Source organism: Gossypium hirsutum, chromosome D13 (assembly GCF_007990345.1).
Source record: "Gossypium hirsutum isolate 1008001.06 chromosome D13, Gossypium_hirsutum_v2.1, whole genome shotgun sequence".
NCBI classification, from domain to species: Eukaryota; Viridiplantae; Streptophyta; class Magnoliopsida; order Malvales; family Malvaceae; genus Gossypium; species Gossypium hirsutum.
This window is the reverse complement of record NC_053449.1, coordinates 6,421,194-6,492,503: the sequence shown is the minus strand read 5'-3', so window position 1 is coordinate 6,492,503 and position 71,310 is coordinate 6,421,194. Positions and strand designations below refer to the sequence as shown.

General features: G+C 32.9%; 4 protein-coding genes, 1 long non-coding RNA gene, 1 other non-coding gene and 1 pseudogene across 6 annotated transcripts; 2 read left to right on the top strand and 5 right to left on the bottom strand.

The window, feature by feature from the left end:
* The first annotated feature begins 22,384 nt into the window (after nucleotides 1-22,384).
* Nucleotides 22,385-22,491, top strand: LOC121225992 (small nucleolar RNA R71). Its single transcript, XR_005923892.1, has one exon. It is a non-coding gene; the product is annotated as a small nucleolar RNA R71 (small nucleolar RNA).
* Nucleotides 22,492-31,359: 8,868 nt separating this feature from the next.
* On the bottom strand, nucleotides 31,360-32,752 carry LOC107918740 (uncharacterized). The gene is made up of 2 exons (XR_001690218.2): nucleotides 32,100-32,752; nucleotides 31,360-31,740 (listed from the first exon to the last, which is right to left on the bottom strand). It is a non-coding gene; the product is annotated as an uncharacterized lncRNA (long non-coding RNA).
* Nucleotides 32,753-35,330: 2,578 nt separating this feature from the next.
* Nucleotides 35,331-35,907, bottom strand: LOC107919509 (ESX-1 secretion-associated protein EspE). The gene has a single exon (XM_016848957.2). It carries the CDS (start codon nucleotides 35,842-35,844, stop codon nucleotides 35,491-35,493), a length of 354 nt encoding a protein of 117 aa, XP_016704446.1. The 5' UTR covers nucleotides 35,845-35,907; the 3' UTR covers nucleotides 35,331-35,490.
* A 1,804-nt stretch (nucleotides 35,908-37,711) lies between these two features.
* LOC107919498 (protein PELPK1) lies at nucleotides 37,712-38,199 on the top strand. The gene has a single exon (XM_016848950.2). It carries the CDS (start codon nucleotides 37,776-37,778, stop codon nucleotides 38,127-38,129), a length of 354 nt encoding a protein of 117 aa, XP_016704439.2. The 5' UTR covers nucleotides 37,712-37,775; the 3' UTR covers nucleotides 38,130-38,199.
* Nucleotides 38,200-50,862: 12,663 nt separating this feature from the next.
* On the bottom strand, nucleotides 50,863-51,216 carry LOC107919543 (ESX-1 secretion-associated protein EspE). Its single transcript, XM_016848987.2, has one exon. It carries the CDS (start codon nucleotides 51,214-51,216, stop codon nucleotides 50,863-50,865), a length of 354 nt encoding a protein of 117 aa, XP_016704476.2.
* Nucleotides 51,217-53,565: 2,349 nt separating this feature from the next.
* Nucleotides 53,566-54,194, bottom strand: LOC107919521 (RNA-binding protein 12). Its single transcript, XM_016848970.2, has one exon. The coding sequence runs from the start codon at nucleotides 54,099-54,101 to the stop codon at nucleotides 53,748-53,750; it is 354 nt and encodes a 117-aa protein (XP_016704459.1). The 5' UTR covers nucleotides 54,102-54,194; the 3' UTR covers nucleotides 53,566-53,747.
* A 6,838-nt stretch (nucleotides 54,195-61,032) lies between these two features.
* Nucleotides 61,033-63,874, bottom strand: LOC107919008 (2-oxoglutarate-dependent dioxygenase 19-like; annotated as a pseudogene).
* Nucleotides 63,875-71,310: the final 7,436 nt, after the last annotated feature.

Genomic DNA, 71,310 nt, shown 5'->3' with positions numbered 1-71,310 from the left:
AATTTTAGGAATACGTTGGGCTAATTAACTGGGGTAGGGTGATTGGTTGTCATCTCTCCTCGCGTCAAAAGGTTCAATATATTCTTAAGAAAAAAATATATAAATATAATAAATTAGGAGTATGTTGGGCTGAGTAACCAGGGTGGGGTGATTGGTTGTCATTTCTCTTCGCGTCAAAAGGTTCAATATATTCTTAAGCAAAGAAAAACATAAAAAAGAAAAAAAAAGGAAAAACAAGTAAATAATAATAATAATAATAAAGAATTGCATTTGGGGACTAAAGTTGGAAACAAATTGGGTGTCTTGGTAAGTTTAGTAAATGACCTTATTTTCATGAAATAGGCCAGGACGATTTAATTTTTGTGTGTTTAAATTGGAATTGTTTTTCAGTTTTACTTAAAGCAAGCTAAAGGTTCTCTTTATTTTCATATGCATTATGCCTAATTTTTATAAAACTTTGGAATGATACTTCTTTCATGGTAAAATCTAAATTTCACGGTGGATATGAGCCATACTTGAGGGCAAGCATGGACTAAGTAGGGGGAATTTGATAATACTCTGGAATGACATATTTTTACGTATTAATTACATATTTATTTTGTGTATGATCCTACTAATTTGTGCTATTTATGGTTTTTTATCTTGTAGGGACTAAATTGAAGGCAAAAGGAAATTTAGAGGTAAAAACCGTGAATTTAAAGATAAAATGGGCCAGCATGCGAAATAGGAAAGAAGTGGTGCCGAAAATGCAATGTGTGGCAGACTTGGGGGGCAAAAGTGCAAAGAAGAGATTTATGAACAAAAGACTCTATTTAAATTTGAATTTTATTAGGATTATTGTTAAGATTATTATTTAGATTTAATTTTTAGCTTTTATCTTTATTTATCTTTTAGAATTTAGATAAGAATAAACTAGTTTTTCTTAGTATTATAAATAGGGGATGGAGTGACACAAATTGCTCTCGATCTTTTCTATTAAAAAAAACTCCTCCCAAAAAGCTCTAGCCTTTGTTCCTTTCATTTATTCAATAAAATTCCATTTTTATTAAGCTTATTTCTTTTTTCCTAAAAAGCATGAGCCACTAAATTCATCTAGCCAAAGGTTGTCGAGATTCCCCAAAAAAGGTTCATGAGGCTTAGAATCCGCACTTGGCCTTCTCAACGAGTATTCATCATTTCTCCGCATTACGGGACTGACGCTTCCGTTCATGTCCTTCCAAAAGTGATCTTTTCATCTTGTGCAAAGGCGGCCACTTTGTATGTTTTGGGAAGGTTGCACAATCGGTTCGTTAGTTTACTGCATCAGTGGTTGTCGAGCCCAAGAGAAAAAATGGTGTGACATTCGCCATTGAGAAATGATGATGTACTGTAAGATGGTCCCACAAGAGTGACGGTTGGCTAGAGTCAGTTTCTTCTAAATCGTAATTCTAAAATCTAATTGGAGCTGGTGGTCATAGACGTCCTATTCCACTATAACTGGCTTATTCTGTTCGAGAAGTATCACCTAAAAGCCTGGGATTTAACCCAAAGAGGATCGATATAACCGGAGGCTGGAACCTCTCCATCAAAAAATCTCTTTTCTCAACTCTGTTTATTTTTTACAATTTCAATTTCAGTTTACGCAAGTTCAATTCATCCAAACTTTTAATTCTATTTTTTTAAAATTTTTCTTTCTAGGTACGCAGTTTTTCTTGGGCACGACTCTGCCCGGGATCTCGAGGAACAGGAATTTGTGAAAATCCACTCCTTAAGGATTTGACCCTACTTCCCTTATACTATTCTTTTCGTTATTTTATAGGGATAGGTTATTTTTGGTGCTCTCAATGATGCATCAAAGAGTCTATGAGTCTGGGTAAAGAGAGTGTCAGTATCCATGCTACACTTATATCGGAGATAGCGCAAGGCTCTTTTAAGTCAACAACGAGGTGTTATATGGAGATCCATTTGTCCAATATGTAGTGATAGATTTCACTTATATGTGGTGATAGAGTCCCCTATATGTTTCAAAATCACAAAATGTCAACTTATCATCATTTGAAATATATGAGTTATGATGTGGTATGAACTTATATTTTACGTGAACAGCTTACTTTATGTAAATTTTTTAGTCTATGTGCACTGTTTATTTATGAAAACTGTTGTGTTGCGTGAGTCACTATTTTGTATGAACTTTAATATTACGTGAATTGTTATGATATGTCCACCCAAACCTGACTAATGTGTTTATTTGTGGTATGTTTGAACACTCACTGAGCTTCAATAAGCTCAAACTCCCTTTTAGAACATTATAGTGATATAGAGCGCGATGAGGTGTGGAACTGAGTTATCCAAGTGATCCAAAACAAGGCTACACGTGGGTATATTGATGTGTTCCCAACCCTAATGAGGAAGGCAAAGTGGGACCAAATATGGGATTTAGGATTAGACTTTGTTTTGACTTGGAACTTTTATTACTGCTTTAGATAGATGATTGAATGGTACATTATGAATGCTTGATTAATGTTTTGATTAATTGATTGACTAACTTGTAAGTGTAGGTGGAAGAGTTGCCGGTCGTCAAGGTAAGGCCAAAATGTTTCATATGTGTTTTGAAAGCAAACATGTGCTTTGTATGCATGAGATGTAAAATTGGACTAATAACGTAAACTGTTAGTTGCCTGCGAACTAATTAAATGACAAATTTTATGAAATTGTACGTAATGTTTTAATTGATCTTTCGAAACAAGACTTATACGTATAATCCTATAATACTATTCTCAAACCTTGTGAAATGCAGTTTTTCTGATATTTTTACTATATTACGATTTAAATCTAATCACATGTTTTTAAATAAAACTGTTTCCAATATCCTTTCAAACATAGCCTTTCAAAATATCTTTTTGCATGCACGCATGTGTAACTGAAGCTTTTGGGGTATTTTGTTTGCTAGATATTAAGTTTATTCTTACTGTTAATTGAATGATCAGACTAGCACAACAGAAGCATGATTATAGACTTTTTAAATATTCTTTGAATAATTGTGTGGTGTGAATAGTTGATTGAGGTGCTTTGTGGTGGTCTAAACAGAGAGTCCTTTCGGTGGTTAATGTGCCAATCGAATTCGGGTCGGACAGTCCCGACCAAGTTTGGGGCGCCATATTTCTGCTTATTTTTGTAATTTCTTAATGTTGTTTCTATTTACAAAAAAAGGTTAAATATAAAATTGGTACCCAAACTTGTCCACTTTTCCCAGATTGGTACTTATGGTTTTTTTTTGTCTCTAATTAGTATCCAAACTATTTTTTTCGTCCACTATATTGGCACTTGAGACCCACGGCATCAATTTTTTACTGATGTGGCAGTGCTTACCACTCACGCACTGCCACGTGTCACTCGCTTTGGCCTAAAAAGTTGTTCCTTTAATTATTTTTATATCATTTTATATTTTTAAAAACCTTTTATTTATTTTTTATTTATTTTTTTCCTTTGAAATTTCCTTTCCCTATGGTCTTCTTCTACCTCTTTGACTGCTACAACTTTTTTTCTTTTCTTTTTTTCATTTTTTACCACTTCGTCTTCTACCTTTCTTCTATCTGTTTTTTTTTCCCTTCAAAACCCCCCCCCAAAATGGAATGGGAGAAACCATCCAACACACCTTCTTCATAATGCCCTAAAAGAAATCGACAACCAAGGTCCTTTCCCGCTTCAACTCCCAAACATTTCCAACTTTCCAACATATGTCCTTACAATCGTTCAAGGAAAGATTGGTGTTTCCATATAATGTGTCATTAAAAGAATCTTTTATGTGTATATCGTATGGTTCTTACTTCATACTTATCACCTTTGTTTCGGCATTTTGGTCATTCCCACCTCTCGCAACCATTCTCTGTGCTTCTACCATCACAGATGTGTGAATCGAATCTTAACCAATCATCTCGAATTTGTAAACTCCTATCGTCAAGCAAAACTAATCGACCATTTTTCCTTTGCTCTCCAGGAGTAAATTGACTAATTACAATAGCATAATAAAGATACTTCTCATTTGGATTAGAAACATTAGTGAAATCATATTTCATGTTTAATGGTACCAAGTGTCAATTATTTTCAAAATCTTCACCACTTGTCCACAAAATCCTCTCTCTAAGTCGAACTACTAATCGATTTCGTGCAGGATCCAATTCCATTGTAAAAAAATCCAAATGTAGGGATTGAATCAATTAGCCAAGATGTAAGTGAGAAGCAGTGGGTCGGAAGCTTCACTGTGGAGGCGAGCGGTGTGATGAAGCTCATTAGATCCACAAACAAGATGGAGCCATCCCTGGAACCCAGGAGCAAAGCTATCCTTTCTAAGACTGGCCCATAAGAATCCATTTCAGGATTATAACCTGCAATAAGAAAACTAACCATGGAGGTCATTGAACCTACTGAATCAACCTCTGAGAAAGAAGAAGAACAAGAACGAATGGAGTCTGGCCATTGCTTGGGTTTTTGAGGTTTGTTGTATTGGGATTTTTGTAGGATTGGGATTAAGGGGAAATGAAGCAAAGAAATGGATTAGAGAAATTAGGGTTCCTTCATCTTCTTCTTCAATGATGGAGATTGTAAGCAGAGGTAAAAGAAGAAGCAAATGGGTTTTTTTTTACAAAAGAAAGAAAGAAGTGCATAAACAGATAAGAAAAAGAAATATAAGAAAAAAAAAGAAAAAGGGAAGAGGAGGAAAAATATATATATATATATATATATATATAAAAGACAACATTATGTAGCGGCATGCGATTGGCCAACACTGTCATGTCAACAAAAAATTGACGCCCTTAGTCTCAAGTATCAATATAGTCTAAACCCATAAATATAAATTTAGAAGAAGTGAATAAGTTCAGATACTAATTTTATATTTAACTTAAAAAAAAATTAGATATAAAGCAAATCTAAACCAAGAAACTCCATTTTTTCCCTCAATCAATTTTTCAATTTTAGTTTTTTTTTGTCTAATAGAGGATTAAATAAAAAGTAATAATCAACTTTTCATAACTCAACTTATTAAACTTGTCCAATCTTTGACTATATTCACTTTTTATTCAATAAATAAATAAAAAATTATGATGACTTAGGTTAAAATTTTATTTATTATAATTGTTTTTGCATTTATTTTATATTATTTTTCATATTTCTCCAGTTAATAATATAGTTTGAAAAATCAGCTACAAAGTTATTCAAATTAAAAAAAACCCACTTTTATTTCATAAAAAAATGAGTTTCAACTAAAAATCTAGCTCCCTAATAAAGTTATGCCACTGCCACATGTTTTTTTTTTCTTTTAGTTGTAACTCATCTTTTTTATAAAATAAGTGTTTTTTTTTCTTTTAAATCTTGAATAAAATTGTAACTAAAATTTTAAACTATATGTTAATTGGAGAAATATTAAAATTAATATAATATAAAAAAAACAGTTATAAATATTTTATTTATAATAATTTAAAAATTAACCTAAACCATTATAATGTTTTTATTTAAAAATGAATTGCGATTAAAATGGAAAAAATATAAAAAAGACATGGCGCTATTTTATTTTGGGGGCATTGTTTAGGGGCAGGGATTTCTATTTCCCGCAATCCCCATTGCGATTAGGCATGAATGGAAAATTTTTAATTCAGATTTTTTATAATTTATATAAATTTAAATTATTAATAATAAAATTATATTTTGACCCATCGAAAATGATAAAAAATTATTTTAATTATCTAAGAATTATAAAAAAATATAGACTATTAAAATAATATAATTATATTTTACTATCATAATTTATGATATAATTTATTGTTTTTCACTTCGCCTATAAGTGTATTTCTGAATTGCTAATGCCTATATAAACCCCCAACACCATGCTTTGTTTTCCTCACTCACACCTATTTAGATAAAGAACTTTGTTTCATCTGCTTCATTACTTTCGAAATCTCTCCACAAAAATGGCCTCTTTCAATTCCTTTGCTTTAGCATTCTTGATGACTTTGTCATTTGCAAGCATTGATGTTGGGGTAACAGCTCGTCACCTTCAGCAACTACCTCAAACGCCAAGTTTGTTTAAAAAAACATTCCCACCATTGCCATCTTTCCCTAAACCATCATTCCCAGAGCCATCCATACCCTCATTCCCAAAGCTTGGGGCGCTTCCTCCACTTCCTACCATATTTCCAAGTGGACCAAAGGCCACACTGCCCCCTCTGCCGAGCATTCCCTCAGTCCCCGGAATCCCAACTGCAATTCCCTCTATTGCTAATTTATTTTCTCCACCATTTCCATCTTTCCCTAATCTCCCAAAGCCTGGGGCACTACCTCCACTTCCTACCATATTTCCAAGTGGACCAAAGGCCACACTGCCCCCTCTGCCAAGCATTCCCTCAATCCCCACAATCCCAACTGCAATTCCCTCGATTCCTTTCTCTTTTCCACCATTGCCATCTTTCCCTAATCTCCCAAATCCTGGGGCGCTTCCTCCACTTCCTACCATATTTCCAAGTGGACCAAGGGCCACACTGCCCCCTCTGCCAAGCATTCCCTTAGTCCCCACAATCCCAACTGCAATTCCCTCTATTCCTTTCTCTTCTCCACCATTGCCATCTTTCCCTAATCTCCCAAACCCTGGGGCACTTCCTCCACTTTCTACCATATTTCCAAGTGGACCAAGGGGCACACTGCCCCCTGTGCCAAGCATTCCCTCAGTCCCCATAATCCCAACTGTAATTCCTTCTATTCCTTTCTTTTCTCCACCACGTTCTCGTTCTACTCCTTGAAATACCCTCTTTTTTTATCTACTGCATACTGGATCTGGTTTAATAAGGTTTTTAGTCGTCTTTGTGTCTTTATTATGAGTATTGATTTCGCCCACTTATATTTGTTTGTATAAATGGGAGTTCTCCAATTCCCATTATTTGGTGTACTTTGATACGTTGCTGCTTATTATATATGGGGTATTTATATATTGATATTCTGTCCATGAAGTATTTAATTACTATTATACCATTGTTAACATGAGTTTGGCTAATTAAGAAAAGAATCAAACGATAAATGCAATTAAGATAGTGAGCAGCCATACATCGACAAGATGCCACTATTGATATTAATGAGTCCTGCTTCATTATCTCTTCCAAGTTATCCATTTACATACCATTACTTTTCTCCTTCAATATATTTCCAAAGTTAATATTTTATATGAATGTCGAATTATGTAGTAAACTATGGTGGTCGGTTTTGCATTAGTTTTGATATTAGTGGTTTGTATGTATCATTTCAATTTTAAATCAAAATATCAATATTTTTAGAATCAGATTGATGATTGAACCAATCAGATCATTGATTCTCGATCCAATCGATTTAACCATTGATTCTAAATCAAATTTTTTTCCGATCTAGAAAATGTGAAAATCGATTTAATTGGTTCAGTCAGTTGATAGTTTGCAATTTAAGTGTAGTTTACTCTAGTTCTTGGTTTAACTGGTTCTTTCTCTTATTTTGGACCAGTATATCGACCAGTCCAGTCCGGTTTCAATAACATTGCGGAACACCCAACCTCCTTTTTCTACACTAGTGAGAATTCTAGTCCATACCTGTTGCATCAATTTATTCTGATAAATTTTGGTTGCATCGACTGGAACATAGTGCACTGTCCAGTACATGAATAATATTAAAAAATATAATATTTTTTAATTATTTACTATTATGCTAAAAATTTAATTGAAACGTGACTAATTAAAAATGTTGCATCGAAATGTAAAGTTAAAAAAATTTTGGGATAATGTTTTCACCTTTGAAATATAAAAACTAAAATATGATTAAGAAAAAACCATTCACCCGATTATCAAAAAACAAATATCCGATCATCTTTCAGATTCTTTTATCAAGAAAACGAGCTAAATCATTAAAAATTCATATTGAATGATGGATTAATATTATTAAATTTGGATTTATTTGAATGATAGATTTTTATTTGTTGAGCTTATTAATGAGTAATTTATATAATTAATGAATAATTTATATTTGAAATTTATTTAGTTTCATTCATTTGATATTTGTAATATATTTTTATACGTATATTGAGTATTTCTGTAAAATATTGATAAATCTAAAATAATTTCCAATAAAAAAATCATACATCCACTAATACGATACTAATTACCCTGTACTAAATATTTTTTTTTAAGAAAAAAGGAAGATCAAATAACATAAAATTCTTAAAATTTCAATACGTTTATATTTGAAGTTGAAAACACTAGAAGAAAAATAGAAATAGGTATTAGCAAAGAAATTAGATTTGAATAAGACTTTGTCACTAGGTGTAGTTTATTGACCATTTTTATAAGACGTTACATGTATTTAATATGACATAAAAAAATCATGTAAAATTTTGGGATGGAACGACTTAAAGGTATATTTTATTTTTTAGGCTGGGATTAAAAAATTAAATAAAATTATATATATATAAAATTGGACTTGGGATTAAAAATGTATTTTTTTCTCAAACTTCAAATTGGCGTTGTTCCGAGGCAAGACCCTTACCACCTTCTTCCTCGTAACCAACTCAATGCCAACTAAGAGGCAGATTTTTAAATTTTGACTTAAGCAAAGCACTGACTCAATAAATTCCAACCCAAACTCCATTCAACCCAATTAATTATAAAAAAAATTACGTAATTGAACCCAAATTCGAATTGACCTAAATCAATTTAAACTTGAAATGATTTGATCATAAAACAATTTGAACTTAAAATGACCAAAACGTAAAATAATTCAAATCAATAATGATTAGACATGAAAAAGTTAGCCTCAAATTCAAATGATTTTGTGGTGCACGATCCGACCCAAATTTCGAACGTCACATTAGCCACCAAAGTGATTCACTGTAAAAACACCACAAAACACACCATCCAACTAGTCACACCACACAATTGTAACATAATTCATATTAAATAGTAATCTTTTTTGCATGCCTTTCTAAACATACCATTAGAACAAAGAACAAAAAATCAATTTTTAGACCCCTACGAACCCACCTCACAGCGAACCCCCATCTAGAAACCCTAGCAGTTAGCATTAACCTAGTGGACACCAGCTCGCAACCTACCCTGTAAACCCCCTATTCGCAACCTAATTGGTGACCCTAGTCATCATCTTACCCTGCGATCCCCTATGTTTGGAGCACACCTTTTATTTAGTGAACACAAACACAACACTCCCCTCACACTTACAGACCATTTTGTGATTAGTGCACTAGCGAACTCCTTCACTTTGGCGAGCTACCTATCTTGGCGAACTCTCCATCGTTTGTAAATTACGCTTTGGTGAACTCCTTATTATTTGGCGGACCTCTCCCAGTCTGGCGATTCGCTATTGGAGAGCTCCTTAATGGTGAACACTATGTTTTGGCGAACCCTACTTAGAATTGTTTATTTCACTTATCAGTTTATTTGTTCTTCAGAACGACATCTCTTTTTGTTACTTGCAACCCCTACATGTTTCTTGTCTACCCATTAGCACATCCTTTAGCCAGTTCATAGGTGTTTACAACTTAATACAACATACTTTCATGCAAACCAAGCTATCATTTAAATTCAATCACACATGTGTTACAAGGGCGTACCTTATGGTCCGGCGATCTCCTTAGTCTGCATAAATTCGTTAGCTCAACAATTTATCAAACAAAAATCACGTATTATAATCCAATCATTCAAACATTCAATCAAACAGTTATAAAATCCAAAATCCAAAATCCAAAATTAAATAGTCCGTAATATCCATTTACAACCCATAAAAAATTATTTAAAATTCTAAGTCTAAATCTAATCCCTTATAACAGTCCCACATTGCCTTTCACTTTGGGGTTTGAAAACACGTCACATACTCAAAAGGTTTTGCCTTGCATTGATCACTGGATTGCCACACTTCACCACTATCCCACGAACTAGCTATTTACAAGGTATACGCAAGGAGTGTGAACTTATTGAAGCTCAATGAGTGCTCAAACATACAACACATATAAACACGTCAATCGTGCTAGAAGTTAGACATGCTATAACAGTTCACATAAAATACAATATTCATACGCAACATAGTGATATATTGGCAACATGTAAATGTGAAACATAACCATATTTTATATACATTGGATAAATGGATCTCCAAACATATCAAATGACTCATAGAGTAGTACGCTATCTCTGTGTAAGTGTAGCATGAGTGCTCACACTCTCCAAACACACCACACTATCTACAGTGAATAGAGCTATGCTCAACATTCCTTTATCTCTCTAACGCTATCTCCTGGCCATAGTGCCTTAACACATAGTGAAAAGGGTGAGTACTCACAATCCTATAGCATGCCAATGATATCCAACAGTTTCAAGTGTTCACAATGCCAACATATAATTTTTAACAGATTCACAACTCACAATACAATAGGGCTCGTAATACAGTAGAACTCGCACATAATAGTTTGCAATAGAATAGTTCTCATTTAGCAGAGCTCGCAATACACATAGCATCGCAATATCATATAGGTTCGCACACAATGTATGGGGTTCACATGTTCATTTTCATCTCGGAAATATACCAGGATATCATCAATAAATACCACTACAAATTTATCTAAATACGGTCTGAAAATTCTGTTCATCAGATCCGTAAATACCGCAGGTGCATTAGTCAAGTCAAACGGCATCACAAGAAACTCATAGTGCCCATACCTGATTCTAAAGGTTGTCTTTGGTATATCTGATTCTTTCACTCGTAACTGATAGTAGCCAGAACGTAGATTAATCGTTGAAAACACTGTAGCACATTTCAACTGATTAAACAAGTCATCAATTTGAGGAAACGGATACTTGTTCTTTATTGTAACTTTGTTGAGCTGCCGGTAATCAATACATAATCTCAAAGATCCATCTTTCTTTTTAACAAACAGAATTGGAGCACCCCAAGGTGAAGAACTAGGTCGAGCAAAACCTCTGTTAGTCAGTTCTTGCAACTGTGCTTTTAATTCTTTTAACTTTGTAGAGATCATTCTAGAAAGTGCTATAGATATCAGGGTCATTCCAAGAACAAGATCTATGGAAAATTTCACCTCTCTAACCGGTGGTAATCCGGGTAATTCCTCCAGAAACACGTCAGGAAATTCACAAACAATCGACACTAGCTTAATCTTTAATTCAGATGCTTTAGTGTCAAATACATATACAAAATAGGAATCATACCCTTTCCTGATGTATTTCTGTGCTGACATGGCTAATATCACATTAGACAACTCATCCAGTTTATCATATTCAATACGGAGCAATTCACCATTTTTTGACTTTTTAACACAATATATTTCTTTTTACAATTTACTACTGCATCATGCTGAGTTAGCCAGTCCATTTCCAGACTCACATCGAATTCGTCAATTGGCAATAACATCAAATCAGTCTCACATCGAATTCATCATTAACGGATAATTTTTACAAACTTTATCCACCATCACATACGGGCCTAAGGGATTTGAAACTTTTACTACGAATTTAGTGGATTCAATAGAAAAATTTTTAATAAATGCTAAATTCGTGCAAATGTATGAATGTGTTGAACTAGGGTCAATCAAAGTAGTAATATCAGTATTAAAAAGAGAAAAATTACCAGTAATGACGTCTAGTGCAAAGGCATCCTCTCTAGCACAAATAATATATGTTCCTGCTGGTGCTCGTGGTTTTGGTTTGACAGTTGAATCTTTTCTTGTACCTCGGTTATCACTCATATTACTGGGGTTACGAGGTGGTCTACCTCTCAAGGCGGGGTTATTCAGCCTTGAAGTCTGAATAGTATCTTTTCAAGTCTTTCTGGGCAATCTCTGAAATAGTGATCAAGAGAACTGCATCTAAAACACGCTCCACTTCTCATGCGACATTCACCAAAATAAAATTTATTACAATATTTAAATCTGGGTTTGAGGTTTCCGACACTTCTTGCACTTGCTACTGATGGGACCGGAGATCTCAGATTAGAGCGTTGAGCACTTCGATCTCTTCTAGAATACCTCAACAGATGTGGTAGAATGATCTTGATATTTCTTTGATTTCTTTAAATCCAACGGTTGTGACTTTCCCATAAATCTTTTACTCGAAGTCTAGGCTTCCATCTCTACTTGCCTATTTTCTTTACTTAATTCTTCAGCTTTATGTGCTCAATCAACCAGTACAATAAATTTTTTTCATTCCAAAATCCCAACTTACAACTTGATGTCTTCATTTAATCCTTCTTCAAAATGTTTACACATGGCAACTTCAGTCGAGATACATTCTCTAGCATATTTGCTTAATCTGACAAATTCTCGCTTGTACTCTGATACAGTCATATTCCCTTGTTTGAGTTCTAAAAATTCTTTCCTTTTCTGATCAAGAAATCTCTGGCTTATATATTTCTTTTTAAATTATGTTTGGAAAAACTCTCATGTAACACTCTCCCTCAATACAATAGAAACCAGAGTATTCCACCACTGATAAGCTGAATCTTTTAACAAACATATAGCACATTTCAAACATTCGGCAAGTGTGCAAGATAATTTATCCAGAACCCTGATGGTGTTTTCTAACCAAAATTTAGCCCTTTCTGGATCATCTTCAGCAGTGGCCCTAAATTCTTTTTCCCCATATTTCTGAATTTTATCTACCGAAGGCTTACCAGTTCTAACAAGTTCAGTGCCCTGTGGTATATCAAGAACCGATTGAGAAACAAGAGGGGGAGGTTCCTGTACAGTAGGATTTGTTCTTAAAAATTCTGTGAACCATTCATTCATCATTTGAAAGAAGGCTTCTTTAGCCTTCACACCTCGGTCCTCAGATACGGGCCTTCTACTACTAGATATTGCTCTTTGTACTGAAGCTTGAGCATTACTCTCAGCTTCTTTGGATTCAGCTTGGTTTGACGATATTACTATATGAAAAACATGTTTAAAATGGTCAGAAAATATCACACTATCATAAATTATATAATGGCATGTATAGCTAAACTCATATTTGCTACGTTAGTTTGAGAATCGACTAAACCGTAGCTCTGATACCAATAAATGTAACACCCCTAACCCATATTCGTAGTTGAAATAGGGTTATAGAGCATTATCAGAGTTTACACATCAAATATAATCCAATCATATCATTTACTATTCATATCTGAAATCTAACCTAATCAATCATAATGTCCCTTATATAGGCCCTCGAAACCCAAATTATGCATTGGAAACAAGTCATGACTAGATCGGGTACTCAAAGAATTTTTAGCGAAATTTCAAATTTTTTCCTTAAGTGCAGGGGACACATGCTCGTGTGGCCAAGTCGTGTGAGCAAGTGACACGCCTGTGTGGGCATCCAATGTGAGCCACACGGTCATGTCCCAGTTCATGCCCATACTCTTGTAACTCTCTAACTTGGGTCACACGGCCAGCTACACGCCCGTGTGCTAGGTCGTGTGGACATTTTAATTTTTGAAAATTAGGTGCAGGGGACACACGACCAAACCACACACCCATGCGCATGGCCGTGTGTCACACACATGTTGAGACACACACCCATGTCTCTGCCCGTGTGGACGAAAAATAGGCCTTTTTCAGGCCACTTTTCTCACCCTATTTACCTTTCACCTACAACATCATCCAAACACATTCACAAGCCACTTCATAACCCTCAAATCAATGCCAATACCAAGTTTTATGCATGATATATTATCTCATATATGCAAGTGTTTTAAACTTACCAAAAACATATTTATACTTATAAGCATACTTATCAATTATGCTAATTCTAAATCATTCATCAATAGATTTGTATACTTCCCATCATATCACCATTTTATCACACACCAAACTTGATAAGGCTTTATATAATTACATTAAAATATGCATTACACTAGCCATTCCAATGGCTAGTTACAACTAGAATATTTCATCATTAAGCCTAACTTAGCTTATACATGCCATTATACCAAAAGCTAGATTGCTTTAGATACCGAGAAGTCTGAGGGATAGTGTGATGTGTCTCCGACCAAGTTCCAACCTTCATGAGATTTCGAGTACTATAAAACAGAGAAAATAAAACAAAGTAAGCATAAATGCATAGTAAGTTCGTATAACTGGAATTAACTTACCATTATTTTAATTAAAATAAACATATAATTGGCATCCAAGCAATTTGGCTTAAAGCCTAAAACACACAATTTCACTAATCATGTTAGTTAAGTAATTCACACAAAAACCAAGAACATGAATTAGCTCATCATGTAATAACTTTCATATACATTTGTTTTCCATGTCATATTTCCACATAACATATACATTTCCATGAAAAATCATCTCAATTACAATTTAACCATGTCATAACTTTGCCTATTGAATTTTTCTGAAATACCAATGAATACATATGTAGTACACTCAAAGTGTACATAACTCTAATTCGTCAATTCATATCCAGGGGTACTCATTAAAGTACATAATCAATAAGCACTCTCTCGAGCCATATAACAGGGTGATCATGTGAGCCATGTAATAGGGAGTTTATCTGGCTATAACAGGAAACTCATAAGAGTTTGAAACAGAAAGCTCATGTGAGCTTAACAGGTAACTCTGGAGAGCTATTATCAGGAAGCTACGGATAGTTATATATCAGGAAGTTCAAGCGAGCCATATCAGGAAGCTCATAAGAGCCTTATATTGGAACGCTCATAAAGAGCTGCGGTATGTCCACAATATACACAGGATCAATACCAATCATATAACAGGACGCTCACAAAGAGCTGCGGTATGTCCGCAACACATGCAGGATCAATACCGAGCGGGATGCTCGCAGGAACCATGTAACAGGATGCTCGAGAGGGCTTATAATAGGATGCTCTTTTGAGCTATGGTGTGCCTGTGACATATGCAGGACCACAACCAATATGGAAATCCTACATCAATCGAATTTCATTTATTCAAATGGGACTTATTACTTATCGGGCATTATTGAACATGTGATCAATTTCATATTTTCATAAAATTTATACAATTCACATATATACAACATTCAATTCAAACATATACCACAAATTAGTTACACGAACTTACCTCGTCACTTGCTCGTATATGATTTTCTACTAATTCGACACTTTTTCTTTTCCTCGATCTAACTTCTTATTTGATCTTTTCGGATCTAATTGAGTCAAAAAAAATTGCTTGAACTCACTTTCTCTTAGCTAGAGTTTCCATAAAAGTAAATTGGGGAAGATGATGATAAAATGATGTTTTCTTTTATTTTATTATTTATCATCCTATCATCTTTTTTTTTCCAATTTCATCATTTTCTTTATTTAATTTTCCATTGATGACTAAGCATGCTTATCTACTAACTACATTTAATGGTCTAATTACCATATAAGAACCTCAATTTTTGAATTTCATAGTTATTCAATCCTTCTAGCTACTAGAATTCAACTTTTGTGTTTTATGCAATTTGGTCCTTTTTAACAATTAAACATGAAATTGGTAAAATTTTCTCATCGAAATTTTTATACGTTTTTCCTATCATAATGCAGTCCATGTAATAATATTAAAATAAAATTTTCTTTCTGGTTCGGATTTGTGGTCTCAAAATCACTGTTCTAATTTCACTAAAAACGGGCTGTTACAGCATAAATATATCGTAAGGCCGGAGGAAGAGAAGTCGCCTTCGAGCGACTCGCGTCATATGGTCTAGTACTCGCCGTGAGGTCTACCCAACAAAGAGATGGCGAGTAGTGGATGTGTTGGTGTAAGCGGAAAAAGCTCCCAACACTCATGAACTCTTCAGTGTATAGTCCCAAAGCAGCGCCAAACTTTGGGACACTCATATATCACGCTGTGCCACCGAGTCTGAAAGTGATGCTGCCCGGCTCGTCATGGGTCGTCATCACCTGCTGAACGATAAATGTAGAATAGAACTCCAAATTTAGCTCCATGTATGTGGGATCAACGATAGAGAAAAATCGGTCTCACAGGGTTGTAGCAATGATGGCGCAAACATGATCAGCTAGACCTGCTCCAAAGTGGCCCAATCAATATAGTGGCCTAAACCGAGTGGTCGCAGTCGAATAAGCTAGTATAAATCCTCCTAGGGACCTTGAGAAAAGTAGAGATATGGATGGTGGGCCTCGGCGGAAGCGCTCGAGAAGGAGGTCGCGCCAAGGGTCTTCTACTTTTTCAAAGCGGGGACGACAACCTTAGACTTGCTTCGTGTGTTCCTTATTATGTTCCTGAAAGAAAATAGAATAACCATATATCATCTTCGGAACAATGTATACAATAGGCATACTCCAATAATCCACACAATAATAATCAAATTCAATATCCACAATTCGATGAATAAAAATTACATAAAAACCAAGAATCAAAAATAAAAATACTAACAGTACTAAAAATAAATTAAAAATAATAGGAACAAGAAAAAAAAAACTAATAGGACAAATAACAAACGAAATAATTAAATCAAATAATGGAGACTACTAAGACTAATAATAATAAGAATAATCAATGTCAGTGAGAAAAAAAAATGCTAAGTAATAAGAAGACTAAAAAATAATAAAAATAAACAATAGTAATAATAATAAAAATAATAGTAAATGAATAAATACTAAAAGTAAGAATAAGATAAATAAATAAATAATAAATAAAGAAAAAGAAAAGGGCAAAGGTCAAACGGTGAGGCTTGGAGGATGGCAATGGTGTACGCGGCAGTGGGTGATTGGGCAGGCTAGTCAGTGATGAGAGGCTGGTGCGAAAAAGGAGAATGGGAAAGATAAAACGAGGTGAAGGTGGGTGTGACGATGGGAAGAAATGGAGATGAGGCTTTGGAAGGGAAAGGTGCGAACGGTGGAGGATGTGCGAGAAAAATGGGAGGGTCATGCGGCGAGGCTGGGATCAGGTGTGGTTCGTGGTTTTTCGGGGATGCGAGATGGGAGATTGCTAGCGTGAGGGGATGTACATGAAAGTTGGGGGCGATAATAGTGGCCGAAAAGGATGAGGTGAACGGCGGTTGGTGGCATTGGGATGTTGAGGAGCGGCGGCTAAGGTTTGTTATTGGGAGAAGAAGAAGACAAACAAAAGGAAAAAGGGGTTAGGGTTTTAAGGGTGACACGGGCGTGTGAGGCTCGTGTTGGGCCACACGCCCTTGTGGATCTTCCCAGCCCGTGTACGATTGAAAATATGAGCCCAGTCTTCACACAGCCTCGGACACGCCCATGTGTCCAGGCCGTGTGTGCCACACGATCATGTCGCATAGCTGTGTGTGATCTCTTTCGCTTCTCCCATACCCGTGTGAGAGGCCACACACCCATGTGGCTTGGTCGGGTCTCGCTCGCACATAGTCGTGTCTCTTACCTGTGTAACTCTCTGACTGGAAATAAAATTGAAAAAATTAGCTTCAGGATTCACACGACCTAGGGCTATCAAATTCTTTTTTTAAAAAATAAGTCCTAGGTTCCACACAGCCAAGGACACACCCGCGTCTCCAGGCCATGTGGGTCGCATGGCCATGCCATCAGGCCGTGTAACTCACTGTCGATTGCTCCTTGATGCGCACGGCCAAGGACACACCCGTGTGTCCAGGCCGTGTGGGTCAAAAACATTTTTTTTAATTTAATATTTTAAATAATCATGCAATGGAATTAAAAGAAGTAAAAAAAGTTAGTCATTTGGGTTGCCTCCCGAGAAGTGTTATTTAGAGTCTAAGCTCGATTTACCTTTGTGCACGGTTACGATGGTTCACGGAGCTAAAGCTCTTCTCTTTCATTTTTAAAATCGTCACCACTATAAACTTTCAGTCAATGTCTATTTACCTTGAATGTGCTATATGCCGGATGGATTACCTCTATCGTGCCATATGGGAAAACGGTTTGTACTACGAATGGACCTGGCCATCGTGATTTTAGCTTTCCGGGAAACAACTTGAGCTTTGAATTGTATAAAAGGACAAGATCCCCCACTGTGAATTGTTTGGGCTGCTTCAAACGAGCATCGTGGAGTCACTTTGTCACTTCTTTATATAGTCTCAAGTTCTCGTAAACATTAGCTCGCCATTCGTCTAATTCATTTAGCTGCATCAATCTATTCTCACCTACAAGTTTAAAATCGTAGTTTAGAAATTTTATTGCCCAGAATGCTTTGTACTTGAGTTCAAGCGGAAAATGACAACTCTTTTAATATACAAGTCTGTAAGGAGATGTTCCTATGTGTGTTTTATATGCAATCCTACAAACCCATAAAGTGTCATCCACTTTTAATGCCCAATTCTTTCAATTTGACTCTACAGTTTTTTCTAAGATACGTTTGAGTTCTCGATTCACAACTTCAACTTACCCACTAGTTTGAGGGTGATAAGGGGTAGTTGTTCTATCATGCACTCCATACTTCTTAAAGACTTTATCAAATTGAGTGTTACAAAAATGTGTACCCCTATCACTAATAATCGCTCTAGGTGTTCCAAACCGAGAAAGAAACTTCTTAAGAAACCAAACTACCACTCTAGCATTATTAGTAGGTAAAGCTTGGGCTTCTACCCATTTTGACATATAATCAACTACTACCAGAATGTATTTATTATCAAAAGAGCTAGGAAATGGGCCCATGACGTCAATGCCCCAGACGTCAAAAATTTCATATGAAAGCATATAAGTTTGAGGCATTTTCATCACGTTTAGAAATATTTTCTATTCTATGGCATATATCACAAGAAGCAACATACCTGTTAGCATCCTTAAACAGTGTGGGCCAATAAAAATCTGATTTAGTGTCAATCTTGAGTGATAGTGTTCCAAGATCTTACTCACTTCTGATTTTGTAACTCACCTCTGAATTACTTTATCTACACATACACGAAAATAAAAAGGGTCTCCCCAAAAATAATTTTTCACATTGGCAAAGAATCACTTTTTTTGATGATGTGTCAACCTTTTTGGTAGGATGTTAGCAACCAAGTAATTCCCGAAATCCATAAACCAAGGGACTCCAGAATCGGTTATAACCAAGAGTTGTTCCTCAGGAAACAAGTTATTTATCTCATTCTCATTAAGCTCCTTGAGATGTGGATTTTCTAATCTGGAAAGGTGATATGCTGCAAGATTTTCAGCTCCCTTATTATCCTAGATTTTCAAATCGAACTCCTGCAATAATAGAATCCACTTTATAAGTTGAGGTTTTGCATCCGATTTAGTTAAAAGATAGCGAAGAGCTAAATGGTCAGTGTAAACAACAACCTTAGATAATATTAAATATGGTCTATATTTATCGAATACAAAAACTACAGCTAGCAATTCTTTTTCTGTAGTAGTGTAATTTTCTTATGCATCTGTCAAAGTCTTGCTAGCATAATAAATTGGCTGAAAATGCTTGTCTCTTCGCTATCCAAGAACTGCACCTACTGCAAAATCACTCGCATCACACATTATTTCAAAGGGAAAATTCCAATCAGGTGTAACCATAATTAGGGCATTAATTAACTTTTTCTTAAGAGTATTAAATGCTTTTAACATTCTTGACTAAAATTGAATGGCACATCTTTTTCTAGCAAATTAGTTAAAGGCTTAGCTATTTTAGAAAAAACTTTAATAAACCTTCTATAGAACCCAACATGTCCTAAAAAGCTTCAAATAGCCTTAACTGAACTAAGGGGAGGCAATTTTTCAATGGTTTCAATTTTCGCTCTATCAACTTCAATCTCTTTACTAGAATTTTTATGGCCCAACACAATCTTTTCTCGAACCATTAACTGACATTTTTCCCAATTAGGTACAAGTTTTGTTTCTTCACATCTCATTAAAACTTGTTTTAAATTTTTAAGACAAAGAAGGAAAAAATTACCGAATACTGAGAAGTCATCCATAAATACATCCATAATGTCTTTAACAAGTTCATCAAAGATGGCTAACATGCAACACTGAAAAGTAGCAGGAGCATTACACAATCTAAAAGGCATTCTTTGATAAGCAAACGTACCATATAGACATGTTAATGTCATTTTTTCTTAGTCATCGGGAGCTATCAGAATTTAAAAGTAGCCAGAGAGTCCATCTATGAAGCAATAATACATGTGACCAGATAAACTCTCCAACATTTGATCTATGAATGGTAGAGGAAAATGATCTTTCCTCGTGGCATCATTCAACTTCCTATAGTCAATACAAACTCTCCATCCCGTGACTGTTCTCGTTGGAATCAACTCGTTCTTCTCGTTGGCTACAACAGTCATGTCTCATTTCTTATGAAGAACTTGCACAGGACTCACCCAAGTACTATCATAAATAGGATAAATAACTCCAGCATCTAGAAGTTTAATTACCTCAACCTTAACAACTTCCTTCATGTTAGGATTTAACCTTCTTTGAGCTTGCACACATGGTTTGTACTCATCTTCCATTAAAATTTTATGGGTGCAAAAAGAAGGATTGATTCCTCTAATGTCAGAAATCTTCCAAGCTATAGCTTTTTTATGTTCCTTCAGCACTTGTAATAACTCATCTTTCTTATTTGGCTGTAAATATGAAGTAATACTCACCGGTAATGTAGAATTGTCTCCAAGAAATGCATATTCTAGGTGATTTGGTAATTGATTCAATTCCAATTTGGGAGGTTCTTCAATAAAGGTTTGAATTTTAATTCATTGCTTACCTCAATGTCCTCATAATTTATCTGTCTCAGTGAAGACTCATTAGAGTCTAAATCAATTTTTGTCTTACTTATTACAGTATTATCTCCATCTACCTCCTCTTCTTGAACAAGACACAGTTCCAACGTGTCCCTATGAACGATTTCCTGTAATAAATCTTGAATAACATGATCAATAGAGTCAATAAAATAATAGAAATCATCTTTTTTTCTAGAGAATCACATAAATCATAGAATTTTTTAAAAAAAATCTCCTCATCACCTACCCTAAGCACAAGTTTACCCTCACCCACATCAATGATAGCCCTAGCAGTAGCTAAAAAGGGGCGACCCAAAATTAGAGGCACCTCAACATCCTCATCCATGTCAAGCACAACAAAATCAACAGGGAATATGAATTTATCTAATTTTACAAGTACATCTTTAATAATACCCCTAGGATATTTAACAGGTCTATCAGCCAATTGAATACTCACCCTAGTGGGTTTTGGTTCCCCAAGACCAAGTTGCTTGAACATTTTATAAGGCATCAAATTAATGCTAGCACCCAAATCAGCTAATGCTTTCTCAATGTTTAAACTACCAATAAAACAAGGAATAGTAAAACTTCCTGGATGTTTCAGCTTAGTTGGCAGTTAATTTTGGAGAATAACCGAACATTCCTCGTTGAGTTCCACAGTGGATAGCTCTTCAAACTTCTTTTTATTTGTTAATAGCTCCTTTAAAAATTTTGCGTATGTGGGCATTTACAAAACAGCTTCAACAAAAGGTAAGTTAATATGCAATTGTTTGAAAAATTCAAGAAATTTACCAAATTGTTCATCCATGCGGTCTTCCTTTAACTTTTTCAGATATGGGGTCGGGGTTTTATATTCTTTAAGCACCGGTGGTTGAATTTCTTCGGGTTTTACCCCCTCCATTTGCCTTATTAGGTTCCTGTTGTAGCTTCTTTTCGGTTTTAGCCAAAACTTGCCCATTCCTTAATGTAACTACTTTCACATGCTCTTTTGGGTTGGGTTCGGTGTTACTATGCAGACTACCTTGCTGCCGTTCTGAAACTAATTTAGCTAGCTATCCAATCTGATTTTCGAGCCCATGAATTGATGCTTATTGATTTTCAAAGTCGTCTCGGTGTTTTGAAGATAGGTCTCCAACACCGAAAGAAATTTTGCTAACATCTCTTCAAGGTTTAGTTTCTTCTCTTGCTGATAGGGTTGTTGAAATCCCGAAAGAGGTTGTGATCTTTAGTTTCCTTGACTACCCCATGAGAAATTTGGGTGGTTCCTCTAACATGCATTATAGTTATTAGTATAAGGGTTATTTTGAGGTCTAGAATTATTACCCATATAATTTATTTGCTCATTCTTCATGCTAAAACCAAAGGGTAACTATTTTGGAGTATTAATTCCACCTCTATTTGTATCACATTGCCTCACCGAATGTACCTACGTAGAAACAAATAAACCATTAATTTTCATATTTAATAGTTCTACTTGATTCGATAACATGGTGACCGTATCTTAGTTAAAAACATCGGCTGCTTTCATCAGCTTCGTCCTCATGACTTGCCACTAATAATTATTCAATGCCATCTCCTCAATAAATTCATAAGTCGCTTCAAGTGTTTTATTATTAAGAGTTCGATCGGCTGCTGCATCGATCAACTATCTAGTTGAGGGATTCAAACCGTTGTAAAAGGTTTGAACTCGTAACTATAAACGTAACCCATGGTGAGGGCACCGTCTCAGTAAGTCCTTATACCTCTCTCATGCATCATATAACGTTTCTAAATCGATATGCACAAAAGAGAATATATCATTCGTTAACTTGGTTGTCTTATCCAGTGGGAAGTACTTTAGAATGAACTTCTTGGTCATTTGAACCCATGTAGTAATGGAACCTCATGGTCAAGATTTCAACCACTGCTTAGCTTTGTTTCTCAACAAGAAAGAGAATAACTGTAACCGAATGGCATCATCAGTGGCGCCATTAATCTTGAAAATATTGCAGATTTTCAGGAGATTAGTCAAATGAGTGTTTGGATCTTCGTCTTACAAACCATCAAACTGAACAAACCGTTGTATCATCTGAAGAGTGTTCGGCTTCAGTTCAAAATTATTTGCAGTAATGGTGGCTCTCACAATACTCAATTCAGCACCAGTCAAAGTAGGCTTGGCATAATCGTACATAGTACAATGAACAGGGTCTGGATTTGCAACAACTGTAGGAGATAGCTGATTATTTTGGTTACCACTCATCTCCACAGTAATAATAATTTCCTCTTTTTCGTCTACTAAATTTTCTCGACTCTGCCTTGCATCTCTACGGTTTCTGTGAGTAGTACTTTCAATTTCACTATCAAATAGTAATGGTCCCAACAAGTTTCTTCTAATCATAAACTAAAATAACCTTCAAGAAGAAAATAAAAGAAAAATTAGAATGTAAAAACTAAACTAAAAACAAAAATAAATATAAATCACTAAATTAATAAAAATCAAATGTTCTTCATATTTTAGTCCTTGGCAACGATGCCAAAAAACTTGATGATTACTAAACTAACTATAAATACGAAAAAGGCAAGTGCACCTATCGAACAATAGTGTAGCTATGGTGAGTAGAGAATATTGTATCCACGAGGACTAAAAGTACTAGTAATTTCCTTCTTCTTATTATTTAACCAAAAAATCAGAGTGATTGTGTTTTAATCTAAAATTACTAAACTAATTTATCTAAGAACGCAATAGAGAATGAATCGAGGAAATAATTGAATATTAACCAACGAGATAGACAATACCCAGGAAAGAATGCACCTAGACTTCACCTTTTATTATGAATCTAAATTAAACGATTAATTCATTTAAGCCTTAATCCATAGAAATCCCTAAATTATGTTAATATCTCTTTCGAAAGTAAGAACAACTAACTCTAGCTTGATTAATTGAAATCTCCTTCTAATTAAAACCCATATCATTGCATTAACTCGATCTATAGATTCCTTTATTAGATTTGACTCTAATCCGGTAAATTTATGTCGTTTAATTTCTAGGATTGCATGCAACTCCACTCAATTATGCTAGATCTACTCTTAAATAGGGACTTTTCATCCACTGAAATAAGAACATTAAACATGAATTCATATCCCAGAAATAATAAAATAAGAAATAAGAATACATAATTGAGAACAAGAATCAAGTATTCATCATAGATTTCATCTTCCCTAGGTATCTAGGGAATTTAGTTCATAATCCTGAATAGAAATATCTCAAAGTCAAAATAACCACAATATATAAAGAAACTCAATAAAACTTCGAAAGAAATTAAAAGGAGATCTTTGATCTTAATGGAGATTCGCTTTCGAGTTGATTCCGATGGTGTTCTTCCCTAGGTATCTAGGGAATTTAGTTCATAATCCTGAATAGAAATATCTCAAAATCAAAATAACCACAATATACAAAGAAACTCAATAAAACTTCGAAAGAAATTAAAAGGAGATCTTTGATCTTAATGGAGATTCCCCTTTATGTCTTCTTCTAATGGGTATTTATAGACTTTAGAATGCTTATAAAGCCTAAAAATTGGGTTTTTTCGCGTATTTGGGAACTAGGATGCGAAATCGACACGGGCTATCACATAGGCATGTGTCCAGCCCGTGTGGAAATGCCTAGGTCGTGTGGCTCTTGAAAATAGCTCTATTTGTCCGACTTTGGCTCATTTTTCACTCTTTCCACTCCCAATTGCTCTCCTAAGTATAGAAACATGAACTTAAAGGATTATGAACACCAAATTCACTAATTTGCATAATTAATCATCCAAAAATGCATTAAAAATGTGACTAAAATATGTTAATTTTATAACTTATCAATTATTTTGAATTTATTGTTTACTTATGAATATTAATGTGAACTTGTTTTTTATCTATTTTGTTCTGGATTCAACTAGTTTATCTTTTACAGCCACAATATCTATGAATTCTATACCCATGTTTAGACTAATTTTAAGGAATGGAAAAGGCACTTACTTATAGTGCTTGGTTGTATGGACATAGGTCTTGCACTAAGGGAAGAACAACCTGCACATCGCACTGCGGAAAAACACCCCTGATGGTAAAAGAGATTTTGAGAGGTCTTCCCACTACGAGAAACACCCCTGATGGTAAAAAGAGATTTTGAGAGGTGGGATCATTAAAATTGCATGAGCCTAATGATCATGAAACACAGCATTCTGGAAGCCTTTAGAGGTACAGAATCTGAAAAGATTACTTAGGCAAAGTGTTTACTTGACGAAATTGAGAAACGTTTTGCTAAAAATAATAAGGTTGAGATAACATCATTTTTGAATTCTTTGATGTCTATGAAGTATGAGGGTCAAGGAAACATAGGGGAGTACATTATGGAGATGTTTCATGTTGCCTCAAAACTTAAGGCACTTAAGACCGAGCTTTCTGAGGAATTGCTTGTTCTTATAGTTTTGGTATCACTTCCTGCACAGTTTATCCAATTTAAAATTGGTTACATCTGTCAATAGGAGAAATAGATTCTAAATGAGCTCATTTCTTATTGTGTGTAAAAGGAAAAAGGTTGAAACATGATAAGTGTGAAAGTGCTCATTTGGTCAGTGCCTCTAAAGACAACAACTTACGTTTTGAATAGAATATCCAATAAAGCAGTTGCAGAAACACCTTATGAGCTTTGGAAAATTTGAAAACCTAGTCTAAAGCACTTTCACATTTAGGGATGTCCACTTCATCCAAGGCCTTATAAGCCACATGAAAAGAAATTGGACTCTAAAATAGTAAACAACTACTTTATTGGTTATTTTGAGCAATTTAGAGGCTATGAGTTTTATGATCCCACAATAAGGAATATTTTTTAAACAATAACTGTAACATTTTTTAAGGTGTTGAGTTTGGAGGGAGAAATAAAGTTAGAGACATTGCTTTTGAGGAGGAATTAGATTCTAACTTAGTTACTACTATCACTTTTGACGATGCTCAAGTTCTCATACCTATCAATAAACAAGAAGTGAATCTAGAACCTCAACAAGACAATGTTGAACAACTCCATATTCAAGATGAAGTAATTGTTCCAAAAAAACAAACTCAACAACCTCAAGAACGAATATCATTAAAAAGGTCTACTAGAGAAATGATTATAATAGATTTAATAGAATATTTTGAACTTAAGCTACATCAGATGAATATTAAGTTAATGGTTTCTCAATGGTAACATTGATCATACATTTATATGGTGCAACTAGAAAACTTTGTGTCTAATGATGCAAAGTTAATGATTTGCAAATTAAAGAACTTTACATATCTGCTTAAACAGACATCCCGTCAATAGTATTACAAATTTACCAAATGATTATCTCATTCAATTTAGAGATGAATTTTGTCAATAATTGTATATACTATAAGTTTAGTGGGAGTAAGGTTCTATATTTGGTTTTATTTGTTAATGGCATACTTCTTGTCAATAATAAGTATAGTCTCAATCAATGCCCTAAGAATGATTTTGAAATTACAAAAATGCATAAGAGTTTTTATATTTTAGCAGTGGGAAGTCTAATATATGTTCAAGTTTGTATACATTGGAATATTGTGTACACTGTTGGGATGTTAGGCAGATATTTTAAGCAACCGTGGTTTGGACTATTGGATAGCATCCAAGAGGTTTATAAGGTATTTTCAGAGAACAAAATATTACATGCTCACATATAAGAGGTCTAATTAGTTAGAGATCATCAGGTATACAGACTTCAATTTTGATGGAATATAGGTAAAAGATTTTGTCACTAATGTGCAAATTGTGAAAACAAGTTGCAGCCTTTTATTCCAATAGCAATTGGAGCACATCAAAGTCAAAACACATAGACTTTAAGTTCCTGGTTGTTAAAGTAAAAGTTCAAAGTGGTTACGTGCCTATAAAAGTAAAAGTACAAACCCCATGATTGTGGATCCGCTTACTAAGGGACTACACCTAAGGTTTTATAATAGCACACTGCTCATATGGGTGTAATGTCATTGAAGAATATTTTGTTTTAGTGAGAGTTCGTACTTTTAAATGCTTTTATGTTATAGACACATTTTCAGTTATTTCAGTTTACGGATATTAAGTTTATTTTTTGCAGAAATAAAGTTTATTTGGTTTATTCACACTTTGATTTTGGTAAAGTTTAATCTCACTAAGGTTAACGAGGACCAGTTGGAAATAGACATGTTTAGATCATATTGCATGTAATTTCCATGCTACACATCCATACTTGATCTATGTCATTTGGTTGTGTTAATATATGTGATCAGGGATGGATTTAATTACGATATATGTAACGAAAGTCGCCTTGGTTCTATGTTAACATAATTAATGTAGGAAATTGTTCGGAATACCTTTTGGATATGATAGTAACGTTTTGATCACATAAGGTTATATAATGGCATGTAATTATAGAGTAATTAGTATATATATATGGTCCAAGTGGGAGATTGTTGGAAAATATGGACATCACATATATAATAAGGGTAATTACATGTTATTATTTACTATCATAACAGGTTAGCCCAAATCAAAAGTGATCTAATTTGGTTAAGGTTTATTGGGCTTTAATTATTAAATAAAGTATGGGTCAAATATGTATAGATACTTTTGTAACTAATTTCTAATTAATGATGGGTTGATTAGAAATTAGGGAAAATGTGTCAAAATTATATATTAGGGCTATGGTCCCCAAATTACACACAATATAACTTTTCTAATCCCCATCTTTAGAAAAGAAAGAGCCACCTTCTCGAGATTACTTGTGTGCTAATTTGGAATATCAAATCCCCAAGATCCGTAGATTTCAAGAAATCAATGAATTCAGGTGTGCTTCCTCATTTAGTTTTGTTCTTGATTTATTCTTGATGATTTGACATGACAGATCCTGATTTACAATTCTAATTTTATATTAGATATTATTTACGATTCTAACACAAATCAAATAGGATCAAATTCATCAGATTAATATTTTTTGAATTAAGTCAAAATTGGCAGGTTTACCTTAAACCAAAATAATATTAATTAGAAACAACAAATAGGATAAGATTAGTGGGTTTTTCTTCGTATGGGATCCACTGATTTTTATATATATCTGATTTTATTTAACTTTTTAATCCATATCTCAAAATTAAAATAAATTGTTAACTTGTTTCTTCCGAAAATTTTACTCAATTATTAAATTTGATTTGTCATTATAGATGCTTCTATACCAATAGTAACAAGATGTATTGATATAGGTTCATCATATATTAACAGATAAGTAAAATATTGGTATAAACCAGTGTTGTTTGAACCGAACTGATCGATTAGACTGGGAATCGATCAGGAGATCGATAAAGAGAGTGGCTTTAAACCGGTTAGATCGGGAACTGATACGAATCAATTGAACTAGCTAAAAAACTAGTCGAATCGAAGTTTAAAAAATTAAAATTTTAATTTTTAATCATTTTTTAATCGGACCGATTGAACCGATCGAACTAACGAAATGGTAGTCTAACTGGTTCGATCATCAGTCCAATTTAAGAAAACATTAATATAGATCTATTTATACTTACAGAATTGGATCTTTGGTAAAAGTATGCATTGGTATATGGCAATTTATTTATAATGTAATTATTTTCATTATGATTTAATATAATATATTTTCATAAGCAATAATTTATATTAGGATGATCCTAAAAAGTATAGCTTTTAGGCACCAATAAAATAGTGACATGTCATACAATTTTAAATATAACAAAGTATTATTAGACACTCATCTATATCTAATATCTTCTCTAACTTAATTAAAATTAAATTAAATTAAAAAAATAATTAATTTTTTAAATTATAAACAAGCATCTTCTTTTCTTTTGTAAATTTTAATCATTCTATTTTTTTCTATAAGTTATTTTTTTTGTGCAACCAATTTCTAAAAAAAATAGTACTTTTTTGTGCAATTTTTCCAAGTCATTAACACATAATTTTAGTGATTATTTTACCTTGAACCCCGAACCCAAAATCTCAAACCTTAAACTCAAACCTTGGATCCTAAAGTTTAAGGTTTGGGATTTAAGTTTTAAGATTTGAGTTTAAGGTTAAGGTTTTATGGTTATGGTTTACTAGTTTAGGGTTTGGGTTTATGGTTAAAGGGGTTTAGGGTGATGGGTTTGAGTTTAAGGTTTGGGCTTAGGATTTAGGGTTTAGTGTTTATGGTTTAATATTTAGGGTTGTGTCTTTAAGGTTTAGTGATTAGGCTTTTATGTTTATGGTTTATGGTTTGAGATTCTAGGTTTAGGGTTTATAATTTAAAGGTTTAGGGTTTAAGTTTTAGGTTTTAGAGTTTAGATTTTATAGTTTATTGTTTAAGGTTATATGTTCTAGTTTAGGGTTTATGGTTTAGAGTTTAGTGTTCAAGGTTATGGGTTTGAGTTTACGTTTTGGGGTTAAGATTTTAGTGATTATGGTCCATGGTTTGTGATTTTAGATTTAAGGTTAATGGTTTATGGTTTAGGTTTAGGGTTGATGGTTATGTGATTGAGGTTTTATGGTTTATTGTTTATTGTTTAAGTTTAGGGTTTAAGTGTTTAGGTTAGATGTTTGAGTCTAGGGTTTGGGCTTCTATTCTTTGGGTTTAGTGTTTGTGATTCTAAATTTATGGTTTATAGTTTTATGTTTAAGTTTAGAGTTTTAGGTTTTATGTTTTAGATTTAGGGTTCGAGATTTTAGATTTAAAGTTCATGGTTTAATGTTTAATGTTTAATGTTTAGAATTCAAGGTTATGGGTTGAAGTTTAGGTTTTGTGTTTAAATTTTTTGTTTAAGGTTTTATGTTTTGGGTTTAGGGTTTGAGATTCTAGATTTTGTATTTAAGGTTTAGTGTTTAGGATTCATGGTTGTGGGTTCAATGGTTTAAGGTTTATAGACTTTAATTTTTGAGTTTACAATTTAGGGTTTGATTTTCTAGGTTTTGGGTTTATGGTTTGGGATTTTAGATTTAAGGTTTAGGATTTATGGTTATTAATCTAAGTTTATGGTTTGGGCTTTAGGGTTTTGGGTTCAAGATTTGAGATTTTAGATTTTGAGTTTGAGGTTTAGCATTTAGGGTTTAGGTTATATGTTTGAGTTTAGGTTTGAGGTTTAATGATTTATGGTTTATGATTATATATTTTTAATGTTCATGTTTTGAGATTTTAGATTTACGATTCATAATTTATGGTTTAAGGTTGATGGTTATGGGTTTGAGTGCTGAGGGTTTATTGTTATTAATTTTAGAGTTTAAGGTTTAGTGTTTGGGTTTAAAGTTTAATTGTTAAATGTTATTATTTTTAGTTTAGGGTTTTTGCTTTTATATTTTAAGTTTAGGGATTGATATTCTAGATTTAGTGTTTAGGGTTTATGGTTTATGATTGTGTTTAAGTTTAGGGTTTATGGTTTTAATTTAATTATTTAGGGTTTGAGATTTTAGTCTTATGATTTAGGGTTATGGGTTCAGTTTAGGGTTTGTGGTTCAAGTTCTAGATTTAAGATTTAGTGTTATGGGTTCTAGTTTATGGTTTATTGTTATGCTTTTAGGGTTTGGTTAGGGTTATATTTGTAGGGTTTATGGTTTAAGATTTAGGGTTTGAGATTCTAGATTTAGTGTTCATGGTTATGTGTTCGAGTTTAGGGTTTCAATTTCTAGGTTTTGGGTTCGAGATTCTAGGTTTAGTGTTTGTGGTAAAAAATTTATCAAATTTATGTGGCAATGACATAAAAAAATTTGTTGAAATGTAAATTTTTATAACCAAAATTATTTATCGTAATATTGGTAATTTTTTCCCTAAACCTTAAATCTAAAATCTCAAAATTATGAACCCTAAACCCTAAGCCCAAACACTAAACTTGAACCCATTACCATGAACCCTTAAACCATAAACTCCAAACTCGTAACTTGTAACCTTGAACATTTGAACCGTAATCCCGAACTTAAAACCCTAAACTATCAACTCCGAACCCAAAACCGAATCTTGAACCTTAAATCTTAAACCTTAAACTTTAGGGTTTAGGGTTCAAGGTTTAAGGTTCATGGTTTGAGTTCAAGGTTCAGGATTTTTGGTTCGGGGATCAAGATAAAATAATTACCAAATTTATGTGTTAATGACATGTAAAAAATTACGCAAAAATTACTAATTTTTTTTTAAAAAATGGTTGGACAAAAATTAAAAAAAATATTAACTTATGGGGGAAAAACAACATGATTAAAATTTGCAAAAGAAGAAACAATGTTTGCTTATAATTCAAAAAATTAACTATTTTAAGTAATTTAATTAAAGTTAAATTAAGTTGGAAAATATATTAGATATAGATGAGTGTATACTAATACATTGATATAGACCTATTTATACTTACAGAATTGAATCTTCGGTAAAAATGTGCATTGGTATATGACAATTTATTTATAATGTAATGATTTTCATTATGATTTAATATAATATATTTTTGTATATTATTTAATTTAAATATAATATAAGTATTTTTATAAATTTAATGTTTAATTATAGTTTAACTCAAATATAAGTTTAATTAATTTGTTTTTTTATTTATTTTTCATATACATATATTTCAATTCACCATCCTTAATAGTTATTTTCAATTTTGATCTCACTAGTAGTGTTGCATATGAATTTAAATATATACTACGAAGTTGATTTTAATTTCACTATTGTAATACCCAAATTTTGCCCGGCCCAATACAGATATTAAAACCCAAATATAAAAATAAAAAAATTAAAAGTCCAAATGTCCATTACATTAACCCAATTTAAAAAAAAAACCAAAATTACATACCCAAAGTCCAATTAACAGAAACCCAATACCTAAACTACCCGACATCAGGCCCAAATTGCTAATCCACTAGGGCCCATTAAAATTTAAACCCAATTTGCCTAGACCCTAGCCCAATCACGAAGTGGCCCAACGCAAAATCAGAGGCTGAAACCCTAGGAACTTCCAGCGCCGTTCTCCCCAGCCACGCATGCCTCCGTACAGCCTTCACACACTGCCACGCGCTGCGCGTACATCGTACCTGCAAGAACGACAAGCAAACAAAAAGAGCAGAAATCAACAGCAAATGAAAAAGGACAGATTTCTTTTGATTTTTTTATTTTATTTTCTTTTTTTCATTTTCGGCTATAAAGGCCGATTTAAGAATCTGTAAACGGTACACACACATATTGAATAGAAGAAAAATCAAAAAATATTGAGAGAAAATCGAATGTAAAAAAAAGACATTAAAATACAAAAAACAGAGAAATCAAATATCGATGGATTTTTTCTAAGGTGGTTCTTTTTCGTTTTTCTTTATGTATTCTCTTCTTACTTTTTTCTTTTTTGGGTCACATACATGTAGATATAATAAAAAGAGGCTTAAGGAGGAGAGTCTACCTTCATAGTGCGACAGTCGGATCCCTATCTCTCTCGTCGCAATCGGAGCAGATGGGGATCTGAAGGGTGGAGCTGCGACAGAAACTGAAAAACCAAGCGGCTCTCTGCCTTCCTCCTACCATTTCAAATGAAAACCTTTAGATTTAGGGTTTCTTTTTTTAGTTTTTAAACTTTTTCAAAAACGACATCGTTTGGTGCCTAGACCCGATGACCCGACCCGATTCAAGAAGGAGGATCCGCGTGCTTTATACTGATGGTTTATTTGCGCATTGAGTCCTCATGTTCTCTCAATTTGTTTTGATCTAATCCCTTTCAGTTCTTTTAATTTTGGCCATATTGGTTTATTTTGTTTTCAATTTCATCCACTCATCAGTTGAGGAGACATACGTCCAAAACGAGTTGTTTTCAAGGATCTGACCTGGCTTCCTAGACTGGTGCGCTTAATTGTTGAATTAGTCCCTTTAATTTCAAACAAATTTCAAATCGGTGTTCTTTTATTTTATTTATTTTTCAAAATTCGCTCCACATTTTCAATGTTGTGTCATTCTGGCCCATACTGTTGCAATGCGTTTTGAGGAATAGGGAATATTGCCTATTTGGTCCCCTATGAAATACGCACATTCCATTTTGGTTCTTTAATTTTATTTTATTTTCTGATTTTCCTTATGATTTTGGTTCTGAATCTGATTTAATCCATAATTTAATTTATTCATTTTCTAAAATTTTATTTTAATTTTGTTGTCTTTAGTATATATTTAGTTATAAACCTAGCATTATTAGAATATTTAAGTTTTAATATTGTTTTAAAATTTATCATTAGAATTATTTAAAATATAATATACTATTATTTTAAACTAATATTATCTAAACGTACCATACTTAGTTATTTTAATTATAACCTTAAATGTATTATAAATTTCTACTTAAGTTTTATAATTAATATTTCTTTTTATATTTATCTGATATAGTTTGAACATTCTATAACTTTATAATATTTTTCAAACTTTCTTTTCTTTTCCATCCAAATATAAAAAGTTATGTGTTGATACTTTCATGTATGTAATTCTAACTTGTTTTGAAATATATATTTGTATATATGTTTTAAATCTTATATACAATTTATTTCTTTTAAAATACTCCCTTATATATTTTACTTACTTCAATTTTTGTACATATACTATTATAAAAAATTTTATTTTGTATGTATCGTTTATTTAAATTAGCATATATATTATTTTGAGTTTCTTTTCGTACAATAATTATTTTAAAGTTTATTTTTATACTATTATTTCATATAGTATTCCTTTTTAACCTTTTTGATATATTTCAATATTCATTTTGTTTTAGTTGAAAACTTATTATATTTTATTTATGTTATTTCACTTGGCATTTCTTTTAAAATTGACTATTAATTCATTTAGTTGTTGAATGTTGATATTTGTATTTGCATGATGTGTGTTGGATATTATTGCCCGCATAGATTTTATATTGTTTATTTGTATTTCTTGATTACTCATGATTATTAGTATACTTTAGCCTATTAATCATTGTTTCATGTTGTACATTAGCATCTCATCGCATTTTTTTAATATTCGGTTTCATTAGAGTACCAAAACCATTTTATGTCATGATTTTCAAAAAATGCCTGGTGTTCATAGCTCTCGAGAGAATTGTACCCTAACTTACTGGGCTTCAATTCTTCTCGATGAATTTGAATAGCCAAGTGTTTATTTTGGTAAAACCATACAACGTTAAAATAAAGCTCTTGAGACTTCAAAATGTTGGATCCTAACTTACTGAATACAACATTTTGTTATCTCGATTTTAAAATAAAGGCAATGTTTGATGTTTAGGAATTTCGAGGAATTGAACCCTAACTTACTGGACTTTGATTTCTCGATTGACTTAAATAATCGAATAACCTTCTTAAAACACATGATTTTCTAAAAAAGGAGAGACAAATTTAATTTCGATGATTGAATTGTTGCACACTAACTCACTCAGTGTAGCAATTTATTTCTGCGAAATAAGTGCGTTTTATCATTCAATTTAGTTTATTCAAGTTTACCAATGAATCGTATTTTAAAATCTTTTCAAAGTTTTGACATTAAGACATCAAACAATCAATTCGGTACCAATCTTGGGCATACGAGGGTGCTAACCCTTCCTCGTGCGTAATCGACTCCCGAATCTATTTTCTTGAAATTTCGCAGACCAAAATCATTTTTTAGTGGTGAACCGGTCACACCCTAATAAAAGATCGGTGGCGACTCCATTTCCATTTTTAAAGCCGATCCCCATTTTCAAATCAAATAAAAAATGGTTTCGACAACTATTATAATAAATAATCTCATTATCACTATTATTTTTAGTTTCAGTGAAACCAACTTCACTGTTGATCTCGATTGACCCACTATTACAAAAATTGTCAATAAGCTATTGCCTAATGACAAACCTCTTTAAACATCAAGGTTCAAGTCTAATAAAAGAAACTCATCTTCTTTGTTAGAATTAAGTGACCCGAATCCTTATTTAAATAAAATATATTGGTAAAATAAAATAAAAGTAAAATCCAAATAGAACTACACTTCTTTTATTTTATTTTAGAATAAGGTTTAAACCTTATTAAGCTCCATCTATTTGATATTGATTAGAATAAGGCGTTTCAATCTTACTACACTCCTATTAGAATATGGTTTTACAAGCCTATAAATACACATAGTCTACTCCTCTTGTAATCATTCAAATTCGACATAGTAAATTATCTTCTCCTCTGCCCGTGGTTTTTCTCCTAAAAGGGTTTCCACGTAAAATTTGTGTGTTCTTTATTTTTCTCTTTTTCTTTGCGATATATTGTCATTACCGACATTCTATTTTTTCACTCTTTAACATTAAAAAATGTAAACTAGTTTAATCTTAAATTGTAGTTTATTGGTCAAGTGTTTAGCTTCTCAAAGAATAATTTAGGTCAATTTAACCTCAGAATAATTTGAGTTAGTTTAACCTCAAATTGTGGCTTATTAGTCAGGTGTCTACTTTCTCCAAGAATAATTTGGATTTGAATTGTAAAAGAAAATGTAAACTAATTGCAGGTGAAGCATTAGGAAACTAAAACTTTGTATCATAATTAATTTATTTTGTCTATATTTATTGTTTCATTCTTATCTTACTTTCATAAACTCGTATGTTAACAATGGATTCAGTAATTAATTAATTAATGAAAACAATATATATAATAAGTATATGATCCAATAATAAGAAAAATAAGTATAAAGTACAGCAAATCATGGGAATTGGGGAAACTCCCATTTATACAAAGCAATATAAGTGGTGGACAAAAAAATAAGACTCTGGATTGGAATAGCCACCCATCACCTAGCGAAAGGGACTTTTAAGGACTAGAAGGAGAAGGTGGTGGAGAGAAGAATGGAATAGAAGGAATTGTAGTTGGGATTGTGGGAACCGAAGGCATGCTTGGTAGAGGGGGCAATGTGGCCCTTGGTACACTAGGCAATGTGGGCAAAGCAGGCATGGTAGGAAGTGGAGGAAGCGCCCCAGGCCTTGGGAAAGATGGTATGGATGGCTGTGGGAGATTAGGGATAGATGGGAAAGGTGGGAGTGTGGTTGTAAGCAATGTTGGCATCGGAGGCAGTTGCTGAAGGTGACGACCTGCTAGGCCAACGTCAATGCTTGAAAACGACAAAGCCACGAAGAATGCCAAAGCAAAGCAATTGAAAGATGCCATTTCTGTTAAGCAGATGAAACAAAGTCTTGTTATCTTAATAGCTACTTTTGAGTGAGGAAGAGAAAGCATGGGGTAAGAGGTTTATATAGGGTATTGGAGCAATAGGAATAGGCCACTGGAGTTGGTGATATTTGATCATACATGGTTGAAAAAGGAGAAAGCTTGGTCAATATTAAAGATATTTGGTAGGTCATCTTCTAATGGATATTGGAGTTTAAAACTGGTGAAATGCAGTTGTTGTGGTTGGCGTGGAAGCTACCTCATGTAATAAGTTAGCCTCTTAATTAAATTAATAGCGTCTTAAGTTAGCTGATCAAATTAATCCTCCAGGTTACCAATGTTTCAGCCAATTGCCTGTTATGTAGCCCGACATAGGGTTGTTTACTTAAATATGTCAAATATTTTAAACATGAATTAACTTGTTGGACATTAATCTAGATGACTTTTTAGTTGTGCATATTTATTTGGTTTTGGATCAGGTTAATTTAAATCAAGTTAATTAAGATTTTAAAATTTCAAGTTATTTCGGGTTTATCAATTTCAAGTTTGGTTTGCTTTAAGTCATTTCAGTAAGAGGCTTAGTTTTTGAGTTAAGTCATTATAGCTCTAGATTGTTTTGAGTTATGGTTACTTCAAGTTTAAGTTATTTTAAGTTACTTGGTCTATTTATTTCGAGCTCTAATCATTTTAAATTTTGGTTATTTAGAATTAAATCATTTTAAATTTAAATTGTTTTGAATTCAAATCAATTTTAAGTTTAAGTTGAAGAAATTAAAATTATTAAGCTTTTATGGTGAAATCAGATTGGATCAAAATCAAAATTGGCATGTTTACCTTTCTTGTTAAACTTACCATTGGCATTGGGCTGCCTACAAGCAAAAAGAAAAAATTGAAAGTTAGAACTCCCAAAATAATATTAGTTAGAAACAACAAATAAGATAATATTGGTGAGTTTTTATTGGTCTAAGATCCAATTTGATTTTTATATACCTGATTTTATTTAACTTTTTAATTCATATCTCAAAAGTAAAATAAATTGTTAACTTGTTTCTTCCAAAAATTTTACTTAATTATTAAATTTGATTTCTCATTATAGATACTTTTATTTATACCAACACTAACAAAATGTATTGATATAGGCTTATCATATATTAACAGATAAGTAAAATGTTGGTATTTATCAGTGTTGTTTGAACTGGACTAGTCGATTAGATTGGGAATTGATCGGGAGATCGATATGGAGAGTGACTTTGAACTAATTAGATCGAGAATCGCTACGAACTGATTAAACTGGCTAAAAAACTAGTCGAATCGGAGTTTAAAAAATTATTTTTAATTTTTAATTATTTTTTAATCAGACCGGTTGAACCAATCGGATTGACCGAAATGGTGGCCTAATCAATTCGATCATCGATCTGATTTAAGAAAACATTGATATAAACCTATTTATACTTATGAAATTAGATCCTCGATAAAAGTATCAATTGATATATGGCAATTTATTTACAATTTTAAGCTCAACCATGGCAAATTTATTTATATAATCAACTTCGAAATACGAGTATCATACCTGACATGTTAAGTAAACAAATCCTAATTCTGTTAGATATCTGGCCAACTAGCGAAAACTTTGCTAACCTGGAGGATTGTTTAAGTATACTGTTTAATTAAGTAGCTGGATGAAGCTTCTATGCCAACCACAACAGCATTCCACCTGTTTTAAACTCCAATACCCATGGGAAGTTGACCTACCAAATCCTTTAATATTGACTATGTTTTCTCCATTCCAACCATACATGATCAAACATTACCAACTCCACTGATCCAAGACCTATATAAACCCCACCACCATGCTTTCTCTCCCTCACTCCACAACTATCAAAACAAGAGCTTTCTTTCGTCTGCTTAATTGGACTCACATCTCTAGAAAAATGGCATCTTTCAATTGCTTTGCTTTAGCATTCGTGATGGCTTTGTCATTTGCAAGCATTGATGTTGGGATAGCTGCTCGTCACCTTCTGCAGCTGCCTCAATTGCCTCCAATGCCAACTTTGCCTACAACCACACTCCCCCCACTGCCATCTATCCCTAATCTCCCACAGCCATCCATACCGGCATTGCCAAGGCCTGGGGCGCTTCCTCCACTTCCTACCATGCCTGGGTTGCCCACATTGCCAAGTGTACCAAGGGCCACACTGCCTCCTCTGCCAAGCATGCCCACAATCCCAACTGCAATCCCCTCTATTCCTTTCCTTTCTCCACCACCTTCTCCTTCTACTCCTTGAAATACCCTTTTGTTTATCTGCTGGATACTGGATTTGTTTTAATGTGATTTCAGTCGTCTCTTGATTTTGAGTATTGTATGTTCTTTTTTTTTACCACATATATTTGTTTGTATAAATGGGAGTTTCCCAAATCCCATTATTTCTTGTGCTTGAAATTTGTTGTACTTTGATACGTTATTACTTATATGGGATATATATTTGGGTCCCAACTATAAAAAATGTTGATTTTGGAACTCCTCATCATTTTTTAAAATTCGTACAATCTCTTGTAATTCTCTCTTAAAATATTCTTGGCCAGCAAAATCCTCAAAAGTAACACCAGTTCTTTCCTCCGCTGATATGAATCTTGAGAAAAAGTGGTTAAAGGCAGTAAAGTTAGAGGCTGGTAGAATGATTTTGTTATCCAACTCCCAAAACTACATTCACCACATTATCACATAAACTCATTCTAACCCAACAATTAAAAACCTTATGGAAAGAACGTATCCATTACGAAATATTCATCAAACAGTGAAGTGATAATTCATATGTTTAAAATTCTATTTAAATAATTATTTTATTTTATTTTATTTTAATAAATAATCGTAAATTATAATTATAATTATCACATTTTTCTCTATATTTTATGATTAGCACGACTAATTATATTTAAATGTGTAATTATCACAACTTTTATTAAATTATAATTATTTTGAAATGTATCACTTTTATTTTATTTCAACTTTTGTAAGTAATAATATTAGTTTAAATATTATAATTATTTTTAATTGTGAATTTAATAATATGATAGAAAATAAAAAATATTCTCGACAATTAAAAATAAATTTCAAACTCATATTTTTATATATATTATAGATTAATAATATGTGAAGTAGTATACTTCGATAAACCTCCAGGTTAACAAAGTTTCCCTAACATGTTATGCACAACAATAGTACTTTCGAAGCTGATTATATACAGAAACTATGTAATCTACACACTTCCTTATAGACCTTTCCTACTATGTCCCCTAATCAATTATATACATATATGCTAGAGTAAATTTCTCAAAAATGCCGATTTTTAAAAAAATTACTAGATTAAGCTGATTTTTGGAAAAATTATGTGATTAGTTTAAAAACATGAAAATGCTTTCTACTGAAAATATTTTCAGCGAATTTGCAAAAAAAAATACTTTCAACTAGACACGCTTTTTGTCACATCCATTGAAAATGCTTCCAACTGAAGGTGTTTTCTTTTTGGGTTTAGGGTTTTTTAGGACAAGGGTTTTGGTTTTTGTTAAAGTAGGGTTAGTGTTAGCATTTTGTAGGTCTTAGTGTTTTATAGTTTAGGGGTTTATGGTTTAAGGTTTTTTATATTTTTTAAGTTTTTTCTATATTTTTTATACTTTTTATACTTTTTTGACTTGTAAAGTTAATAATTATTTAATTTTATATTTACAACAATTGTATATTCAAATTATTCGAATTGTAAAATTTAATTCGATTCAAAATTGAAACTCGAACTACTCGATTTGGTTAACTCTTAGTTTGTATTTTTTTTTCGAATACAACTGAGGTTTGGCTAACTCTTAGGTTGAGCTCAATCAGATTTATTTAGAAAATATTATCCTGGGAATCCCGGGGCATCTGATGGGTGAGTGGGAAATTGGAGGAGTTGAAAGTGGTAAAGGGAACACACTCTACATAGGACACATTTTCATTGCATTGTTAGAAAAATGCACTGAAAGCACATCCAGCACATCAGATTTAACTTGCAGTCAAATCGCTAAAAAACTAACATTCTAAAATTGAAGTTACGTCGAAGAACCTTCGACACCAAACCTTTAAATCGAACTTACTGGCCAATGAATCAAACTAGAAAGGAGAAGTCAGACCTCGTCTAGAATCAGTGTAACGTAACATAACACAAAAAGAAAGGAACTTAAAATGGTGAAACCGAATCAATGAAGAAGGAAGCAAAAGGGTCACGTTAGAAAAAAAAATGAAACAATATGAAAAGAAAAGGAAGTTTTTGTTTTGGGAAAGTTTAATCAACTAAAATAAACGACCCCACAAGGTAGTTCAGTAAAAAATATCTTTGTAGCTTTTACTGAAACTTGAACACAAGACTAAAGGGTATACAGACACTTAACCATTGAACCAGAAAGCTTATTCTTAATATCAATTTACTGAGTTTAACTTATAAACATAAACTAACATTCAAAAGTAAGGGTTTAAGCAAAATGACAAAATTGCCAAAAACAAAATTCGAACCCAGAACCTCACACACATATCCAGAACACTTAACCACTGAACCAAATCAATTTACTTGTTAAGAATTTCTAAAGCCTAAACTCAAATCGAGGGATGACCTCTTTTGGTTTCAAAACGCGATTTATTCTAAGTTAGTTTTTGGGATGTTACAATTCAAGCTGTATACCAGCCTTTTCGTCTTCATCGTTACGTCTACACTCGTGTATAGGTTGTATCTCAGCCTCTCATCTTCTCTGCCTTCATTCGTGGTTGATTGTGGAGTGCTCCTCAATTGCCATCGTATATCCTCCACTCTAGGAATAGGTGGTTACGAAGATGGGTGTTTGTGACACCATCGGCGTATGCATATAACTATATTGTGTCCCACACACCGATGATAGAACAATCAGACTTTCGGTTGGTGCCCCAAACATAGATGGCCTATATGCCATCGTCGAAATCGTCGTCGTTTGAAACATCGATTGCATCGGTGTGTAATATGCTAGAGATGGAAGTGGTGGTCCAAAAATAAAACCTGGCATCGATATAGAAATAGACAAATATGGTGCAAGATGTGGTGCTTGTGTAAAAATGACGGGGTTAGTAAAGCACCAGAATAAGTCAAACTATATTGATCGGGGGTGGTGCGACCATCGGTGTCGGTTCTTGTGTTGTGTAGATGATGGACTCTCCTTGAAAGCTGCTCCAGACCTTGGATGCCTAAGCTCCCGTCGTGGCCTTCTCGTATAACGTTGTCTACCCCTCACCTCTTCTACTAGTAGATATGGCTTGCCATGGTGTCTAAACAATGGCATGTACTCCGGATCGCAGGCTAACTTCAGAGCGATAATGGCCTCGCGAGTAGGTAAAAAGTCGTATCTATTGTTCCAAAGGTTAGTATATTAAGCGTGGAATGTAGGCCAATTTTCATCTATTCTCCCCCACAAGTCGATATAATGCAGATATTCGATGTCTTGAGGTGTCAACAGAATCGTTTACCTAAACCCAAACTGTTGCATAACTTTATCTGATTCATGCATCTTCATCATAGCATACACTACCAATGACACCTTCACATGCCAGATGTTGGGATTCACTAAGAATTCGAACGGGATGCATTCAAACTATATTAAAATAATAAAATTTTTAATTATATATACTATTAATTTGTAAATCAACTATATTAATATTATATAATTCAAATTTAAAAAATATATACCTCCACTTCCTATCGTTGATCTAACAAAAGTCGTATATCTTAAAGCTCCTCTGGTAGTCCCACATAACTTGGCCCATAGTTTCACCTATTAAAATAATATGTTAACACAATAATTTAAATTTTAAATAATTTTATTATGATAAATGTAATAAGGCCCAATCGGCCTGGGCCGACGTAATAAGCCAAAACAAAAAAATGAACAGGCCTACATTTTACAAGCCCAACAAAGCAGCCCAAACCCAAAGATCAACACAGCAAAACACAAAAAAACAAAACCCTAGCCGCATCTGCCTCAGCACCGCAACAGCATCCACGCCGCGCCCAACGCCCGATCGCCGCACGTTTCGGCCTCCACGCGCGCCAAACTCTCCACGAGCACCTGAAAAACGGACTCAAGGAGTCCAATGAGAAAAAACAACGAGCAATATTGTTTTCCTTCGATTTATTTTCTTTTTTCGGCCTATAAAAGGCCCTTTTAAATCTGTAAAAAAGAGGAGAAAAAAAGGCAAAAGAAAACTCAGAATACAAGTTTTTTAAAAAAGGTGAATCCCACCACTGTTTTTTTTTCCTTTGCATTTTACGTTTTATTATTTTTGTATAACTAAAATTAGAAAAAAGAGAAAGGGGGTTTACCTTCACTTTGAATCTGCTCAAGGGCAGTTAAAAGCCCGTCATATCGCCTTTCTGATCACCATTCTCGGTGAAATCGCGGCGGAGGCGCGTTGCGGCGGTGGCACGAGGACACTAGGGGTGAAACCCTAGCAGAGCAAAAGAGGGGTGTTTGTTTGTTTTTTTTATTTTCGGTTGTAAATGATTTTGAAAGGAAATTTTGTTTTAAATAACGCTACAAAAACGACGTTGTTTTTAAGGCCCTGACCCGCGCGGTGACCCGACCCGAAGGGGAGGATCCGCGTGTTCTGACGTCAGATGGGGAATTTGCGAATTTAACCCCTCCCTTTTGCAACGCATGTCAATTGAACCCTTTTCCACTGGTTTTCAAATTTGGGTCGCGTATTCCATTTTTATTTCAATTTGATACCTCATTGCGCAGCGTTTTGGAAGGGAAGGAATTATTTCCTTTTTAGTCCCCCATTGTCGCTCGCGTGTTCGAATTGATCCCTTTTTTATTATTTTTGAATTTACCCCCATTTTTTTGTCTTTTGTACAATTTGGTTTTTTTTACTTTATTTGGGTTTTTTTATTTTTTTAATATACTGTTACTCGTTTGCTATTACTATTATTACTTATTATTATACTAATACCATTTATGATTTTCATGTACGTGTATATACATATTGTTTTATGATAGAGGGAAAGAGGCTAAAGGCTATTCAGCATGGTCAGATGTACCAGAAAAGAATTATGCGAGCCTACAACAAGAAAGTCCGACCCAGAGAATTTCACGAGGGGGACCTGGTGTTGAGAAAAATTCTTCCTCTACAAAAGGATTTTAGGGGGAAATGGATGCCGAATTGGGAGGGTCCTTATGTTGTAAAAAAGGCCTTTTCTGGAGGAGCCCTGATCCTGGCTGAAATGGACAGAAGAAACTTGCCTAATCCAATAAATTCAGATTCGGCCAAGAGATACTTTACTTGAAGAAGGGAAGGAACCAAGGTGAAAACCCACAAAGGGCACCTCAAGACCAAAGGGGTTTTGAGTTGAAAACCTGAAAAGGGCGGCTTAAATTTTGATTGTCACGTGGTAGTCTTGTTGTACCTAATTCGGCAAAAAGGAATAAACGACATCTTGGGGCATCAACAAATACTGTGAATCTCCTAAACATGTGTTGAATTCAGAAGGGTCCTCGAAAAGCTGTATAGAGAAATTCAAGCAGAGATATCTGGGGCACCTATTCATAGTATTTGTATTGAATTTGTTGTTAAAATATGTCATTCTTTTTCAATATAAATGTCCCCAGACAATTCCTCTATCATTGACAATCTATTGCGAGCTATCCTCCCAAACTAATTTTGTTTTATCCATTATTATGATCTTTTCGCAAGCATGTTGCATTAGAATGACGATTAATGGACTAGTAAAACTTTCACAAGAGAAGTTTTTCATATTACTCTAGAAATCTTAAAATAGCTCAGGAACTTGAAACAGGACTATTGTTTAGACCTTCACCAGGTTAAAAGGTCGGAGATATCTAGGGGTCAAGAGTCAAGATTAAAATTTTCAAGATTTGACGAAGCGTTGTTGTCACAAAGGAAGCCTTAATGAATAATAGTGACTTTAAACAATCAATATGCATTTTTTACATAACATTCAAATGTCATTCATACACGCCTAGTTAGGAGCATTTGATTCATTTGATCATGACATCCTAATCATTAGGCATAATTAGGCTCATAAAGTGAGTCATATAGGTTATGTTCCACAGAGAGCAGATCGGTGAAATCATAAAGCCTTGTCTCCCTGGGTAACAATGGAGCGGGTTACAATTAAAAAGATTGAAGCCACAACGGCGGATCTTACTTCCTTAGCAGTACAGCGGAATAGATTGAAGCTACGACAGCGGGTCTGGTTTCCCTGATATTGCAATTAAAGAGATTGAAGTCACAACGGTGGATCTTACTTCCTTAGCAGTACAGCGGAATAGATTGAAGCTACGACGGCAGATCTGGTTTCCCTGATATTTCAATTAAAAAGATTGAAGCCACAACGGCGGATCTTACTTCCTTAGTATTACAGCGGAATAGATTGAAGCTACGACAGCGGATCTGGTTTCCCTGATATTGCAATTAAAGATATTGAAGCCACAACAGCGGATCTTACTTCCTTAGCAGTACAGCGAAATAGATTGAAGCTACGACGGCAGATCTGGTTTCCATGATATTGCAATTAAAAAGATTGAAGCCACAGCGGCGGATCTTACTTCCTTAGCAGTACAGCGGAATAGATTGAAGCTACGACGGCGGATCTGGTTTCCCTGATATTGCAATTAAAAAGATTGAAGCCACAACGGCGGATCTTACTTCCTTAGCAGTGCAATGGAACAGATTGAAGCTACGACGGCGGATCTGGTTTCCCTGATATTGCAATTAAAAAGATTGAAGCTACAACGGCAGATCTTACTTCCTTAGCAGTGCAATGGAACAGATTGAAGCTACGACGGCGGATCTGGTTTCCCTAATATTGCAATTAAAAAAGATTGAAGCCACAACGGCGGATCTTACTTCCCTGGCAGTGCGGTGGAACAGATTGAAGCTACGACGGCGGATCTAGTTTCCCCAACATTGCAATTGAACAAATTGAAGATTACAGATCTTATCTCCCTAGACAGTAGTGGAGGAGATCAAAGATGGCAGGTTTTTCCTCCCTGAGGTTACAGTGGAGTATATTGAAGCCAGCAATTATATTTCCCTGGTCGGCAGTGAATCGATCGAAGAAAGCAGATTTTGTCTTCATGTATTGGTGTGAAGTATATAAAAAAAGCAGATCTTGTCTTCCCATACTGGTGGTGAAGTAGATCGAAGATACAAGTCTTATCTCCCTGAAGTTGCAGTAGAGCAGACAAAACTAATCAATCCTATCTCCTTGAAGTTGCAATGGAGTGGATTAAAACCGCAGATCTCATTTCTCTGAAGTTGCAGTGGAGCAGACAGAAGTAACCAATCCTATCTCCTTGAAGTTGCAATGGTGTGGATCAAAACTGCAGATCATCTCTCTGGAGTTGCAGTAGAGCAGATCGCATCAAGATTTATCCTTAAATTATAGTAGAACAAGTTGAAGCTATAAGACTTATCTCCCTAAAGTTGCAGAGGAGTAGATCAAAGATGGCAAATTTTGTTCTTTTGAGAAGCTACAAAGTATGAATCCTATCTCCCTGACATTGCAGTGGAGTGGATTGAAGCACCGGTTTCTATACTTCTGAGGATGCAGTAGGAAGGAACAAGGCTGCCTAAAGAAGAGAAGCATTGAAGAAGTTGAGGCTCCGCAAGATCAGGCACAATTGGGTCTTGTAGTCTTTGCTCTATTCCCGTTACACGACAATGAACAAAGAGGGGCAGCTGTAATAAGGCCCAATCGGCCTGGGCCCACGTAATAAGCCAAAACAAAAAAATGAACAGGCCTACATTTTACAAGCCCAACAAAGCAGCCCAAACCCAAAGATCAACACAGCAAAACACAAAAAAAACAAAACCCTAGCCGCATCTGCCTCAGCGCCGCAACAGCATCCACGCCGCGCCCAATGCCCGATCGCCGCACGTTTCGGCCTCCACACGCGCCAAACTCTCCACGAGCACCTGAAAAACGGACTCAAGGAGTCCAATGAGAAAAAACAACGAGCAATATTGTTTTCCTTCGATTTATTTTCTTTTTTTGGCCTATAAAAGGCCCTTTTAAATCTGTAAAAAAGAGGAGAAAAAAGGCAAAAGAAAACTCAGAATACAAGTTTTTTTAAAAAGGTGACTCCCACCACTGTTTTTTTTTCCTTTGCATTTTACGTTTTATTGTTTTTGTATAACTAAAATTAGAAAAAAGAGAAAGGGGGTTTACCTTCACTTTGAATCTGCTCAAGGGCAGTTAAAAGCCCGTCGTATCGCCTTTCCGATCACCATTCTCGGTGAAATCGCGGTGGAGGCGCGTTGCGGCGGCGGCGCGAGGACGCTAGGGGTGAAACCCTAGCAGAGCAAAAGAGGGGTGTTTGTTTGTTTTTTTTATTTTCGGTTGTAAATGATTTTGAAAGGAAATTTTGTTTTAAATAACGCTACAAAAACGACGTCGTTTTTAAGGCTCTGACCCGCGCGGTGACCCGACCCGAAGGGGAGGATCCGCGTGTTCTGACGTCAGATGGGGAATTTGCGAATTTAACCCCTCCCTTTTGCAACGCATGTCAATTGAACCCTTTTCCACTGGTTTTCAAATTTGGGCCGCGTATTCCATTTTTATTTCAATTTGATACCTCATTGCGCAGCGTTTTGGAAGGGAAGGAATTATTTCTTTTTTAGTCCCCCATTGTCGCTCGCGTGTTCGAATTGATCCCTTTTTTATTATTTTTGAATTTACCCCCTTTTTTTGTCTTTTGTACAATTTGGTTTTTTTTTACTTTATTTGGGTTTTTTTATTTTTTTAATATACTGTTACTCGTTTGCTATTACTATTATTACTTATTATTATACTAATACCATTTATGATTTTTATGTACGTGTATATACATATTGTTTTATATTTCAGTTTTTTTTTACAAACGCATAACTTTTATTATTTTCTTTTCATATTTTCATTACTAGCATATATATTCTTAAGCTTTAAAAATGCATGCATATGTTTTTGTACGTTTTACATACATTTTATTTCCTTTATTTTATCTTTTTATCCTTTATATTTTTATATACCTTATATTTTATATATACGTATTTATACATTTTTTTTTAAACATAAACACGTCCGCACGTTTTATATTTTATTTTATTCTCATAATTTTACATTCATATATATATATATATATGCATACATACATATTTTAATCCTTATACGCTCATATTTCATAAATATTTTGTTTTCATAGTTTTTATAAATAAATATATGTATATATGTGTATACACTTATATTTTATAATGCATATGCATATTTTGATTTTTTTATCTTCACAATTTTCACGTATACATACATATGTTTTGCATGCATATTCTTAGAAATTATTGTAAGCTTGTTGTATATACTTCTTTACTTTCCATGTTATATGTACACTTGTATATACATGTTAAATGCATGCTCGTACATATTTTCGAACATACTTGTATATTGTACTCATATATATTTTGTAAATATGTATTCATATACGTTCTAAATTAAAGTTTTTGCTTCATATTATACATCAACTTTAACATACCCTTTTGGAAATATATTTTGGTTTTAACCATTCATCAAAGTTATTTTTTTGATTTAAAGGTTTTTGAATGAAAGCATTTTTGGAAGTTTGGGATTTTTGAGGGGAATTGAACCCTAACGTATTGGGTTCTGATTTTATTTGTCAATCCTAAATGACCGAGAATATTTTTATTCAAAATGCATAAAAATTATTTTTGGGAACTTAACTTGTTGTGCCCTAACGTATTGGGTGTGGCATGTTACTTTCTCGAAATGAAGATTTTCGTATAAAATAAAAGTGATATTCAAGTTTGGGGATTATGAGGAATTGTACCCTAACGTATTGGGACTCGATTTCTTTACATGACTTGAACAATTGATTATCCTTTTGCCAATTTCACCATTCAAGCTTATTTTAAAATCTTTTTTAACTTTCGACACAAAGACATTAAATAGTCAATTTGGTACCGATTTTTGGGCGTTACGAGGGTGCTAACCCTTCCTCGTGTGTAACTGACTCCCGGACCTGTTTTCAAAATTCGCAGACCAAAATGATTTTTGAGGTGGGCCGGTCACACCTTAATAAAGGATCGGTGGCGACTCCAGTTTTATTTTTAAAAAAGTCGACAACTAAATTTTTTTGTTTTCAAAAAACGGTTTCGACAATAAATATATTATCTAATGAAGTTTACCTTGTTACGAGTGGGCATGTATAAGGGTAGTCCGCTCGAGGACGTAAAAATGGCAACTGATACCACACCCATGATTGCAATAGTAGCATGCAACCACTGATTTTACTTTTTTATGGTTCCGTCGCCAGACACATCTCTTAGTACAAGGTCGCCAACATAGCTATCCCCAACTGAGTTCGCCCACTTCTCTAAAGTCCACGAGTTTGAGTAACCACCTTAAATGGAAAATATTTCGTGATTTATTGGGCATTAGGAGACCCCCGATGATTTATGGAGCCCGAGCGTGTTGTTCTCTTTGGACTTCACTCGATTCCACATCTAGCCCACAAAAAATTTCTTTTCAACCAATTCACATCTATCTAGGCTCCATAAATCATGTCCGGAACCCTCTCCAAGAGTTGCTCGCATACATCTCTCCAATCGGCTATGACAACTGACCCAGTCACTACCGACCCATCCATCGATAACTCGAGTTGTAACTGCACATCCTCAAGTGTGATAGTGCACTCGCCGCATGGAAGATGGAATGTATGCGTCTCGGGTCTCCACCTTTCCACCAACTCGCTTACAAGTGTGGGGTCCAATTTAAACCCCCTACCCATACGAGCCACGTGCAAAAATCTTGTATTTCTCAAGTATGGAGGAGCGGGTAGATTACAAATATACGTCTCCAAAATTCGATCTTCCGACTATATATAAAAAAATAAAAAATATTAAATTTCAGTATAACAAGAAAATATTTAAATTAAATTAGACTAATATAATAATAAAAAATTTACCATTTGCAATTGATCGACCGAAATGTGTTTGTCATCCAAACGAATTAGAGATTTTTCCGTTACTAATTTTGAAAAATATGAAATAATTTGTAATAGAAAAATAATTTAAAAAACATTAATACAATTTTAATAAAAAGAAGAGTTGAGAGAAGAATAAAAAATGAGTGAGAAATTAAGAGGGAATTGAAGGAAATTTGAGAGAGGTTTGAGAATTCGAGAGAGATGAGTTGAGATTGAATTGAAAAAATAAAAGAATTAGGGGTTTATATATAGGAAAAAAAATAGTCATTAGTTCAGGGGGTTCAACTGCTATTTAAATAGTTGTTGGGGTGGGGAAGCTGTTGGGGGTAACCATTGTGTAAAGCGCTTTCAGCTGGAAGAGTTTTCGTCATTTCGGCTTAGTTCCGTAATTTTTTCAAAAACTGACCTAATCCAATAATTTTTTTTTTAATTTGGCATTTTTAAGTATTTCACCCTATATGTTATTCTTTTTTCTATGTTATATATAATTTAAAATTTCAAATAATTATCTTCCTATTTTTTCTTATTAAAATTACCCGAAACACATTCTTCAAAAATTGGATTGGGTTGAGTTGGGTTAGTTAGCGTCTAAATTCGCCCTTGTATACTTATAAATAGAGTGAATTAAGTTGATTTTGGATAGGATGGATAAAAATGATTAAAACTTCAAGAAGTACACATAAAATGCTCTCAATCTCGACAAAGAAACATTATTTACAAACATCAACATGATAGAACTTGGGTTTTTTCCACTGCCCTTAGCTCCAATTTGACTTTTATACACACGTGGTTTTATTTAATCTCAAAACCAAAATAAATCCTTAACTTGTTCCATGCGAAAATTTTACATAATGTCTTATGCTATAATTATTTTACAGACAACAAATTATAAGGGCTCCTTTGGATGTCATTAGAGGTCTGGTCCATTGACATCTTTAGACAAAATTGAACCCCAACTAAAACACAAGCTCATTGGTGAGTTTTTTTTTTAATTTTTCAATCCCTAGTCTATTAATTAAAATTTTATTTTATTCCACAAATTTTTTAGAGATAAATATCAAAACTATACATAAATTTTGATTTATTTTGTACGATTTTATACATGAAATTTTGATTTGGTTTAATTTTCTAAAATCACTAACAACATTATTGAATTAGCACCATTTTACGTTGGATATTACATAAGTAAATAATTATATTAATCTAATATGAAAATAAATATTATTTAAATGTATACAATTGAATCAAAATCTAAGTTTCATATATACATATTAACGACAATACAAGTTTTATCTATATAATTGTACCAAATAAAAGTTCATGTATCAAATTGCACATTGAAACGAAGTTCATGTATAAATTTAATATTTATCTAAATTAATCATTATTTTAATGTAATAATGATTTTAATTATTATTTAATATAACATTTTTAATATATAATTTAACTTAAATATAATAGTGTATTTTATAGATTTAATTTTTAATTATAGTTTAAAATAAATATAACTTGTATTTGTATTTTGTTATTTAATGTATTATATATGTATATACTTCAACTAAATACTTTTAATAATCATTTTCAATTCTGATCTCATTGGTTTGTGGTGTTGTATCATAATTAATTTATTTTATCATTCTTTTCTTCATTTGCTAAATTCGTATGTTAACAATGTGAAGTTTATAAATAAGCAGAATAACGTATCAAAATACACCAAATAATGGGAACTCCCATTTATACAAACAAATCCTATATGTGGTGAAAATAAGCAAACAATAGTTCTCAAAAATCAACATACAAAGACGGCTCAAATCTTGTAAGATCTTCGGAGAGAGAAAGTAAACAAATAAGTAACTATATATGCTGATTAAAAACTCGAGTCTGTAACTACCACTTTCAACCCTGAATGAGATGAGAACACTAGTAGCATGTCCCGACTCTGGACTGGGTCCCATAAGCCAAAAGGGATTTTTAAGGGGTAAAAGGAGAAGGTGGTGGAGAAAGGAAAGGAATAGAGGGAATTGTAGGTTGGATTGTGGGGATTGAGGGTATGCTTGGCAGAGGAGGCAGTGTGGCCCTTGGTACACTTGGCAATGTGGGCAACCCAGGCATGGTAGGAAATGGAGGAAGTGCCCCGGGCCTTGGGAAAGATGGTATGGATGGCTGTGGGAGATTAGGGATAGATGGGAATGGTGGGAGTGTGGTTGTAGGCAATGTTGGCATCGGAGGCAGTTGCTGAAGGTGACGACCTGCTAGGCCAACGTCAATGCTTGAAAACGACAAAGCCACGAAGAATGCCAAAGCAAAGCAATTGAAAGATGCCATTTCTGTTAAGCAGATGAAACAAAGTCTTTTTATCTTAATAGCTTGTTTTGAGTGAGGAAGAGAAAGCATGGTGTAAGGGGTTTATATAGGGTCTTGGAGCAGTGGGAATAGGCCACTGGAGTTGGTGATATTTGATCATACATGGTTGAGAAAGGAGAAAGCTTGGTCAATATTAAAGATATTTGGTAGGTCATCTTCTAATGGATATTGGAGTTTAAAACTGGTGAAATGCAGTTGTTGTGGTTGGCATGGAAGCGACCTCATGTAATAAGTTAACCTCTTAATTAAATTATTAAGTTAGCCTCTTAATTAAACTAATAGTGTCTTAAGTTAGCTGATCAAATTAATCCTCCAGGTTACCAATGTTTCAGCCAATTGCCTGTTATGTAGCCCAACATAGGGTCGTTTACTTAACTATGTCAAACATTTTAAAAGATGATTACATGATTTAACTCGTCGGACATTCTAGATCACCTTTTAGTTGTGCATATTTATTTGGTTTTGGATCAGATTAATTTAAATCAAGTTAATTAAGATTTTAAAATTTTCAAGTTGTTTCGGGTTTGGGTTAATTTCAAGCTTGGTTTGCTTTAAGTCATTTCAGTGAGAGATTCAATTTTTTAGTTAAGTCATTATAGGTCTGGATTGTTTTGAGTTATTATTACTTCAAGTTTGAGTTATTCTATGTTACTTGTTCTATTTATTTCGAGCTCTAATCGTTTTAAATTTAGATTATTTAAAGTTAAATTATTTTAAAATTATTTTAAATTCAAACCAATTAAAATTTAAGTTGAAGAAGTTAAAATTGTTAACCTTTTATGGTGAAATCAAATAGGATCAAAGTCAAAATTGGCTTGTTTACCTTCTTGTTAAACTTACCATTGCTATTGGGCTGCCTACAAGCAAAAAAAAAAAAATTGAAAGTTAGAACTCCCAATTGAAGTAGTAGTAGTTGAAAACACAAGTTAAAACTTTGAAACACACTTATTAGAGAGTTTTTTTTTTTCTTAAAACTCCCTTAAACCAAAATAATATTAGTTCGAAACAACAAATAAAATAATATTGGTGAGTTTTTTTTCGTCTCAGATCCAATTTAACTTTTATATATACTTGATTTTATTTAATTTTTTAATTCATATCTAAAGAATAAAATAAATTGTTAACTTGTTTCTTCCAAAAAATTTACTCAATTATTAAATTTAATTTGTCATTATAGATACTTTTACATCAACATTAACAAAATGTACTAATATAGGCTCATCATATATTAACAGATAAGTAAAATGTTGGTATAGGCTAGTGTTGTTTGAATTGGACTGGTTGATTGGATTGGGAATTGATCGAGAAATCGATCTAAAGAGTGACTTTGAACCGGTTAGATCGGGAATGGGTATGAACTAATTGAACTATAGTTAAAAAATTGATCGAACCAGAGTTTAAAAAAATTTTATTTTTAATTTTTAATCATTTTTTATTAGACCGGTTGAACTGGTCGGATTGACTGAATGGTGGTCTAATCGGTTCGATCATCAATCTGATTTAAGAAAACATTGATATAAACTTACGGAATTAGATCTTCGATAAAAGTATGCATTGGTATATGGCAATTTATTTATAATGTAATGATTTTCATTATGATTTAATATAATATATTTTCATATATTATTTAATTTAAATATAATATAAGTATTTTTATAAATTTAATGTTTAATTATAGTTTAACTCAAATATAATTTTAATTAATTTTTTATTTATTTATTTTTTATATATATATTAATTTAACATCCTTAATAGTGATTTTCGAATTTGATCTCACTAGTAGTGTTATTCTTGAATTTAAATATATACTATAAGGTTGATTTTAATTTCACTATTATAATAACTAATCTTATTACCACTATTATTTTTAGTCTTAGTGAAGCCAACTTCACTGTTGATCTGGATGGACCCACTCTTACAAAAATTGTCAATAAGCTATTGCCGAGTGACAGCTCCAGTAAGCATCAAGGTTCAAATCTAATAAAAAAATCATCCTCTTTAACATTGAAAAATGTAAATTAGTTTAACCTCAAATTGTAGTTTATTGACCAGTTGTTTATCTTCTCTAAGAATAATTTAGGTTAGTTTAACCTCGAGATAATTTGAGTTAATTTAACCTCAAATTGTGGTTTATTAGTCAAGTGTTTATTTTCTCAAAGAATAACTTAGAGTCAAGTGTTTATTTTCTCAAAGAATAACTTAGATTTGATTCACCCTTGCATCATAATTAATTTATTTTGTCTATATTTATTGTTTGATTCTTATCTTACTTTCATAAACTTGTGTGTTAACAATGGATTCAGTAATTAATTAGTTAATGAAAACATTATATATATATAATAAGTAATCCAATAATAAGCAAAATAACTATCGAAGTACAGAAAATCATGGGAATTGGGGAAACTCCCATTTATACAAAGCAATATAAGTGGTGGACAAAAAAATAAGACTCTGGATTGGAATAGCCACCCATCACCTAGCGAAAGGGATTTTTAAGGACTAGAAGGAGAAGGTGGTGGAGAGAAGAATGGAATAGAGGGAATTGTAGTTGGGATTGTGGGAATCGAAGGCATGCTTGGTAGAGGGGGCAATGTGGCCCTTGGTACACTAGGCAATGTGGGCAAAGCAGGCATGGTAGGAAGTGGAGGAAGCGCCCCAGGCCTTGGGAAAGATGGTATGGATGGCTGTGGGAGATTAGGGATAGATGGGAATGGTGGGAGTGTGGTTGTAGGCAATGTTGGCATTGGAGGCAGTTGCTGAAGGTGACGAGCTACAACCCCGACATCAATGCTTGCAAGCGACAGAGCCACGAAGAATCCCAAAGCAAAGCAATTGAAACAACCCATTTTGTCCAGAGATTTTGAAACTAATTATAAGCTGATGAAAGAAAGATTTTGAGTGAGGAAGAGAAAGCATGGTGTTGGGGTTTATAAAGGCCTTGGAGCAGTGGGAATAGGCCACTGGAGTTGGTAATATTTGATCATGTATGTTTGGAATGGAGAAAACTTGGTCAATATTGAAGGTATTGGTAGGTCATCTTCTCATGGGATTTTGGAGTTTAAAATAGGTGAAATGCAGTAGTTGTGGTTGGCATGGAAGCTACCTCATGTAATGAAGTCAGCCTCTTAATTAAATTAAGAATATGTCAAATAGTATTATTCGACTAACCTCTAAGTTAGCAAAGTTTCCCAAGCACGATTGGCATGAGACGATAACTTTCAAAGTTGATTATATATATATATATTTAGAATTAGAATTAGAGTATTCTCTATACCTTTTACAGTTTAATAATTCAATTTTAAAATTTTCACATCATATTTCATGTTAAAGCCAATTTCGTCTTTGGGTCATTCATTTTTGGTAATTAAGTTTTTAAGTAGGTTATCTTAGATTCAAATCATTTATTGTTATTTATTCAAGTCATTTAAGGTTCCAGTTATTTCAAGTTTGAATATTTTTGTTTAATTTGTTGACTTTTTATAATCAAATTAGATTGAATTGAGTTTAAATTCGAGTTACTCGAATTTAAACTCGATTCAATCTAATATCATGGTTATTATTACATTTGAATATCTTTAATAGTCATTTTTTATTTCAATATCATGGTTATTATTACATTTGAATTCACATATTACAATTTAGACTTTTATCGCATGGCTACTGTAACTAATCTTATTATCATTGTTATTTTTAATCTCTCCAAAATTAATCTCACAATTGATCTAGAGCACACCCACTCTTATAAAAATTGTCAATAAGATATTGAGAAAGTTCGAATAATGTTTAACTAGTTACAAATTAAAAATTAGTAAGCTAAAATGTTGTATCATAATTAATTTCTTTTTTGTCAATAAACTAACATAAGAGAAAGATGGTGCGAAACAAAAGTTTTCTTTTATCTTTGTAATGGCCCAAACTTGATCGGCCCAAATCAGAAATAAATAAACAAAAAATATAAAACCAAAATTAAAAGTCCAATTAACATGTCCAAATTACAACAAGCCCAAATACCCACTAAACTCAATTGCACCAGGCCCAATAAGCCCAAACCCTGATAGCCCTAAACAACTTCCAAAAACCCTAGGGTTTCTGGAACAGACCAGGCGTCGCAGCCGCCTCACGCCTCCAATCTCCTCAGTCAAGCACGTACACTGCCACGTACACCTCCGTGCACCCCAGTTGGCCCCCGTACGATCGTACCTGCGCGCAAACAAATAAATGCAGCAGAAACAAAGAAAAGAGAAAAAAAACATTGTATTTCGTTTGGATCTATTTTTATTTCTATTCGGCTATAAAAAGAGCCAACAAAAATCTGTAAGGTTCTTCTTCCCCTTTTTTACACGGAGATTGAATACAAAAAAAAGGAGAATACAGAGAGATTGTATCAAAAACAAAATCAATACAAAAAAGGTTTCTTTTTTTCATTCAGTTTCCGATTGCTTTTCTTTATTGTGTTTTGTTAATTCACATATGTAAGTATATATATAAAATAAAGAACGAAAAGGGGGGATTTTACCTCGTTGTCGGCGCCGATGAAACCCTCCCTCTGAGCAAAACAGATTCAAACGGGCAGAGGGGAAGAGGAAATGGCAGAGGAAGTGTTTAGTTTTTTAAAAAAACTACTGAAAGTGTTTTGGGAGGCTGCCAATTTTAGGATTTTATCAATCGGCCGAAATGGTTTTAGGGTTTTCAAAGTTGGTTCTTAGAGAGTGTTTAAACGGCACCGTTTGGGGCCTGAATCAGTGGCCCCAAAACGGCGTCGTATTTGCTTACCCAATGACCCGACCCAGAAGCGGCTGAGATCCGCGTGTTGTGCCTTTGCAGGGATATTTTCGTATTTGGTCCTCCTTCCTTCGTGGCGTTTTCATATCAGTTTTTTTCTTTATTTATGAATTTCGCGTTTGATTTTGCTTTTGCTTCATTTTGGCCCAGGTTGTACGCCGCGTTTTGGAAGGACAGGATTATTTCCCATTTACTCCCCCAAGTCATCCGCGTGCTACATTTGGCACCGTTTGCTTTATTTTATTTTCATTTATTCCTTTCAATTCCATTTTTATTTTAATTTAATCCATACTTGTTTAATTTAATGCACTTGATTTTTATTTTGTTTATAATTTATTATTCTGTTTTAAATATATATACACATGTTTAATTTTAAATCTAGCATTTTTGGTTTAAACTTAATCTTTTTTGTGAATTTATCATCAATATCATTCTGATTTGTAATATATTATTACTTCAAATTTATCATTAACGTTGTTCACAGTTATCATGTATTATTATTTAAATTTGACATAGTTATATATATTTTTATGTAAATCGGATATGTTTATATATATATTATCTTTTTATCCTTTCTCTTTAATTTTTTTATATAACATTAGTGTCATTAAATTATATTTAATCTATATATTATGGATTTATTAATTATTAATGTTAAGTTTTCTTTTAAAAGTGTTCCTATATTATTTATATTAAGTTTTCCACTCCATATCTATTACTCTTTTAAATTAATATGTATATTACGTTATAAATTTTGATTTTCTTCTTATAATATTTACTTAAAAATGCATCTAAGTACTATTATTTTATGTAGTGTTTGTTCTTTTTCTCCATTTTGAATAATATTTCATGCTTATATACCTATATTGTTCATTTTTACAAATTCTTGTGCATATGATTTATTTATTATAATTTTCTTTTTAGTGTATCTTAAGAAAAAATTGATTAGTAATTCATTTACTTTTTGAATGTTGTATGATCGAGATTATGGTTGCTATTCTTGTTTGAATTTATCCATCGCTTGTTTATATTATTTGATGATCTATCGTCCACTAGTGTATCGTAATTTACGAATTATTATTTTGAATTATGCACTACCATTCAATCGGATTACATTTTATTTAAATATCAAAAACACTGTTATTCAAAAAACTTTCAAAATAACGCGACACTCGGGATTTGTGATCCTCGAAAAGATTGTGTTCTAACTCACTGGATTCCAATCTTCCTCGAGATCTAAGAGACCAAATATTTCTTTTAATTAACACACAAATAAAAAGCCCATTCTCGGGAATTCGACACATTGTGTCCTAACGCATTGGATGTGACGTGTTGTTTTCTCGAGATGAGAATTTTTCTAACAAATGAGAATAAAGGCAATATTCGATATTTAGGAATTTTGTGAAATTGAACCCTAACTTATTGGGTTTTAATTTTCTCATTTGACCCGAATAATCAAATATCCTTCTCAAATGCATGGGTTTTTAAAGTTAAAAGATAAACTTAATTTTGAAGATTAACTCACTGGGTGTGACATTTTATTTCTTTGAAATAAGAGTGTTTTATTATTCAATTTATTCAAGTTAAAAGGATCATATTTTAAAATCTTTTTAAAATTTTGATATTAAGACATTAAACAATCAATTTGGTACCAATTTTGGGCGTCACGAGGGTGCTAACCCTTCCTCGTGCGTAATTGACTCCCGAACCTATTTTCTCAAAATTCGCAGACCCAAAATTATTTTCAAAGTGATCCGATCACACCTCAATAAAAGATCGGTGGCGACTCCCGTTTTCATTTTAAAAGTCGATCCCCATTTTTTTCAAAATTAAAAAGGGTTTTGACAATCTTAATAGCTAGTTATGAGTGAGGAATAGAAAGAATAGTGTTAGGGATTACGTAGTAGGCCTTGGAGCAGATAATAAATGGTTGAAAAGGAGGAAACTTGGTGAATATTACGTAGGCCTTGGATCTTCCTATGGATATTGGAGTCTAGAAGTGGTGAAATGAAATACAGTTTTTGCGGCTGGTTCCTCATAAAATGAAGTCAACCACTTAAATTAAATCAACTCAAACTCCCTTTCGTATACGTTCCAAGCAAGATTTCCCATTGAGCATGGTACCTTGTTGAAGCTCCAAATATTCCTTATATTTCATAGCTCCATATGCTGGTGGATTCTGTAACAGCTCGATTTTGGGCCTAGTCGGAACAGTAGTTTCGGGATCACAAATCTGATAAGGAAAAATTTATTTTTCTTATATTTTTATGGTCTACGATTTCACGGAATGATTTTTTGAAAATTTTGTTCGAAAATTTCGACGTTTGGGCACTCAATTTAGTCAAAAGGACTAAATTGTAAAAAGTGCAAAAGTTGAGTTCTACATGTTAAAGGTGTTCAATTGTTATGAAACTTTAAATTGGAGGTCCTTATATGGTAATTAGACCATTTTTTTAAGTTGGTAGACAAAATGGGCATGAGATAAGTGAAATAGGAAAATTTTAAGTTAGGGGCAATTTGGTAATCTAGTAATTAAAATGAATTAAAAGGGAAAAAGATGGCAAATTGTGCTCATCTTCTTCATTTGGACGAAATCAGCAAGGGGGGAAGCCATTGTTAGGGTTTTCAAGCTTCCAAGCTCCATAGTAAGTGATTCTAAGCCCCGTTTTTAATGTTCTTTACGTTTTTGAAGTCCCGGTAACTTGATTTTGCTTATTCTAGCAATAATTTAATCTAGGGTTTATATTTGGAAAAATACCAATATGTGAAATGTGTTTATTTTGATGTTTTATGGTAGAATATGAAGCTAGAAATTATGTTAAGCAACTTTTGCTAAGCGATTTTGAGTAAAAACAAGTAAAACGACATAATCGATAAAAATACTAAATGTTTATAAGTAAGTGTTAGAGTGGGAATTTGATGTTGCCATAGAAGGGAAAAATGTTCAGCATGTCATAATACATAAGAATAAGGGATGAAGTTTAATTTACGAGCTTTGGGGAAAAAGTGTAAATATACAAAAGTTTAGGGACAAAATTGTAATTTTTCCAAAGTTTGAGTCAAGGACTGTTTTGATAAATGTGAGTACTAAATAAGTCAAATGTGTTATTATAGATCAAGAAAGAAGTGGAATCGACATTGACCGAAGAAAAGAAAAGATTCAAGACTAAATTGCTAAATTTTTATATTGTTGCATCAAAGTAAGTTATGTGTAAATAATAGTAATATACTTTTATAAATTGTGAATTTTATTTGATATGTGAATCAATATTGAATGTGGACGGAAAATTGTTCATGAATTATTCAAGTGATGAAGTGTTGAAAATAAAGTGTTAAGTGTAAATTCCCGGTTGCACTTAGGAATAGAAGTGGATACAAGTGACATGTCACTAGAGATCAGTGTTACAGTGTTACAGTGAGTCCCGGGTGCTGGGTGATCTAGCATGTGTTGCAGACACCTGACAGCTTGTGTGAGCAGGCCCGTGGACATTTCCAGTGTTATTGATCAGTGGTAGCTTCGGCTACATTTCAATGGTAGCTTCGGCTACATATCAGCTTCGGCTACATATCAGTGGTAGCTTCGGCTACATTTCAGTGGTAGCTTCGGCTACATATCAGTGTGGCACTTATGTGCTAATTCTCTACGTATCCATGTATATTCCGAGTGTTCAACGGGAAATTGACTAAGTGAAAATACATGAGATCATGTAACGATTAAGTGTAATTGAATAATGAATATATGTGTGGAATTGAATTGAATATTGACTTGAAAATGGAAAAGTGAATTTTGAATTGAATAGTGATTAAAAGTGAAAAAGTGAAATAATGAAAAAGTAGAATTAGCAACAAAACAGTTTTGGACAGTAACAATAGTGTGACTTTGAAAAATCACCAAAAATGGTGGAAATTGAATTAGAGAGTAAATAAGATATGAAATGAAATCTTCAGGAGTCTATTTTTACATAAAAGAAACATAGAAAGCAAAAGAGTTATACATTTTGAGATATTTTAATTTTAGTGAGGCAAGGTCGGATTGATTTCGGAATCTCCTGTTCTGACTTTGAAAAATAATTAAAAATTGTACAAAAATTATTATTAGTTATAATTTATATGCTTAGAATCCTTAATGAGTCTATTTTCAAATGGAACAAACTTAAATATCATCCGATTTCTGTACAATGAGATAATTCATTTTTAGTGAAGAGAGGTCAGATATGTTAAGTAGTGAAAAAGGGGTGACTTTAAAGAATAAACTTTACTAATTGGCCAAGTCAAAAATTCTGAAAATTTTATGGTAAGAATACATGTGAGTATAGTTTCAAGGAAAATTAATGGATCTTAATTTGGAGCTCTGTAGCTTCGGATAAAAATGATTTAGTGACTCTGACTCAAATAGACAGCTTTGAATTTAAATATAAGTGAATAGTGAAATTATGTATCATGCTATTTAAGCATGTTTTATACATAAAGGATGTGGAATGGAGAGGAGGAGGACAATAAAATGTATGAAAGAATTGTGTATAATGGTCATATGCCCGATTATAATCGGTAAATGTTAAATTGAATGGTAAATACGTATTGGTACTGAAGGAACTATTGCGGTATTGAAAAGCAATTGATCAAATGTTTAAGAAATTTAGTCATGACATATATATATGTGTGTGTGTGTGTGTGTGATAATAATGATATATGGGTGATTATATCATTGAGTTGCATTGATTAATTCGGTCTATGTGATAGAAATGTCAAGAACATTTGTCTTTGATATGTGATGATCATGGTTTAAGCTCATATGGGAAAATAAAGTTTCATAGTATGAGAGTGTGGTATTGAAATATATATATATTGGATTGAGAAATTGATTTGAATTGTGAACATGAAAGATTGTGAATTGAATAAAATGGAAATAGAGCTTTGAATTACATAAGTAAGTATTGGGTCTCGTAGGCAGGCCCTATTTGTTATGAATATAATATTTTGAGAATATGTTGTAAAGAATTATAAAAGCATGTTAAAAAATTTGAAGAGTTTAAATTTGAATGAAATTTTGTAACTCAGTTTAATACGTTTACATGTGTAAGTGTTCTAGTAATGCCTCATACCCTATTCCGGAGTTGAATACGGGTAAGGGGTGTTACAGATTCCCCACATCTTCCACCAACTTTGAAGCTGGGCTAACAATGGCATCCAATGCTGGTCCGTGGGGCACTGCTATGGATATCCTTACATCTCTGTTGTTCACCACAGCTCGATGGAGGACACTTTTGTACTTTCCGTTGCTCAAAATCTTGCATAAAAATAAACCGTGTCAAATTAAGCTTGGATAAACTATGCATGATATGGCTACCATATATGAGGTAAATGTGAATACTATCAACCAAAACAGAACAAGATGGGGATAAAAAAGTGCGAGGGAATTTGGAGTTGTACCTCAATATGGTCGCCAATGTTGGCAAGAAATGAATTGGGGATAGGGTCTATATTCACCCATTTGCCTTTGTGTTGTACTTGAAGTCCCCCTATTTGGTTTTGGATTAAGAGGGTCAAAATACCATGGTCCGAATGTGGAGGCAACCCCATTGCCAGCTCCGGCCGTGGACATGGCGGGTACAAGTTTGCTGCAATCAGTTGCAGGCCATTCTCAAGGTTTAGGGTTTCATCAATGTAGTCCTTTTCTAGCCCCAGACTTTCAGATATTCCTCTTATTATTTCTCTGGCTACTAGCCGGACTCTTTTGCTGTATTCCAATGCAATTTCTCTGAAAAATTTAGGCAAATGCTGTTGTAATCTATGTTACGTACGCATATTCGAAAATGAGAATAAGATAATGTAGTTTTAACTTTATAAAAGAGTTGTTTTTCAAAAATATTCGAATATATTGATATAGGATACATCCACTTACCCGACACTCTTACCGAATTGGAGAGGTCCCAACGAATGTCAAATATTATGTTAGCTTGATTCTATTTCTTTTTTAATGTATTAGGATTTTACCCTCCAAAGGCATGAAAACATACCGCATAAAGTGGTTTGGATAAAAATATATAAGCTTAAAAAATGGGCTTAAATAATAAAAAATAAAGTTAATTTAGAAAACAAGTTAGGCATTGAGTAAATTTTTTTGACCTTGACCCATACCGGCCTAACTTGAAGTTGAAAAAAAAATTAGTTAAAAAAAAATCATTTTTGCCTTTTCACTGTTTTGCTATCACTTCACTATTCTATTGCTACTATTTTGTTGTTATTGTTTGGATACGTACAACTATTGTTTTATTGTTAATTTTGCTATTATTTTAGAGGCATTTACTTGTTAAATTGTACTTATTTTAATGTTATTTAAGTATAAAGTTTTTTTTAATTTGTTGAGATATGTTTATTTTAATGTTTTTAGTGCATGATGTATTATATTTTTTAAATTTATTTTTATATAAAAATAATATAAAAAATTTAATACAAGTCGAATCGAGTTCGGATTTTAGCTTTTTTTATTCGAACTGGACTTAGACAAAATTTTAGGCCCACTTTTTAGATTGAGTCAGACCTGGACCGACAAAATAGACCTAAAATTTTGTTACGGCTCGGACATGATGAACTCTAGTTACACCCAACTCCAAAAGAGAATGGGTGCAATATTTTGAATGGGTCTACTTCTGGTTTTAGGCCCTCTACTATGCTAAAATATATTTTCAACACTTTAGTTTGATACAATTTATCCCTCTATTTTTAAAAAGTTATTGATAGGTACAAATTGATAATTGTTGTTAGAAGTGATGAAATGAATTCTTTTAACAATCTTAAGTATTCAACTAAATTAGTGTAACTAATAATAGTAAAAGAAAGTTCACAACTAATAGCGGTTCAATTTCAGTTCAAGTTTTCTAGTTTACCGTTAACGGGATTTTTGAGAGCTTGAGAAAAAGTTTGTGATTACACTTTCTTAATGGGTGACGGAAGATAAATTTGAACAACAACAAACCTGAAGGAAGGAGGCTTGTTGGGTGAGTGAAACTCAGGGTGCTGAAATATCTTCACGTAATCTCTCCAACATAAAATTTCATCCACTGATTCATTGAAACTGGTTCCGAATCTAATCAGATCCAACACATGCTAATTCCTCGCTTCTCTTCCTCCGGTAGCTCGAAAAATTCCCGGCAAGCCTCGATGATTGCCTTCATCATCCTCTCTGGCACCCCATGGTTGGTCACCTGAGAATATCCCCAAATCAAAAACCAAAAAAAAAAATGATCAATAAAACTAACATCGATGGAAGAAGAAACATATATATACCATGAAGAAGCCCCAGTCCCGGCAGGCTTTTCCGAATTCTCGGATGGTTTCAGACCGTTCATCGGGATGACTAGAGGCGAGGAGGGAGAAATCGATGGTGGGGATTGGTTCTTTCGTGTCTGAAACTGGTTCGTGGTAGGGTTGTTTTGGGAAGGTGTAAATGGAAGGGATGGAAGAAAGTCCGGGCGATTCGGATAGTGCTTTAACGGTTGTTAGCTTCCGTGGTGGTGGTGGGTGAGTAAGAGATGGTTGTGACGGTGGAGAACCGGTCGGAGCAGTGGTGGCCATGGGGAGACTGATGAAGGGGACGAAGAAAGGCTGAGACAGGGTTCTTTGTGGGCGAGGGTGAAGTGGAAATGCATGGTGTGTTGATGTGTTGTTAATAATGGATGTTTGTGGATGGCTGCCATAACAGCAAATTGTCCATTTCAGTACTTTACTTGTCGTATTATGTTTCTCAAATTGGATCATCCATCTCATCAATGCTAACCATCTCAATTCCATTCCATCCAAATATGTTCAATTCATTTAATTATTGTTTTAGTTTTATTATTATTATTTGCTCGGTTATTGTAGGCGTACAATTTTTTAATTATTTGGGAATATATTCAAAATAAATTTATTTAATTTAATATAAAAATATATAATTTTAAATAAAATGAATACAAACACAATAATAAAGTTCTTAATAAAAAGAAACCAAACACGAATCACTTTAAAAAGAAACAAACTAAAGATATTTCATTCAAGCTCGATTCATTTTTTGCTCTACTTATAATGCTTGCAACTATCTAATCCAAAAATCAGAGTTTCAAATCTCAAATGACCCGAACATAAAATAATTTAAACCCGAAATTAACCTAAATTTAGAAAGATTTACTCATTGGCAAACAAATATTACACTAGAAATTAAATCCCTCTATTTCGTATATGTTACAAGCAAGATTTCCTATCAAGCTTGTTGCTTTGTTAAAGCTCTACGTATTCTTTATATTTTATTGCTTTGTATGCCAATGGGTTCTGACCATCTTCCAGCAACATTGGAGCCGGACTCACGGCGGTGTCTGCGACCGGTCCATGTGCCAGTGCTATTGATATCCTTACGTACAGCTCGATGGAGAAAACTTCTATACTTGCCGTTGCTCAAAATCTTGCATAAATTTAAAATCATGTCAGATCAATTAGGAGAAATAACGATTTAGTCCACATCAATTTTGGAAAAAATTGAAAACCAATTATAGAATTAAAGGTCAGTTTATGGATTTAGCCCTTCTACTATACTAAATCTATATTAACATGATGATGTGGGAAATTCTCACATCAACGTTTAAACGAAATAGTTGATGGTGTTAAACTAATTATTTTATAAAAATAGAAAGATGAAGTTAAATGAAGTTAAAGTAGTGTGACTAAATCCAAAAGTTGAGGATAAAAAAGCAGAATTTGGGAGTTGTACCTCAATATGGTCCCCATTGTTGGCTAGAAATGAATTGGGGATGGGGTGGATATTGACCCATTGTCTTTGTGTAGCACTTGTGGCCCCACGGTGTCGTTTTGGATGAGGAGGCTGTGAGCGGGCAACCCCATGCCGAGTTCTGGTTATGGACATGGTGGATACAAGTTTGCTATCATAATCTGCAGGCAATTTTCCAGATTTGAGGCCTTCTCAATGTATTTCTCTTCTAACCCCAAGCTTTTTGATATTCCTCTCACTATTTCTTTCAAAATTAATCATGATTTTCTAACCCTAATTTTCGGTGATTTTTTAAAATTCAAAAATATGTTTAATTTTGTCGATGGGTATTATTGTTAATGTAGGATAACGTGAGTTCGAGCACACAAAAACACATTATCCTCCTATTTATGGGTTAAAAGAGACTATGGGTAGACCTGAGCATTGTCTCAAAAAGAATAAATATTATCAAAACCTATAATGAAATTATTAAAAAAAATATAGGTTTTAATTTTTAATTCCAAAATTAAAATTTTAAAATTACTTTTTACATTCAAAATCTTATTCTGTTAACAAATAACATAATTTAATTTAACTTAATTCTACTTGTTATCTATTTACTATGGTGTAACTTACAATTTTAAAGTTAAAACTACAACCACAACTCAAAATGAAAAATACATGCAATAACTCTTTTTCATATGCTTTCTTTTAAACGTTTTCCATTTTTATATATTAAACAATCAATTTTTAAAATCAACCTAAAATGGATGTTATCTAATATCTTGACAAAATAATGTTTTTTATTAACTAAAATAACCTAAATTTTAACATTTTACCATTACTTTTTACGATGTTAATTTCAGTAACCATTAACATAACTTAATTATATTGCTCAGTTTTTTATGGCGATTTTTTGGACATTTTGGATGGTCCGATGTTTTTTTAAAGATGGGGTACAACAAGATTTTGATCTATACTGACAGTTTGGAGGTGGTCAATGCTTTTCAGAATATACACTTGACCAAATCGACCTCAGCTTTGGTGAGAAGTATTTATCTAATATTACAGACTATGGATTAGTGGAATACCAGACATGTTCCTAGAGAGAAAAATTAAGTGGTCGATCGCATTATTAAGATGCCTTCTGAGAGGATAGAAGATCTACATGTGTTTGTTGGTGCACCTCAGGGACTCGAAGCTAATCTTTGTGTTGATAGAACAAATGACTTTCTCACATATGATGAATTAATTTAATTGTTTTTTATGTTTTCTTCCACACAAAAAAATCTTAAAATCCCAATCATTTTCTTCCTTTTAAAACCCTTTCTTCATCTTAAAAAATATTTCATATTAATTACGGGTTGCTTAATCTTAAAGTTTTTTTTTTCTTATTCCAAGCTCGCATATAGTTAATAAAGAATTAAGGGTCAGTTTAGTATTGTTTCTCATAAGCATTTTTGGAATAAAAAATACTTTTTAAATAAAAGTATTGTTAAACAAGATGTTTTTAAACTTTTTCAAGAGTGTTTTTAAGACCAAAAAAAATGCTTTGCAAAAGCACTTTTATTGTTAAAAGCAGAAGCATAAAATTTTAACTTTATATTAATATTAAAGTTTAGGTTAGCATACAATCACAACTTATTTAGTTGAACTCAATTATAAAATTTAACACGATTGTCAATTATTTTTTAATTATTTAAAAGAATGTTCATTATATCATGTGATGGCTTGATGGTTAAGGGTGTTCACAGTCCCAAATGTGACTTAAGTTCAAATCACACTAATTACGTTTATTATTTGGGCTTTGCCCTGTTATTATAATTCACCAAAAAAAATTATGTTAAAATTATTTAAATTGCAATAGTAAGAAGTAAGGACCAAATTTAGACATTGAATATTTTTGCACATTTTAATTTCCTTTTTCGATAAAAATTAAAAAAGTTTGAAATATTTTTTTGAAAGTAAAAAAGGTGAAATATTTAGTGTAAATTTTCTTTACATTGCTTTATGCCAAAAAAATAAACCATATTGAAATACGATGGAAAATTTCAACTCAATAGCACATTGATAAAAATATTATTTTAATTTCATTCAAGAGTTCTCTCTAATACAATATAAGAATTTTTAAATAATATTTTTTAATTTGTGAAAAATGTTATGAAATTTTAAATAATTGATTTTTTTTTGTATATTTGGAAAAGCTTAAGAACATTTTTACTTATTTGTCACTCGAATCTTCTAATTTAAGATATTTTAAATGATTTTGTTCGAATAAATAATGTCGAAACCAATTTTTTTGAAAACAAAAATTTTAGGTTGTCGACTTTAAAAAAAAAAATTGGGAGTCGCCACCAATCTTTCATTGAGGTGTGATTGGATCACCTAAAAAATAGCTTTGATCTACAAGTTTTAGAAAAATGGATCCGGAAGTCGGTTACGTACGAGGAAGGGTTAGCACCCTCGTAACGCCTAAAAATTGGTACCAAATTGATTAATTAATGTCTTGAAGTCGAGAGTAAAAAATGTGATCCTTAATTGAATTATTTATTAAGACCTTCTCATTTTGAAAAGAAAAACATCACACCCAATGCGTTAGGGCACAACATTTCATTCTCTTCACAATGAGTTAGTCAAAAAATTCATGTAATAAAATTTAAAAAATATCTAATTGTTTAAAATTTATGAAGAAATCGCCGCCCAATACGTTAGGGCACAATTCCTTAAAATCCCAAACATTCAATATTTCCTTCATTTTTTTAAAAAAAAATTATCTCGAGAAACCAATGCGTCACATCCAATACGTTAGGACACAACACATTGAATTCCCAATGATAAGTTTTATTTTATTATTGAGTAAAAACATAGTGTAATGTTATGTTGAATGTATGAATAGATGCCCCTTAAACAAATATCAATAATAAATACAACAATTTCATAAAAATAATACGAATAAATAAATAAATAAACAAGATAATAACATAAAAAAACGGATAAATGAACAAGATAAGAACAATAATATAAATGGAAACACAATATAATAAACAAATGAAAGGAATAAGAAAAAAAAGAAAAAAATTATGAAGAATAAAAAAACATATTTACATACAAAACTTTGGATTATAAAGTTTATATAAACAAAATATATATAATGCATTTGTGAAAATAAGAAAAATACACAAATATATACATATATATATATATTAAAGTATGTGTTAAAAATAGGTATTTAAGCATTTTTTGAAAATAAATAAAAACATAGATATATACATATTTATATAAAAGCATATTCATTAAAAATATAGATATATATATACATGTACATATAAAAGGAATATATATAGATAAAAAAATTAAATAATGAGTACATCATCGAAATTAATTTTAAAAATAAATATACGTATATACATAAACATGAGAAAAATATTAGTTAAAATATACATATATATAGATTTTAAAAAAAATATAAGAACTAAAAATAATAATTACATTATTAATTAATAGAAAATAAAGAAAATAAAAAAGGAACTAAATTGAATTGCAATTAAAAATCTGGGGTAAATCCGCAAATAAATAAAACTAAAAAGGACTAAATTGAACGCGTGAATTACATAGAGGGGCTGGAAGGGAAATTTTCCCTTCTCCTCTAAAACGGCGCCGTTCAAAGAGGGCTAAATTGAAATTAAAAACAAATTAAAGGGGAATTAAAAAAAACAAAGAAACTTAATTGTAAAAGTATTAAAAGGCAGAGGGGCTAAAAGGCCGAGTCGAGTCGGAGTCGGGTCGGCCTCCCCAAAACGACGCCGTTTTGGGCGTCTAGGGGCTCTCCAAAACGGTACCGTTTTGGTACCCTATATAAGCCCCCAAAACTTCAAAAAAATCATTTTCAATACCCATTTAAAAAAAACCTAAAAAAAGACTCTCCCCTTAGTTCGTCCGGCCAGGGGTCCGGGCATTGGCCGGTTTTCGGCCACCGCGCCGGCCGCCAATCTCCGGCGATGGCGCCGCCGTATGCGGTGGCCGAAAAAGGGAAAAAACCCTACTTGACCTTTTGGACCCCCTTAAGCCTAAATCCGGGCACAAATCTCTCAAAATATCAACAAAAGTGCCCCCCAAAAGCAGAGAAACCCTTCGGCTTCCGGTCGTCTGTCATCGGAGACAACATCCTCGGCCATCCACGGCGATCTGGGCACCCCTAAAGGTTACTTCGTTCCTTTCCTTTTATTTTATCAGTATATATATAAAATAAGAAAATAAATAACAGAGAAAATGTATCAACCTTTGCATTTCAATCGGTTTCTGTGAAATAGTGTCTTGGTTTTTAATTGATTTCTCCAAAAAATTTCCCCTATTACAATGTATTCGATGTCCTTTTATAGCCGAATGAAAATAAAACAACAATAGAAACAAGAAATCTGTTTGATTTGATCTGATTTGATTTGATTTTCTTTCCCTTTTTGTGTTTGCAGGTGAAGATTCGGCTACGGCGCAAACGAGCTAGGTGGTTGCGGCGCAGATGACTTAGAAACCCTAGTGTTTCTATTATTTTTTCGGGCCATTGTATTTGGGCCTGTTTTATTTCAGTTTGGGCCATGTATCTTGGGCCACCTTATTTGGTTCTGGACTTGTAAAAAAAATACTGGACTTTTATTTATTAAGGGCCGAGCAAAATTTAGGCATTACAAATAATATCTTTGTTACCATACGTGTTAAGTTAAGTGGTAAGACACATTACATTCTCGAAGAGAAAACTCAAGTTAGAATCCAAAATAAATAAGAAGGATGCCTTAGTTACACCAAAAAATATATATTACTTTCGTAATTACATTTACCATTAAATTATATCCAAGTTCTCAAATCGATTTTAAAAGTTTTGTATTAAAAATTATACTTAAATTATCAAGTGTCTCAACTTATTTAAAAAATAATAGTAACCAATAAAAAATGAAATACATGACACATTATTATTAACCGTACATTGTTTTGATAAAATGAAACAAAATTGATAGTTTAAGTTTCATTTCTAATAAAAAAATACTTTAAATACTAATTTGAAAATCAAAATATAATTTAAAGGCAAATTTGGCAATAAACTAAACTTTTATAACTAAAATCCATCTTAAACTATCTAAAATTTTATTACTAAAATATTACTATAAAAATTAAAGAATTATAACATCAATTTATAATTTTTTCGTATAAATAAATTAAATGGAATATATAAAGAAAAAAATTCTCATGTTTTCCTAAAAATTCGTCATTGAGACTTTGATTGTGTCAGCAAAAGTTAATATTGGAATCTTGAGTGTCCAAGTTTAAGTTTATTGTGTATAAATCACATATTAATTCTCCTCTAAATTTATTTTGGTTAGTTATTACTATGATTTTCTTACAAAATGTTTCAATATATGTCAAATCACGCAACGCGTGGTAATATTCCTAGTTTTACGTATTTTTAAAGGGTGTGTTCGATTTTGATATTCATTGTTATTCTGTTTTAAGCTCTTTCATTAAAAATATTTAAGAATTTCGAGTTAAAATGTGGATTTGAATTTTTAAAATAGTGTAAATTAAAAAAATAAATTATTTAGTAAAAATTTTGAAATTCTTAAATTATTTTTGAATGTAATATCTATTGAATATCACCTAATTTTCTCATAATATATGGATCTCATTCTTAACCTTTTACATAATAATAAAATCCAAATGGAGTGAAATTGCATTTTTTTCCATTTTTAGGTGTTAATTTTAGCTGTTTTTCTTTTATCAAAATTATACATGAATTATGGTTTAATGTACAATTGTATCATGAACTTTGATTTTGTGTAATTTTATACATGAAATTTTGATTTGATCCAGTTCTTGTAAATTATTAACACAATTATTGATGTAACGTCATTTTATATTTATATATTGCATACATAAATAATAATATTTATCTAATATAAAGATAAATGATTAAATCAAAATTAAAATTTCAAGTAAAGTTCATGTATACAATTGCACATTATAATTTTAAAAGATTTTCCATATGTATTGTGTTATGAAATTTGCAGTTTTAAATAAATTCGATTTCTTCCCTGTTAATGTACTCGATTGATTGTTTGTCTACTTTATCTACTTGGTAAAGTGTTTGTCTAATCAAATTGAATTGCTTCGACTTATTTCCATTTTTAGAAATTTAACATTACCCAACCCAATGCCACCCAATATGCATAAAAAATCAAAATAGAACCAAGCAAATTAATTCTTTTTTTTTTTAATACAATTGATCTCTCTTCAATTGATTTAGTAGATTAAATCATCTCTCTTATCAGCTTTTCGAAAGAGAAAAAAAACCAGAATATTCATCCTATTTTCAACATCAACAGGGGAATGAAGGACTTTCACCTTTTAGATTTAGTCCTCTTAAACTCATATTTCATAATATAATGTTATCTGAATGCTTTTTACACCATACCCTGCATCATTTATAATGTTGATAGCCCTGCTATGGATGCAAATGAGATATGTGAACAATGAGACCATTTAAA

Bases quoted from the DNA above. Each gene is read 5' to 3' on its own strand.
- LOC107919509 (XM_016848957.2), bottom strand. From the start codon at position 35,844: ATGGCATCTTTCAATTGCTTTGCTTTGGCATTCTTCGTGGCTTTGTCG.
- LOC107919498 (XM_016848950.2), top strand. From the start codon at position 37,776: ATGGCATCTTTCAATTGCTTTGCTTTAGCATTCGTGATGGCTTTGTCA.
- LOC107919543 (XM_016848987.2), bottom strand. From the start codon at position 51,216: ATGGCATCTTTCAATTGCTTTGCTTTGGCATTCTTCGTGGCTTTGTCG.
- LOC107919521 (XM_016848970.2), bottom strand. From the start codon at position 54,101: ATGGGTTGTTTCAATTGCTTTGCTTTGGGATTCTTCGTGGCTCTGTCG.